General features: G+C 53.4%; 2 pseudogenes; one reads left to right on the top strand and one right to left on the bottom strand.

Annotated features, from left to right (window-relative positions):
• The first annotated feature begins 36,052 nt into the window (after positions 1 to 36,052).
• Positions 36,053 to 39,073, top strand: LOC147081996 (interferon-induced protein with tetratricopeptide repeats 5 pseudogene; annotated as a pseudogene).
• A 21,925-nt stretch (positions 39,074 to 60,998) lies between these two features.
• On the bottom strand, positions 60,999 to 62,761 carry LOC147081995 (interferon-induced protein with tetratricopeptide repeats 5 pseudogene; annotated as a pseudogene).
• Between the last annotated feature and the right edge of the window lie 7,636 nt (positions 62,762 to 70,397).

The raw sequence follows: 70,397 nt of genomic DNA, 5'->3' as shown, positions 1-70,397 counted from the left end.
TCATTGAGTCCCATGGCTTCCAATATCTCATTCCTCAAATCCTCATAATCTTTCTGCCCCTTCTTACATTCATCAGATAGGGTCTGGAGGAGATCACTCCCCAGAGAAAACAGCAGCATCTTAACTTGCTCTGCGTCATCGCAGTCATTGATGCACGCTGCCTGTTCGATCTCCCTGAAGTGCAGAGAGGGGTCTCCCTTTTCGGTGAGCTTGGGGATGTGACTAACCATGGCCCTGAGCTGTTGGGTGCCATGCGGCACCACAAACTGATTTTGGATGGCCCCTGGGTCCTCGTCATCAACGGGCAGGCCGTACCTCCGTTGTCGGAGGGGGTACACCAGTCCTGGTCCCGGCCTATCTAGCGGGGCCTGTTGTGCTTCCCCTCCCACCTCATCCTCCACCTCCCCTTGCTGCCAGGACTCCTGAAAGCTCGGAGCTATGGGTGGTGGCCGTGGGACCTCTGATTCCCTAGCCAACTTTGTTCTGGGCACTGCCTGTGGGACGGTTCTGTTTGGGTTGCCGGTAAAGTCCGACTGGCCCGCCTTCAGGCTGATGAGGCATACCATGCCCTTCGCCCTCGATAAGGCAATGACCAAGCTTTCTATCTCCTCCCTACAGGGCCCGTGATCTGCCTCCTCGAACCCCCGGTCGCAGGCTAGCTTGTATGCTGCCTTTACCTCCCTTACTTTCTCCTCCTGCTCTTTAAATTTTTAGGTGAGATCGCAAATCGTGTGCTGCAGCTTTATCTCGCTGCCCCTCGCCTCTCTGACCTGGTATTCTAAGTGCTCCATCTTGCGCCTAGTGCTGGCTTTAGTTTCAGTGGTCTGGTATTCCAAACGCTCTACCCTTGCCTGGTGTTCCTGTTGCACTTCGTCGGCCTGGGCCTCCAGGTGCTCTATCTTTGCCTGGTGTTCCCTTGCGTCTGCGCTCTCTCTTGGCTTAACGCCTGAAGTGCCACTAGCATTTTCTCTTCCGCTAAAACCTTATCCTGCATTTCTAGGGCCAATTTCTTGAGCTTGGCAGCCTGTGCTGCTACAACACTGTCCAGCACTAGGACTAGTTTCTTATAACACATTAACCAGACTGCCTTTTCAATTGCCCTCTTATGCTGTTTACTCGCCGTCCACTGAGCGGCAGCGCCTATGGGACGCTCGGCCTTTAACATAGTGCCCACCCATTTCTTGGCGATATTGACCTTTCTACACACATAAGTGAACAACCTCTCTTCCATTGCGGTTTCTCCCTCCGCACCACAGTCTGTTATATCACATACTGTCGCCGATGGTCCTGCCGCGGTCGTCATTTCTGTAGGGGGTTTTGGTTTGGGGTTTTGTGTCTGGCCAGTCAGTCATAACTGAGCTGCTCCAGCCCCATGCAGTTCAAATCACTTCCCCTTTGGTTCTGACCACCGACCGGACTTATTTACAAGTAGCGATATCGACAAATGAGACTAGTGGTTTGGTGCAAATAAAACCAATGTTTATTAGAATAGAGAAACAATTACTATACAGAGAAAAATCACTATGGATGCAATATAATTACACTTAATGGAGGAGGAGAAACAGACACATCGAGGGAAAATGACTAAAATGACACTTTAGCAATTCCCCTTAACTCCCACCCTTTACACCTATCTAGGTTGTCTTGTCATGGTCCAGAAAATTGATGCTCACCAGTCTAGGATGTTGAAACGCCTGCTCCGTGCCCTGTTGCCTGTCGATGTTTTAGGTTTTCACCGCCCAAAGCAGAGATACCCCAGTGTTTGAAACGTAACTGCGGGTATTCTACTTCCCTGGACGGGCTCTTCGTCGACAATCTTCTCGCTGGGTTGATGATACGGCAGGGCACCGGAGGCGAGGTGGGAGAGAGAAAGAGAGAGATGGCTTCCCGAGGGACTAGTTATACCCTTCCTGGTAGCCCTTATCTCCCGCCAGATCAGCTCATTTCTTTTGTCTGATCTGGACATGTTAAAACTCATACAAAAGGTACCGATCTGGGCCCATCGACCTGGATGGCCGGTTAATCGGTTTTAAACGTCTCATCAGTGTTCCCCTTTGTCCAACGGGTTTCGTGATGGGGCCATTCCAGTCTGAATGCCCCGTTGATCGTTTGGAAACAGTGTCGATGTTCTCTAATGAAGGTCTGAAATGCAGCTAAGCTTGTCCCATTACATATTGAATAGGCCTTGCCTGCTCTTGATTGTTTGTGTAAACAACCTTGATGGGTTTTAATCAGAGGCCCGAATGCCACTGGGTTTGCTTCTCATGCATAAATGCAGAAGGTCTGTCTGCATTCGAGTTTCTGGAAAGTTCCTTCTCACAGTCATCAGAATCCAAGTTTGTGAGTCCAAACTGAAACTTACAGGCCTTGGCCATGAGGCTGACCGCAGCCATCATGTTGAGCCCTGGATTCCAAACTCAGTCCAACCAGGGTTTCTTTACTAACCCAAAAGTAAATCTTCAGGGGAGACATGAAATTTGCAAATCCTTTCATCTCCCCCATTCCCCAGTCTCCCTCTGTCCCCGTGCCCCATTCCCCAGTCTACCTCTCCCCGAGTCCCCATTCCCCCATCTCACTCTCCCCCCGAGCCCCCATTCCCAGTCTCCCTCTCCCCCCGACCCCCCGTTCCCCAGTCTCCCTCTCCCCGAGCCCCCGTTTCACTCTCCCCCGAGCCCCCATTCCCCAGTCTCCCTCTCCCCCGAGCCCCCATTCCCCAGAATCCCTCTCCTCCGTGCCCCCATTCCCCAGTCTCCGTCTCCCCCCGAGCTGCCATTCCCCAGTCTCACTCTCCCCCGAGCCCCCATTTCCCAGTCTCTCTCTCCCTCCGAGCCCCCATTCCCCAGTCTCCCTCTCCCCTGAGCCCCCATTCCCCAGTCTCCATCTCTCCCCCCGAGCCTCCATTCCCCAGTCTCCCTCTCCCCGGGCCCCCCAATCCCCAGTCTCACACTTCCCCATTCCCCAGTCTCACTCTCCCCCCGAGCCCCCATTCCCCAGTCTCCCTCTCCCCCGAGCCCCCATTCCCCAGTCCGCCTCTCCCCCAGAGACCCGATAATCCAGCCTCCATCTCCCCCCCGAGCCCCATTCCTCAGTCACCATCTCCCCCCTCCCAGAGCCCCCATACTCCAGTACCAATCTGCCCCCCAAGCTCCCATTCTGCAGTCTCTGTCTCCCCTGAGCCCCCATTCCCCAGACTCCCTCTGTCCCAGAGTCCCCAGACTCCCTCTGTCCCCGAGAACCCATTCTCCAGTCTCCATATCCCACCGAACCCCGATTCTGCAGTCTCTCTCTCCCGCGATTCCACATTCCTGAATCTCCCTCTCCACCATTACCCAGTCTCCCTCTCACCCAATCCCCAGTCTCCCTCCCTCTCTCCCCGAGCCCCCATACCCCAGTCTCTATCTCCCCCCCGAGCTCCCATTGCGCAGTCTCTCTCCCTCCCCCGAGCCCCCATTCCCCAGTCTCCCTCTCACCTCGAGCCTGTAAGATTCTGAAAAGTGTAATAAAACCGCTGCTACCGTGTGGAGATCAAAATTGTGAACGAATTGTAAGATGATAATGGACAGATTTAAAATGTAAGAAATCAGCATGTGTTCTTTGTTTGTGAAGACACAAAATGGTGGTCAGTATGTGTTCTTTGGTTGAGAGGCCACCTGAGCAAGAAGGGGAGAACATACATCTCACAGGAACAGGAATGTGTCAAGCGGATGGAACTCCAATTAGGGAAGATTTGGAGTGGAACAGACCTATGCAAGGGAGGCAGTAAGTAATTTACGATCAACGAGGCCTTATAACCCAGTGGCGGGAGTTTTTCAGAGATAAGGAGAACAGAGAAGAAAAAGCAGGAGGAAGATTGAAGTGAGAAAGCTGGCCAGTTCATGTTTCAACTTAGTTTCCTTTGACCGATCACCCAGAAATGCAGGAGTATGTATGAGAATTGGACATGGGCTTAGATAAAGTTAAAGAGGGTACTTTTATGTACATTTGAATCATTAAAGGGGCATTTTTATATACTTTGAATTGATATGTTGCAGGCATATTTATTGCCGGGAGTTCTTTGAATTTATTGCCAAAGGTGCTTCTATGTACACTTGAATTTTGAACTATAGTCTGATTAATAGACCAATTTTATTGATCACATTCTTGTCTGTCATTGTTAAGCTAATTCATAATTCTCAAGGTCCGAACAGTAGTAAGGGAAAGTGCTACAATCCCCCATTCTTCAGTCACCCTCTCCTCAGAGCCCCCATTCCCCAGTCTCCTACTCTCCCATTCCCCAGTCTCCCTCCCTTACCCGAGCCCCCATTCCTCAGTCTCCCTCTCCCCATTCCCCAGTCTCCCATTCCCCAGTCTCCCTCCCTTACCCGAGCCCCCATTCCCCAGTCTCCCTCTCCCCCATAGCCCCAGTTCCCCAGTCACCCTCTCCCCCTGAACCGCATTCCTCAGTCTATCGCCCCATTCCCCAGTCTCCCACTCCCCCATTCCCGTCTCCCTCTTTCCCGCGACACCATTCCCCAGTCTCCCTCTCCCCCCGAGCCCCCATTCCCCCTCTTTCCTGAGACACCGTTCCCCAGTCTCCCTCTCTCCCCAACCCCCCATTCCCCAGTCTCCCTCTCCCTGAGCCCCCATTCCCCAGTTTCCCTCTTCCCCAATCCCCCATTCTGCAGTCTCCCTCTCCCCCGAGCCCCCATTCCCCAGTCTCCCTCTTTCCCCGAGCCCCCATTCCCCAGTCTCCCTCTCCCCCCAAGCCCCCATTCCCCAGTCTCCCTCTCCCCATCCCCCATTCTCCCTCACCCCCCGAGCTCCCATTCCCCAGTTTCCCTCTCCTCCCGATCTCCCATTCCCGAGTCTCCCTCTCCCCCGAGCCCCCATTCCCCAGTCTCCCTCTCCCTCCGAGCCCCATTCCCCAGTCTCCCTCTCCCCCGAGCCCCCATTTCCCGGACTCCCTCTCCCCCCGAGCCCCCATTCCCTAGACTTCCTCTCCCCCGAGCCCCATTCCCCAGTCTCCCTCTCTCCCTGTAGCCCCCATTCCCCAGTCTCTCTCTCCCCCTGAACCCCATTCCCCAATCTCCTTCTCCCCCCGAGCGCCCATTCCTCAGTCTCCCTCTCCCCCCGAGCCGCCATTGCCCAGTTTTCCTCTCCCCCCGAGCCCCATTCACCAGTCTCCCTCTCCCCCTGAGCCCCCATTCCTTGTCTCCCTCTCCCCGCGAGCCCCCATTCCCCAGTCTACCTCTCCCCATTCTCCAGTCTCCCCCAAGCCCCCATTCCCCAGTCTCCATCTCCCCCCGAGCCCACATTCCTCAGTCTCGCTCTCTCCCGGGCCCCCATTCCCCAGTCTCCCTCTCCCCCCGAGCCTCCATTCCCCAGTCTTTCTCTCTCCCGGGCCCCCATTCCCCAGTCTATCTCTCTCCCCTGAGCCCCCATTCCCCAGTCTCTCTCTCTCCCCTGAGCCCCCATTCCCCAGTCTCCCTCTCCCCCGAGCCTCCATCCCCAGTCTCCCTCTCTGCCCGAGCCCCCATACCCCAGTCTCCATCTTCCCCCTGAGCACCCATTGCGTAGTCTCTCTCTCTCTCCCCTGAGCCCCCATTCCCCAGACTCCCTCTCTCCCCATAGCCCCCATTCCCCAGACTCCCTCTCCCCCCAAGCCCACATTCTCCAGTCTCGCTCTCTCCCGGGCCACCATTCCCCAGTCTCCCTCTCCCCCCGAGCCTCTATTCCCCAGTCTCTCTCTCTCCCGGGCCCCCATTCCCCAGTCTATCTCTCTCCCCTGAGCCCCCATTCCCCAGTCTCTCTCTCTCCACTGAGCCCCCATTCCCCAGTCTCCCTCTCCCCCAAGCCTCCATCCCCAGTCTCCCTCTCTTCCTGAGCCCCCATACCCGTCTCCATCTTCCCCCTGAGCACCCATTCCCCAGTCTTCCTCTCCCCCTAAGCCCCCATTCCCCAGCCTCCCTCTCTCCCCATAGCCCCCATTCCCCAGACTCCCTCTCCCCCCAAGCCCACATTCCCCGGTCTCGCTCTCTCCCAGGCCACCATTCCCCAGTCTCCCTCTTCCCCCGAGCCTCCATTCCCCAGTCTCTCTCTCTCCCGGGCCCCCATTCCCCAGTTTATCTCTCTCCCCTGAGCCCCCATTCCCCAGTCTCTCTCTCCCCCGAGCCTCCATCCCCAGTCTCCCTCTCTTCCCGAGCCCCCATACCCCAGTCTCCATCTTCCCCCTGAGCACCCATTCCCCAGTCTTCCTCTCCCCCCGAGCCCCATACCCCAGTCTCCCTCTCTCCCCATAGCCCCCATTCCCCAGACTCCCTCTCCTCCCAAGCCCCCATTCCGCAGTCTCCTTCTTGCCCCAAGTCACCATTCTCCAGTCTCCCTCTCCCCCCTTCCCCAGTCTCCTTCTCGCCCCGAATTCCCATTCCCCAGACTCCCTCTCCCCCCAAGCCCCCATTCCGCAGTCTCCTTCTTGCCCCAAGTCGCCATTCTCCAGTCTCCCTCTCCCCCCTTCCCCAGTCTCCTTCTCGCCCCGAGTTCCCATTCTCCAGTCTCCCTCTCCCCCATTCCCCAGTCTCCTTCTCGCCCCGAATCGCCATTCCCCAGTCTCCCTCTCCCCCATTCCCCAGTCTCCTTCTCGCCCCGAGTTGCCATTCCCCAGTCTCCCTCTCCCCCCTTCCCCAGTCTCCTTCTCGCCCCGAGTTGCCATTCCCCAGTCTCCCTCTCCCCCCTTCCCCAGTCTCTTTCTCGCCCCGAATCGCCATTCCCCAGTCTCCCTCTCCCCCATTCCCCAGTCTCCTTCTTGCCCCGAGTTGCCATTCCTCAGTCTCCCTCTCCCCCATTCCCCAGTCTCCTTCTTGCCCCGAGTCCCCATTCCCCAGACTCCCTCTCCCCATTCCCCAGTCTCCCTCTCCTCCCGAGCCCCTGATCATGGAGGCTTTTTCAGAATACAGCTAACCTCCAGATGGCAAATATCAGACATGGTCTGTTTCACTTTCCAGTTTCACTTTCAGTTTCACTTTCAGGCAGCAATTCCTCAAAAATCAGCTGATTCCAGATGGTATAAAAATATCCGGGAAGACAAACCTTGCAGTCTTTCAGTTGATGGGCTAGCTGAAGTACAGGTGAAATCCAGACCAGCATCATGAGGTCAGTGATCACTTCACATTATTAGATGTATCGAGATTTTACAAAATAATAGTGACATTGTCAGTGATATTAACGCGGAGACAGGATCAGAGTGGGGGAGGGGGCAGGGGCGATAGTGGGCGACAAAGCACAATATTGTGGGACGTGTGGGAATATCCGATTTCAATGGGGATTCCTCATTATCATTTACTTCCAGGTTTCGTGTCTCCAACCTGCAAGACATGATTTCACCTGGACTATTTAAAGGGCCAGTTCACAGAGGCAATGGAGGAGGAGGTTTGCAGTTAACTACACTGGGCTGGAAGGAGTATAGGGAGGGTTATGGAAGGAAGGAGGACAAAGGCTGCGCCCAGGTTTAATGAGGCGTCCCTGGATGTCATTGAGTCCTCATCAGATGAGGAGTGCTGAGCGGCTTGTTCCTCCTGCACCTCTAGTCCTCACTGCTGTGCTATGTCGTGCAGAGTGCAGCACACCACGATTATCCTGCAGACCCTCATTGGTGAGTACTGAAGGACGCCTCCAGACCTGTCTAGGCAGCTGAAGCACAACCTGAGCATGCCAATGGCTTGCTCAATGACACATCTGGTTGTCATATGGCTCTTTTTATAACGCTCCTGGTGTTCATCAGTGGGGTTCCTCAGAGGTGTCATTAGCCAGGTTTGAAGGGGATACCCTTTGTCGCCTCGCCCTTAAGGCTGGTTGCAGGTCTGAACGTGTTGGGGATGCTGGACTGTCGCAGCATGAACATTGATGGAATGGAATCTCTTGTGGTTGACAAATACTCCTGGTTGATCTGTGGGGTGCTCAGATTGCCACGTGTGTGCAGTCGATGGCAGCCTGCACCTGTGGGAAGGCAGCCAGAGATGCGAATCCGAGTGCCCGCTGATTCTGGCTATTGTCATCACAGGGGAAGCTTATATACCTCCCAGCACTGGCAAACAATCCATCAGTCACCTGCCTTATGCATTTACTTGCAGCCGACTGCAAGACCCTCGCTATATCTCCGGTAGCGCCCTGGAAGGAACCGGAGGCACAGAAATTGAGGCTGTGGTGACCTTCACAGCCACTGGTAATGCATGGCCGCCAGGTCCACCAGGGAGCAGGTCTTCTAGGAGGCTGCAGATGTCTGCGCCCACCTGACGTGCCAATCTCAGCCTTCGGACCCATTGCTCTTCCGACACGTCAAGGAAGCTGAGCATCTACCTGTAGACCCTGTTAGATTGGTAGCGCTTCCTGTGACCTCAACCCCTCTGTTACTCCCTTGTCTGCTGGCCACCGGCGGCTCTCTCCACAGCACGTCCTTGCTGCCGATGATGCTCATTCTCTTCCTCGTCTAAAGTCGAAACAAAGCAACCATAGCGCCACCCATAGTGATCCTCTGTGTGTGAACACCTCTAATCTCTACAAACAACTCTCCTACCAAGAACTCTCACTAAACTGTTCCAGAGGGAACTGGGAAAGCAGCTGTGAGCTCTGAACCTTTGGGCCTTCTGACCTTTAACCTCCCCTGTAAAGAGCCGCCCAATCCCGCCTTGGGTTCATTGCTGAGTTTCCCAACCCTCGAAAAACCCGTTAATTACAAATCAGGTTCACAATCGCATTATAGGAGCCTGATTTATATATGTTAATGACCGTCCGACCGCTCCACGGCAGGACACTCGGATGCCCTGATATCCGTCGCCATTAAAAAGGCGGCGAGCGTGTGCACGTTGGGTTAGGGCTGCGTTTCAGCATTTAAATGTTTAACTCCACCCCCGACATTCTCCCGCCCGGCGTGAGGAGTTAATATCAAAACCACTGCTTTCAAACCCACTGAAATGAAGGGAGCTGGAGCTATCTGTTTATAGCAGAGGCATATTTATAGCAAGGCAGCTACCTCAGGGCAAACTCCTTCCTAAACCTGCCTCCCTGAGCCTGCCACAGTGAAAATACAACATTTCATAAAGCAGGGACTGGTGATGGTGGAATTGCTCTCTCTCTCTCTCTCCACTCGATCTCCCTGTGTTCCCTCCCTCTCTGTGAGAGCTGGGACTGGTGCCTGCTAGGTTCCAGAGGGTGGCAGTGTAGCGTTATTAGTTGCAGACGTTACGACTGTACACATAGACTGTGCGTTTTTATAAAAGACACAATCATCAATCTGCAAGTGTGTTGCTAATGGTTACTCGAAGGATGCTGTTTTATAACAATAATCATGTATCATTGTCAGTGTGCCACTGATTTATGATAACAGAATCAGTCACATTTCATGTGAGCATTCGGCGGAAGGGTTTGGGATCTGTCCCTGGGTCTGTGAGCACTCAGGGGAAGGGTTTGGGATCTGTCCCTGGGTCTGTGAGCACTCAGGGGAAGGGTTTGGGATCTGTCCCTGCGTCTGTGAGCACTCGGGGGAAGGGTTTGGGATCTGTCCCTGGGTCTGTGAGCACTCGGGGGAAGGGTTTGGGATCTGTCCCTGGGTCTGTGAGCACTCGGGGGAAGGGTTTGGGATCTGTCCCTGGGTCTGTGAGCACTCGGGGGATGGGTTTGGGATCTGTCCCTGGGTCTGTGAGCACTCGGGGGAAGGGTTTGGGATCTGTCCTTGGGTCTGTGAGCACTCAGGGGAAGGGTTTGGGATCTGTCCCTGGGTCTGTGAGCACTCAGGGGAAGGGTTTGGGATCTGTCCCTGGGTCTGTGAGCACTCGGGGGAAGGGTTTGGGATCTGTCCCTGGGTCTGTGAGCACTCAGGGGAAGGGTTTGGGATCTGTCCCTGGGTCTGTGAGCACTCGGGGGAAGGGTTTGGGATCTGTCCCTGGGTCTGTGAGCATTCGGCGGAATGGTTTGGGATCTGTCCCTGGGTCTGTGAGCACTCGGGGGAAGGGTTTGGGATCTGTCCCTGGGTCTCGGAGCACTCGGGGAAGGGTTTGGGTTCTGTCCCTGGGTCTGTGAGCACTCAGGGGAAGGGTTTGGGATCTGTCCCTGGGTCTGTGAGCACTCAGGGGAAGGGTTTGGGATCTGTCCCTGGGTCTGTGAGCACTCGGGGGAAGGGTTTGGGATCTGTCCCTGGGTCTGTGAGCACTCGGGGGAAGGGTTTGGGATCTGTCCCTGGGTCTGTGAGCACTCAGGGGAAGGGTTTGGGATCTGTCCTTGGGTCTGTGAGCACTCAGGGGAAGGGTTTGGGATCTGTCCCTGGGTCTGTGAGCACTCGGGGGAAGGGTTTGGGATCTGTCCCTGGGTCTGTGAGCACTCGGGGGATGGGTTTGGGATCTGTCCCTGGGTCTGTGAGCACTCAGGGGAAGGGTTTGGGATCTGTCCCTGGGTCTGTGAGCACTCAGGGGAAGGGTTTGGGATCTGTCCCTGGGTCTGTGAGCACTCGGGGGAAGGGTTTGGGATCTGTCCCTGGGTCTGTGAGCACTCGGGGGAAGGGTTTGGGATCTGTCCCTGGGTCTGTGAGCACTCAGGGGAAGGGTTTGGGATCTGTCCCTGGGTCTGTGAGCACTCAGGGGAAGGGTTTGGGATCTGTCCCTGGGTCTGTGAGCACTCAGGGGAAGGGTTTGGGATCTGTCCCTGGGTCTGTGAGCACTCGGGGGATGGGTTTGGGATCTGTCCCTGGGTCTGTGAGCACTCAGGGGAAGGGTTTGGGATCTGTCCCTGGGTCTGTGAGCACTCGGGGGAAGGGTTTGGGATCTGTCCCTGGGTCTGTGAGCACTCGGGGGAAGGGTTTGGGAACTGTCCCTGGGTCTGTGAGCACTCGGGGGGAAGGGTTTGGGATCTGTCCCTGGGTCTGTGAGCACTCGGGGGAAGGGTTTGGGATCTGTCCCTGGGTCTGTGAGCACTCAGGGGAAGGGTTTGGGATCTGTCCCTGGGTCTGTGAGCACTCAGGGGAAGGGTTTGGGATCTGTCTCTGGGTTTGTGAGCACGCAGGGGAAGGGTTTGGGATCTGTCCCTGGGTCTGTGAGCACTCTGGGGAAGGGTTTGGGATCTGTCCCTGGGTCTGTGAGCATTCAGGGGAAGGGTTTGGGATCTGTCCCTGGGTCTGTGAGCACTCGGGGAAGGGTTTGGGATCTGTCCCTGGGTCTGAGCACTCAGGGGGAAGGGTTTGGGATCTGTCCCTGGGTCTGTGAGCACTCGGGGGAAGGGTTTGGGATCTGTCCCTGGGTCTGTGAGCACTCAGGGGAAGGGTTTGGGATCTGTCCCTGGGTCTGTGAGCACTCGGGGGAAGGGTTTGGGATCTGTCCCCGGGTCTGTGAGCACTCGGGGGAAGGGTTTGGGATCTGTCCCTGGGTCAGTGAGCACTCGGGGGAAGGGTTTGGGATCTGTCCCTGGGTCTGTGAGCACTCGGGGGAAGGGTTTGGGATCTGTCCCTGGGTCTGTGAGCACTCGGGGGAAGGGTTTGGGATCTGTCCCTGGGTCTGTGAGCACTCGGGGGAAGGGTTTGGGATCTGTCCCTGGGTCTGTGAGCACTCTGGGGAAGGGTTTGGGATCTGTCCCTGGGTCTGTGAGCACTCAGGGGAAGGGTTTGTGATCTGTCCCTGGGTCTGTGAGCACTCAGGGGAAGGGTTTGGGATCTGTCCTTGGGTCTGTGAGCACTCAGGGGAAGGGTTTGGGATCTGTCCCTGGGTCTGTGAGCACTCGGGGGAAGGTTTTGGGATCTGTCCCTGGGTCTGTGAGCACTCGGGGGATGGGTTTGAGATCTGTCCCTGGGTCTGTGAGCACTCAGGGGAAGGGTTTGGGATCTGTCCCTGGTCTGTGAGCACTCAGTGGAAGGGTTTGGGATCTGTCCCTGGGTCTGTGAGCACTCGGGGGAAGGGTTTGGGATCTGTCCCTGGGTCTGTGAGCACTCGGGGGAAGGGTTTGGGATCTGTCCCTGGGTCTGTGAGCACTCGGGGGAAGGGTTTGGGATCTGTCCCTGGGTCTGTGAGCACTCAGGGGAAGGGTTTGGGATCTGTCCCTGGGTCTGTGAGCACTCAGGGGAAGGGTTTGGGATCTGTCCCTGGGTCTGTGAGCACTCGGGGGATGGGTTTGGGATCTGTCCCTGGGTCTGTGAGCACTCGGGGGAAGGGTTTGGGATCTGTCCCTGGGTCTGTGAGCACTCGGGGGAAGGGTTTGGGATCTGTCCCTGGGTCTGTGAGCACTCGGGGGAAGGGTTTGGGAACTGTCCCTGGGTCTGTGAGCACTCGGGGGGAAGGGTTTGGGATCTGTCCCTGGGTCTGTGAGCACTCGGGGGAAGGGTTTGGGATCTGTCCCTGGGTCTGTGAGCACTCAGGGGAAGGGTTTGGGATCTGTCCCTGGGTCTGTGAGCACTCAGGGGAAGGGTTTGGGATCTGTCTCTGGGTTTGTGAGCACGCAGGGGAAGGGTTTGGGATCTGTCCCTGGGTCTGTGAGCACTCTGGGGAAGGGTTTGGGATCTGTCCCTGGGTCTGTGAGCACTCAGGGGAAGGGTTTGGGATCTGTCCCTGGGTCTGTGAGCATTCGGGGAAGGGTTTGGGATCTGTCCCTGGGTCTGAGCACTCGGGGGGAAGGGTTTGGGATCTGTCCCTGGGTCTGTGAGCACTCGGGGGAAGGGTTTGGGATCTGTCCCTGGGTCTGTGAGCACTCAGGGGAAGGGTTTGGGATCTGTCCCTGGGTCTGTGAGCACTCGGGGGAAGGGTTTGGGATCTGTCCCCGGGTCTTTGAGCACTCGGGGGAAGGGTTTGGGATCTGTCCCTGGGTCTGTGAGCACTCGGGGGAAGGGTTTGGGATCTGTCCCTGGGTCTGTGAGCACTCGGGGGAAGGGTTTGGGATCTGTCCCTGGGTCTGTGAGCACTCGGGGGAAGGATTTGGGATCTGTCCCTGGGTCTGTGAGCACTCGGGGGAAGGGTTTGGGATCTGTCCCTGGGTCTGTGAGCACTCTGGGGAAGGGTTTGGGATCTGTCCCTGGGTCTGTGAGCACTCAGGGGAAGGGTTTGGGATCTGTCCCTGGGTCTGTGAGCAGTCAGGGAAAGGGTTTGGCATCTGTCCCTGGGTCTGTGAGCACTCGGGGAAGGGTTTGGGATCTGTCCCTGGGTCTGTGAGCACTCGGGGGGAAGGGTTTGGGATCTGTCCCTGGGTCTGTGAGCACTCGGGGGAAGGGTTTGGGATCTGTCCCTGGGTCTGTGAGCACTCAGGGGAAGGGTTTGGGATCTGTCCCTGGGTCTGTGAGCACTCAGGGGAAGGGTTTGGGATCTGTCCCTGGGTCTGTGAGTACTCAGGGGAAGTGTTTGGGATCTGTCTCTGGGTTTGTGAGCACGCAGGGGAAGGGTTTGGGATCTGTCCCTGGGTCTGGGAGCACTCTGGGGAAGGGTTTGGGATCTGTCCCTGGGTCTGTGAGCACTCAGGGGAAGGGTTTGGGATCTTTCCCTGGGTCTGTGAGCACTCGGGGAAGGTTTTGGGATCTGTCCCTGGGTCTGAGCACTCGGGGGGAAGGGTTTGGGATCTGTCCCTGGGTCTGTGAGCACTCAGGGGAAGGGTTTGGGATCTGTCCCTGGGTCTGTGAGCACTCAGGGGAAGGGTTTGGGTCTGTCCCTGGGTCTGTGAGCACTCGGGGGATGGGTTTGGGATCTGTCCCTGGGTCTGTGAGCACTCAGGGGAAGGGTTTGGGATCTGTCCCTGGGTCTGTGAGCACTCGGGGGGAAGGGTTTGGGATCTGTGCCTGGGTCTGTGAGCACTCAGTGGAAGGGTTTGGGACCTGTCCTTGGGTCTGTGAGCACTCAGGGGAAGGGTTTGGGATCTGTCCCTGGGTCTGTGAGCACTCGGGGGAAGGGTTTGGGATCTGTCCCTGGGTCTGTGAGCACTCGGGTAATGGGTTTGGGATCTGTCCCTGGGTCTGTGAGCACTCAGGGGAAGGGTTTGGGATCTGTCCCTGGGTCTGTGAGCACTCGGGGGAAGAGTTTGGGATCTGTCCCTGGGTCTGTGAGCACTCGGGGGAAGGGTTTGGGATCTGTCCCTGGGTCTGTGAGCACTCGGGGGAAGGGTTTGGGATCTGTCCCTGGGACTGTGAGCACTCAGGGGAAGGGTTTGGGATCTGTCCTTGGGTCTGTGAGCACTCAGGGGAAGGGTTTGGGATCTGTCCCTGGGTCTGTGAGCACTCGGGGGAAGGGCTTGGAATCTGTCCCTGGGTCTGTGAGCACTCAGGGGAAGGGTTTGGGATCTGTCCCTGCGTCTGTGAGCACTCGGGGGAAGGGTTTGGGATCTGTCCCTGGGTCTGTGAGCACTCAGGGGAAGGGTTTGGGATCTGCCCCTGGGTCTGTGAGCACTCAGGGGAAGGGTTTGGGATCTGTCCCTGGGTCTGTGAGCACTCAGGGGAAGGGTTTAGGATCTGTCCCTGTGTCTGTGAGCACTCAGGTGAAGGGTTTGGGATCTGTCCCTGGGTCTGTGAGCACTCGGGGGAAGGGTTTGGGATCTGTCCCTGGGTCTGTGAGCACTCGGGGGAAGGGTTTGGGATCTGTCCCTGGGTCTGTGAGCACTCGGGGGAAGGGTTTGGGATCTGTCCCTGGGTCTGTGAGCACTCGGGGGAAGGGTTTGGGATCTGTCCCTGGGTCTGTGAGCACTCGGGGGATGGGTTTGGGATCTGTCCCTGGGTCTGTGAGCACTCAGGGGAAGGGTTTGGGATCTGTCCCTGGGTCTGTGAGCACTCGGGGGGAAGGGTTTGGGATCTGTCCCTGGGTCTGTGAGCACTCAGGGGAAGGGTTTGGGACCTGTCCTTGGGTCTGTGAGCACTCAGGGGAAGGGTTTGGGATCTGTCCCTGGGTCTGTGAGCACTCGGGGGAAGGGTTTGGGATCTGTCCCTGGGTCTGTGAGCACTCGGGTAATGGGTTTGGGATCTGTCCCTGGGTCTGTGAGCACTCAGGGGAAGGGTTTGGGATCTGTCCCTGGGTCTGTGAGCACTCAGGGGAAGGGTTTGGGATCTGTCCCTGGGTCTGTGTGCACTCGGGGGAAGGGTTTGGGATCTGTCCCTGGGTCTGTGAGCACTCGGGGGAAGGGTTTGGGATCTGTCCCTGGGTCTGTGAGCACTCGGGGGAAGGGTTTGGGATCTGTCCCTGGGTCTGTGAGCACTCTGGGGAAGGGTTTGGGATCTGTCCATGGGTCTGTGAGCACTCGGGGGAAGGGTTTGGGATCTGTCCCTGGGTCTGTGAGCTCTCGGGGGAAGGGTTTGGGATCTGTCCATGGGTCTGTGAGCACTCAGGGGAAGGGTTTGGGATCTGTCCCTGGGTCTGTGAGCACTCGGGGGAAGGGTTTGGGATCTGTCCCTGGGTCTGTGAGCACTCAGGGGAAGGGTTTGGGATCTGTCCCTGGGTCTGTGAGCACTCGGGGGAAGTGTTTGGGATCTGTCCCTGGGTCTGTGAGCACTCGGGGGAAGGGTTTGGGATCTGTCCCTGGGTCTGTGAGCACTCAGGGGAAGGGTTTGGGATCTGTCCCTGGGTCTGTGAGCACTCGGGGGATGGGTTTGGGATCTGTCCCTGGGTCTGTGAGCACTCAGGGGAAGGGTTTGGGATCTCTCCCTGGGTCTGTGTGCACTCAGGGGAAGGGTTTGGGATCTGTCCCTGGGTCTGTGAGCACTCGGGGGAAGGGTTTGGGATCTGTCCCTGGGTCTGTGAGCACTATGGGGAAGGGTTTGGGATCTGTCCCTGGGTCTGTGAGCACTCAGGGGAAGGGTTTGGGATCTGTCCCTGGGTCTGTGAGCACTCAGGGGAAGGGTTTGGGATCTGTCCTTGGGTCTGTGAGCACTCAGGGGAAGGGTTTGGGATCTGTCCCTGGGTCTGTGAGCACTCGGGGGAAGGGTTTGGGATCTGTCCCTGGGTCTGTGAGCACTCGGGGGATGGGTTTGGGATCTGTCCCTGGGTCTGTGAGCACTCAGGGGAAGGGTTTGGGATCTGTCCCTGGGTCTGTGAGCACTCAGGGGAAGGGTTTGGGATCTGTCCCTGGGTCTGTGAGCACTCGGGGGAAGGGTTTGGGATCTGTCCCTGGGTCTGTGAGCACTCGGGGGAAGGGTTTGGGATCTGTCCCTGGGTCTGTGAGCACTCAGGGGAAGGGTTTGGGATCTGTCCCTGGGTCTGTGAGCACTCCGGGGAAGGGTTTGGGATCTGTCCCTGGGTCTGTGAGCACTCAGGGGAAGGGTTTGGGATCTGTCCCTGGGTCTGTGAGCACTCGGGGGATGGGTTTGGGATCTGTCCCTGGGTCTGTGAGCACTCAGGGGAAGGGTTTGGGATCTGTCCCTGGGTCTGTGAGCACTCGGGGGAAGGGTTTGGGATCTGTCCCTGGGTCTGTGAGCACTCAGGGGAAGGGTTTGGCATCTGTCCCTGGGTCTGTGAGCACTCGGGGAAGGGTTTGGGATCTGTCCCTGGGTCTGTGAGCACTCGGGGGGAAGGGTTTGGGATCTGTCCCTGGGTCTGTGAGCACTCGGGGGAAGGGTTTGGGATCTGTCCCTGGGTCTGTGAGCACTCAGGGGAAGGGTTTGGGATCTGTCCCTGGGTCTGTGAGCACTCAGGGGAAGGGTTTGGGATCTGTCCCTGGGTCTGTGAGTACTCAGGGGAAGTGTTTGGGATCTGTCTCTGGGTTTGTGAGCACGCAGTGGAAGGGTTTGGGATCTGTCCCTGGGTCTGTGAGCACTCAGGGGAAGGGTTTGGGATCTTTCCCTGGGTCTGTGAGCACTCGGGGAAGGGTTTGGGATCTGTCCCTGGGTCTGAGCACTCGGGGGGAAGGGTTTGGGATCTGTCCCTGGGTCTGTGAGCACTCAGGGGAAGGGTTTGGGATCTGTCCCTGGGTCTGTGAGCACTCAGGGGAAGGGTTTGGGTCTGTCCCTGGGTCTGTGAGCACTCGGGGGATGGGTTTGGGATCTGTCCCTGGGTCTGTGAGCACTCAGGGGAAGGGTTTGGGATCTGTCCCTGGGTCTGTGAGCACTCGGGGGGAAGGGTTTGGGATCTGTCCCTGGGTCTGTGAGCACTCAGTGGAAGGGTTTGGGACCTGTCCTTGGGTCTGTGAGCACTCAGGGGAAGGGTTTGGGATCTGTCCCTGGGTCTGTGAGCACTCGGGGGAAGGGTTTGGGATCTGTCCCTGGGTCTGTGAGCACTCGGGTAATGGGTTTGGGATCTGTCCCTGGGTCTGTGAGCACTCAGGGGAACGGTTTGGGATCTGTCCCTGGGTCTGTGAGCACTCGGGGGAAGAGTTTGGGATCTGTCCCTGGGTCTGTGAGCACTCGGGGGAAGGGTTTGGGATCTGTCCCTGGGTCTGTGAGCACTCGGGGGAAGGGTTTGGGATCTGTCCCTGGGACTGTGAGCACTCAGGGGAAGGGTTTGGGATCTGTCCTTGGGTCTGTGAGCACTCAGGGGAAGGGTTTGGGATCTGTCCCTGGGTCTGTGAGCACTCGGGGGAAGGGCTTGGAATCTGTCCCTGGGTCTGTGAGCACTCAGGGGAAGGGTTTGGGATCTGTCCCTGGGTCTGTGAGCACTCGGGGGGAAGGGTTTGGGATCTGTCCCTGGGTCTGTGAGCACTCAGGGGAAGGGTTTGGGACCTGTCCTTGGGTCTGTGAGCACTCAGGGGAAGGGTTTGGGATCTGTCCCTGGGTCTGTGAGCACTCAGGGGAAGGGTTTGGGATCTCTCCCTGGGTCTGTGTGCACTCAGGGGAAGGGTTTGGGATCTGTCCCTGGGTCAGTGAGCACTCGGGGGAAGGGTTTGGGATCTGTCCCTGGGTCTGTGAGCACTATGGGGAAGGGTTTGGGATCTGTCCCTGGGTCTGTGAGCACTCAGGGGAAGGGTTTGGGATCTGTCCCTGGGTCTGTGAGCACTCAGGGGAAGGGTTTGGGATCTGTCCTTGGGTCTGTGAGCACTCAGGGGAAGGGTTTGGGATCTGTCCCTGGGTCTGTGAGCACTCGGGGGAAGGGTTTGGGATCTGTCCCTGGGTCTGTGAGCACTCGGGGGATGGGTTTGGGATCTGTCCCTGGGTCTGTGAGCACTCAGGGGAAGGGTTTGGGATCTGTCCCTGGGTCTGTGAGCACTCAGGGGAAGGGTTTGGGATCTGTCCCTGGGTCTGTGAGCACTCGGGGGAAGGGTTTGGGATCTGTCCCTGGGTCTGTGAGCACTCGGGGGAAGGGTTTGGGATCTGTCCCTGGGTCTGTGAGCACTCAGGGGAAGGGTTTGGGATCTGTCCCTGGGTCTGTGAGCACTCAGGGGAAGGGTTTGGGATCTGTCCCTGGGTCTGTGAGCACTCAGGGGAAGGGTTTGGGATCTGTCCCTGGGTCTGTGAGCACTCGGGGGATGGGTTTGGGATCTGTCCCTGGGTCTGTGAGCACTCAGGGGAAGGGTTTGGGATCTGTCCCTGGGTCTGTGAGCACTCGGGGGAAGGGTTTGGGATCTGTCCCTGGGTCTGTGAGCACTCAGGGGAAGGGTTTGGCATCTGTCCCTGGGTCTGTGAGCACTCGGGGAAGGGTTTGGGATCTGTCCCTGGGTCTGTGAGCACTCGGGGGGAAGGGTTTGGGATCTGTCCCTGGGTCTGTGAGCACTCGGGGGAAGGGTTTGGGATCTGTCCCTGGGTCTGTGAGCACTCAGGGGAAGGGTTTGGGATCTGTCCCTGGGTCTGTGAGCACTCAGGGGAAGGGTTTGGGATCTGTCCCTGGGTCTGTGAGTACTCAGGGGAAGTGTTTGGGATCTGTCTCTGGGTTTGTGAGCACGCAGGGGAAGGGTTTGGGATCTGTCCCTGGGTCTGTGAGCACTCAGGGGAAGGGTTTGGGATCTTTCCCTGGGTCTGTGAGCACTCGGGGAAGGGTTTGGGATCTGTCCCTGGGTCTGAGCACTCGGGGGGAAGGGTTTGGGATCTGTCCCTGGGTCTGTGAGCACTCAGGGGAAGGGTTTGGGATCTGTCCCTGGGTCTGTGAGCACTCAGGGGAAGGGTTTGGGTCTGTCCCTGGGTCTGTGAGCACTCGGGGGATGGGTTTGGGATCTGTCCCTGGGTCTGTGAGCACTCAGGGGAAGGGTTTGGGATCTGTCCCTGGGTCTGTGAGCACTCGGGGGGAAGGGTTTGGGATCTGTCCCTGGGTCTGTGAGCACTCAGTGGAAGGGTTTGGGACCTGTCCTTGGGTCTGTGAGCACTCAGGGGAAGGGTTTGGGATCTGTCCCTGGGTCTGTGAGCACTCGGGGGAAGGGTTTGGGATCTGTCCCTGGGTCTGTGAGCACTCGGGTAATGGGTTTGGGATCTGTCCCTGGGTCTGTGAGCACTCAGGGGAAGGGTTTGGGATCTGTCCCTGGGTCTGTGAGCACTCGGGGGAAGAGTTTGGGATCTGTCCCTGGGTCTGTGAGCACTCGGGGGAAGGGTTTGGGATCTGTCCCTGGGTCTGTGAGCACTCGGGGGAAGGGTTTGGGATCTGTCCCTGGGACTGTGAGCACTCAGGGGAAGGGTTTGGGATCTGTCCTTGGGTCTGTGAGCACTCAGGGGAAGGGTTTGGGATCTGTCCCTGGGTCTGTGAGCACTCGGGGGAAGGGCTTGGAATCTGTCCCTGGGTCTGTGAGCACTCAGGGGAAGGGTTTGGGATCTGTCCCTGGGTCTGTGAGCACTCGGGGGGAAGGGTTTGGGATCTGTCCCTGGGTCTGTGAGCACTCAGGGGAAGGGTTTGGGACCTGTCCTTGGGTCTGTGAGCACTCAGGGGAAGGGTTTGGGATCTGTCCCTGGGTCTGTGAGCACTCGGGGGAAGGGTTTGGGATCTGTCCCTGGGTCTGTGAGCACTCGGGTAATGGGTTTGGGATCTGTCCCTGGGTCTGTGAGCACTCAGGGGAAGGGTTTGGTATCTGTCCCTGGGTCTGTGAGCACTCAGGGGAAGGGTTTGGGATCTGTCCCTGGGTCTGTGTGCACTCGGGGGAAGGGTTTGGGATCTGTCCCTGGGTCTGTGAGCACTCGGGGGAAGGGTTTGGGATCTGTCCCTGGGTCTGTGAGCACTCGGGGGAAGGGTTTGGGATCTGTCCCTGGGTCTGTGAGCACTCTGGGGAAGGGTTTGGGATCTGTCCATGGGTCTGTGAGCACTCGGGGGAAGGGTTTGGGATCTGTCCCTGGGTCTGTGAGCTCTCGGGGGAAGGGTTTGGGATCTGTCCATGGGTCTGTGAGCACTCAGGGGAAGGGTTTGGGATCTGTCCCTGGGTCTGTGAGCACTCGGGGGAAGGGTTTGGGATCTGTCCCTGGGTCTGTGAGCACTCAGGGGAAGGGTTTGGGATCTGTCCCTGGGTCTGTGAGCACTCAGGGGAAGGGTTTGGGATCTCTCCCTGGGTCTGTGTGCACTCAGGGGAAGGGTTTGGGATCTGTCCCTGGGTCTGTGAGCACTCGGGGGAAGGGTTTGGGATCTGTCCCTGGGTCTGTGAGCACTCTGGGGAAGGGTTTGGGATCTGTCCCTGGGTCTGTGAGCACTCAGGGGAAGGGTTTGGGATCTGTCCCTGGGTCTGTTAGCACTCAGGGGAAGGGTTTGGGATCTGTCCTTGGGTCTGTGAGCACTCGGGGGAAGGGTTTGGGATCTGTCCCTGGGTCTGTGAGCACTCGGGGGAAGGGTTTGGGATCTGTCCCTGGGTCTGTGAGCACTCGGGGGATGGGTTTGGGATCTGTCCCTGGGTCTGTGAGCACTCAGGGGAAGGGTTTGGGATCTGTCCCTGGGTCTGTGAGCACTCAGGGGAAGGGTTTGGGATCTGTCCCTGGGTCTGTGAGCACTCGGGGGAAGGGTTTGGGATCTGTCCCTGGGTCTGTGAGCACTCGGGGGAAGGGTTTGGGATCTGTCCCTGGGTCTGTGAGCACTCAGGGGAAGGGTTTGGGATCTGTCCCTGGGTCTGTGAGCACTCAGGGGAAGGGTTTGGGATCTGTCCCTGGGTCTGTGAGCACTCAGGGGAAGGGTTTGGGATCTGTCCCTGGGTCTGTGAGCACTCGGGGGATGGGTTTGGGATCTGTCCCTGGGTCTGTGAGCACTCAGGGGAAGGGTTTGGGATCTGTCCCTGGGTCTGTGAGCACTCGGGGGAAGGGTTTGGGATCTGTCCCTGGGTCTGTGAGCACTCAGGGGAAGGGTTTGGCATCTGTCCCTGGGTCTGTGAGCACTCGGGGAAGGGTTTGGGATCTGTCCCTGGGTCTGTGAGCACTCGGGGGGAAGGGTTTGGGATCTGTCCCTGGGTCTGTGAGCACTCGGGGGAAGGGTTTCGGATCTGTCCCTGGGTCTGTGAGCACTCAGGGGAAGGGTTTGGGATCTGTCCCTGGGTCTGTGAGCACTCAGGGGAAGGGTTTGGGATCTGTCCCTGGGTCTGTGAGTACTCAGGGGAAGTGTTTGGGATCTGTCTCTGGGTTTGTGAGCACGCAGGGGAAGGGTTTGGGATCTGTCCCTGGGTCTGTGAGCACTCTGGGGAAGGGTTTGGGATCTGTCCCTGGGTCTGTGAGCACTCAGGGGAAGGGTTTGGGATCTTTCCCTGGGTCTGTGAGCACTTGGGGAAGGGTTTGGGATCTGTCCCTGGGTCTGAGCACTCGGGGGGAAGGGTTTGGGATCTGTCCCTGGGTCTGTGAGCACTCAGGGGAAGGGTTTGGGATCTGTCCCTGGGTCTGTGAGCACTCAGGGGAAGGGTTTGGGTCTGTCCCTGGGTCTGTGAGCACTCGGGGGATGGGTTTGGGATCTGTCCCTGGGTCTGTGAGCACTCAGGGGAAGGGTTTGGGATCTGCCCCTGGGTCTGTGAGCGCTCGGGGGGAAGGGTTTGGGATCTGTCCCTGGGTCTGTGAGCACTCAGTGGAAGGGTTTGGGACCTGTCCTTGGGTCTGTGAGCACTCAGGGGAAGGGTTTGGGATCTGTCCCTGGGTCTGTGAGCACTCGGGGGAAGGGTTTGGGATCTGTCCCTGAGTCTGTGAGCACTCGGGTAATGGGTTTGGGATCTGTCCCTGGGTCTGTGAGCACTCAGGGGAAGGGTTTGGGATCTGTCCCTGGGTCTGTGAGCACTCGGGGGAAGAGTTTGGGATCTGTCCCTGGGTCTGTGAGCACTCGGGGGAAGGGTTTGGGATCTGTCCCTGGGTCTGTGAGCACTCGGGGGAAGGGTTTGGGATCTGTCCCTGGGACTGTGAGCACTCAGGGGAAGGGTTTGGGATCTGTCCTTGGGTCTGTGAGCACTCAGGGGAAGGGTTTGGGATCTGTCCCTGGGTCTGTGAGCACTCGGGGGAAGGGCTTGGAATCTGTCCCTGGGTCTGTGAGCACTCAGGGGAAGGGTTTGGGATCTGTCCCTGGGTCTGTGAGCACTCGGGGGAAGGGTTTGGGATCTGTCCCTGGGTCTGTGAGCACTCAGGGGAAGGGTTTGGGATCTGCCCCTGGGTCTGTGAGCACTCAGGGGAAGGGTTTGGGATCTGTCCCTGGGTCTGTGAGCACTCAGGGGAAGGGTTTAGGATCTGTCCCTGTGTCTGTGAGCACTCAGGGGAAGGGTTTGGGATCTGTCCCTGGGTCTGTGAGCACTCGGGGGAAGGGTTTGGGATCTGTCCCTGGGTCTGTGAGCACTCGGGGGAAGGGTTTGGGATCTGTCCCTGGGTCTGTGAGCACTCGGGGGAAGGGTTTGGGATCTGTCCCTGGGTCTGTGAGCACTCGGGGGAAGGGTTTGGGATCTGTCCCTGGGTCTGTAAGCGCTCGGGGGATGGGTTTGGGATCTGTCCCTGGGTCTGTGAGCACTCAGGGGAAGGGTTTGGGATCTGTCCCTGGGTCTGTGAGCACTCGGGGGGAAGTGTTTGGGATCTGTCCCTGGGTCTGTGAGCACTCAGGGGAAGGGTTTGGGACCTGTCCTTGGGTCTGTGAGCACTCAGGGGAAGGGTTTGGGATCTGTCCCTGGGTCTGTGAGCACTCGGGTAATGGGTTTGGGATCTGTCCCTGGGTCTGTGAGCACTCGGGGGAAGGGTTTGGGATCTGTCCCTGGGTCTGTGAGCACTCGGGTAATGGGTTTGGGATCTGTCCCTGGGTCTGTGAGCACTCAGGGGAAGGGTTTGGTATCTGTCCCTGGGTCTGTGTGCACTCGGGGGAAGGGTTTGGGATCTGTCCCTGGGTCTGTGAGCACTCGGGGGAAGGGTTTGGGATCTGTCCCTGGGTCTGTGAGCACTCGGGGGAAGGGTTTGGGATTTGTCCCTGGGTCTGTGAGCACTCAGGGGAAGGGTTTGGGATCTGTCCCTGGGTCTGTGAGCACTCGGGGCAAGGGTTTGGGATCTGTCCCTGGGTCTGTGAGCGCTCAGGGGAAGGGTTTGGGATCTGTCCCTGGGTCTGTGAGCAGTCAGGGGAAGGGTTTGGGATCTGTCCCTGGGTCTGTGAGCACTCAGGGGAAGGGTTTGGGATCTGTCCTTGGGTCTGTGAGCACTCTGGGGAAGGGTTTGGGATCTGTCCCTGGGTCTGTGAGCACTCGGGGGAAGGGTTTGGGATCTGTCCCTGGGTCTGTGAGCACTCGGGGGAAGGGTTTGGGATCTGTCCCTGGGACTGTGAGCACTCAGGGGAAGGGTTTGGGATCTGTCCTTGGGTCTGTGAGCACTCAGGGGAAGGGTTTGGGTCTGTCCCTGGGTCTGTGAGCACTCGGGGGATGGGTTTGGGATCTGTCCCTGGGTCTGTGAGCACTCAGGGGAAGGGTTTGGGATCTGTCCCTGGGTCTGTGAGCACTCGGGGGGAAGGGTTTGGGATCTGTCCCTGGGTCTGTGAGCACTCAGTGGAAGGGTTTGGGACCTGTCCTTGGGTCTGTGAGCACTCAGGGGAAGGGTTTGGGATCTGTCCCTGGGTCTGTGAGCACTCGGGGGAAGGGTTTGGGATCTGTCCCTGGGTCTGTGAGCACTCGGGTAATGGGTTTGGGATCTGTCCCTGGGTCTGTGAGCACTCAGGGGAAGGGTTTGGGATCTGTCCCTGGGTCTGTGAGCACTCGGGGGAAGAGTTTGGGATCTGTCCCTGGGTCTGTGAGCACTCGGGGGAAGGGTTTGGGATCTGTCCCTGGGTCTGTGAGCACTCGGGGGAAGGGTTTGGGATCTGTCCCTGGGACTGTGAGCACTCAGGGGAAGGGTTTGGGATCTGTCCTTGGGTCTGTGAGCACTCAGGGGAAGGGTTTGGGATCTGTCCCTGGGTCTGTGAGCACTCGGGGGAAGGGCTTGGAATCTGTCCCTGGGTCTGTGAGCACTCAGGGGAAGGGTTTGGGATCTGTCCCTGGGTCTGTGAGCACTCGGGGGGAAGGGTTTGGGATCTGTCCCTGGGTCTGTGAGCACTCAGGGGAAGGGTTTGGGACCTGTCCTTGGGTCTGTGAGCACTCAGGGGAAGGGTTTGGGATCTGTCCCTGGGTCTGTGAGCACTCGGGGGAAGGGTTTGGGATCTGTCCCTGGGTCTGTGAGCACTCGGGTAATGGGTTTGGGATCTGTCCCTGGGTCTGTGAGCACTCAGGGGAAGGGTTTGGGATCTGTCTCTGGGTCTGTGAGCACTCAGGGGAAGGGTTTGGGATCTGTCCCTGGGTCTGTGTGCACTCGGGGGAAGGGTTTGGGATCTGTCCCTGGGTCTGTGAGCACTCGGGGGAAGGGTTTGGGATCTGTCCCTGGGTCTGTGAGCACTCGGGGGAAGGGTTTGGGATCTGTCCCTGGGTCTGTGAGCACTCTGGGGAAGGGTTTGGGATCTGTCCATGGGTCTGTGAGCACTCGGGGGAAGGGTTTGGGATCTGTCCCTGGGTCTGTGAGCTCTCGGGGGAAGGGTTTGGGATCTGTCCATGGGTCTGTGAGCACTCAGGGGAAGGGTTTGGGATCTGTCCCTGGGTCTGTGAGCACTCGGGGGAAGGGTTTGGGATCTGTCCCTGGGTCTGTGAGCACTCAGGGGAAGGGTTTGGGATCTGTCCCTGGGTCTGTGAGCACTCAGGGGAAGGGTTTGGGATCTCTCCCTGGGTCTGTGTGCACTCAGGGGAAGGGTTTGGGATCTGTCCCTGGGTCTGTGAGCACTCGGGGGAAGGGTTTGGGATCTGTCCCTGGGTCTGTGAGCACTCTGGGGAAGGGTTTGGGATCTGTCCCTGGGTCTGTGAGCACTCAGGGGAAGGGTTTGGGATCTGTCCCTGGGTCTGTTAGCACTCAGGGGAAGGGTTTGGGATCTGTCCTTGGGTCTGTGAGCACTCGGGGGAAGGGTTTGGGATCTGTCCCTGGGTCTGTGAGCACTCGGGGGAAGGGTTTGGGATCTGTCCCTGGGTCTGTGAGCACTCGGGGGATGGGTTTGGGATCTGTCCCTGGGTCTGTGAGCACTCAGGGGAAGGGTTTGGGATCTGTCCCTGGGTCTGTGAGCACTCAGGGGAAGGGTTTGGGATCTGTCCCTGGGTCTGTGAGCACTCGGGGGAAGGGTTTGGGATCTGTCCCTGGGTCTGTGAGCACTCGGGGGAAGGGTTTGGGATCTGTCCCTGGGTCTGTGAGCACTCAGGGGAAGGGTTTGGGATCTGTCCCTGGGTCTGTGAGCACTCAGGGGAAGGGTTTGGGATCTGTCCCTGGGTCTGTGAGCACTCAGGGGAAGGGTTTGGGATCTGTCCCTGGGTCTGTGAGCACTCGGGGGATGGGTTTGGGATCTGTCCCTGGGTCTGTGAGCACTCAGGGGAAGGGTTTGGGATCTGTCCCTGGGTCTGTGAGCACTCGGGGGAAGGGTTTGGGATCTGTCCCTGGGTCTGTGAGCACTCAGGGGAAGGGTTTGGCATCTGTCCCTGGGTCTGTGAGCACTCGGGGAAGGGTTTGGGATCTGTCCCTGGGTCTGTGAGCACTCGGGGGGAAGGGTTTGGGATCTGTCCCTGGGTCTGTGAGCACTCGGGGGAAGGGTTTCGGATCTGTCCCTGGGTCTGTGAGCACTCAGGGGAAGGGTTTGGGATCTGTCCCTGGGTCTGTGAGCACTCAGGGGAAGGGTTTGGGATCTGTCCCTGGGTCTGTGAGTACTCAGGGGAAGTGTTTGGGATCTGTCTCTGGGTTTGTGAGCACGCAGGGGAAGGGTTTGGGATCTGTCCCTGGGTCTGTGAGCGCTCTGGGGAAGGGTTTGGGATCTGTCCCTGGGTCTGTGAGCACTCAGGGGAAGGGTTTGGGATCTTTCCCTGGGTCTGTGAGCACTTGGGGAAGGGTTTGGGATCTGTCCCTGGGTCTGAGCACTCGGGGGGAAGGGTTTGGGATCTGTCCCTGGGTCTGTGAGCACTCAGGGGAAGGGTTTGGGATCTGTCCCTGGGTCTGTGAGCACTCAGGGGAAGGGTTTGGGTCTGTCCCTGGGTCTGTGAGCACTCGGGGGATGGGTTTGGGATCTGTCCCTGGGTCTGTGAGCACTCGGGGGGAAGGGTTTGGGATCTGTCCCTGGGTCTGTGAGCACTCAGTGGAAGGGTTTGGGACCTGTCCTTGGGTCTGTGAGCACTCAGGGGAAGGGTTTGGGATCTGTCCCTGGGTCTGTGAGCACTCGGGGGAAGGGTTTGGGATCTGTCCCTGAGTCTGTGAGCACTCGGGTAATGGGTTTGGGATCTGTCCCTGGGTCTGTGAGCACTCAGGGGAAGGGTTTGGGATCTGTCCCTGGGTCTGTGAGCACTCGGGGGAAGAGTTTGGGATCTGTCCCTGGGTCTGTGAGCACTCGGGGGAAGGGTTTGGGATCTGTCCCTGGGTCTGTGAGCACTCGGGGGAAGGGTTTGGGATCTGTCCCTGGGACTGTGAGCACTCAGGGGAAGGGTTTGGGATCTGTCCTTGGGTCTGTGAGCACTCAGGGGAAGGGTTTGGGATCTGTCCCTGGGTCTGTGAGCACTCGGGGGAAGGGCTTGGAATCTGTCCCTGGGTCTGTGAGCACTCAGGGGAAGGGTTTGGGATCTGTCCCTGGGTCTGTGAGCACTCGGGGGAAGGGTTTGGGATCTGTCCCTGGGTCTGTGAGCACTCAGGGGAAGGGTTTGGGATCTGCCCCTGGGTCTGTGAGCACTCAGGGGAAGGGTTTGGGATCTGTCCCTGGGTCTGTGAGCACTCAGGGGAAGGGTTTAGGATCTGTCCCTGTGTCTGTGAGCACTCAGGGGAAGGGTTTGGGATCTGTCCCTGGGTCTGTGAGCACTCGGGGGAAGGGTTTGGGATCTGTCCCTGGGTCTGTGAGCACTCGGGGGAAGGGTTTGGGATCTGTCCCTGGGTCTGTGAGCACTCGGGGGAAGGGTTTGGGATCTGTCCCTGGGTCTGTGAGCACTCGGGGGAAGGGTTTGGGATCTGTCCCTGGGTCTGTAAGCGCTCGGGGGATGGGTTTGGGATCTGTCCCTGGGTCTGTGAGCACTCAGGGGAAGGGTTTGGGATCTGTCCCTGGGTCTGTGAGCACTCGGGGGGAAGTGTTTGGGATCTGTCCCTGGGTCTGTGAGCACTCAGGGGAAGGGTTTGGGACCTGTCCTTGGGTCTGTGAGCACTCAGGGGAAGGGTTTGGGATCTGTCCCTGGGTCTGTGAGCACTCGGGTAATGGGTTTGGGATCTGTCCCTGGGTCTGTGAGCACTCGGGGGAAGGGTTTGGGATCTGTCCCTGGGTCTGTGAGCACTCGGGTAATGGGTTTGGGATCTGTCCCTGGGTCTGTGAGCACTCAGGGGAAGGGTTTGGTATCTGTCCCTGGGTCTGTGTGCACTCGGGGGAAGGGTTTGGGATCTGTCCCTGGGTCTGTGAGCACTCGGGGGAAGGGTTTGGGATCTGTCCCTGGGTCTGTGAGCACTCGGGGGAAGGGTTTGGGATTTGTCCCTGGGTCTGTGAGCACTCAGGGGAAGGGTTTGGGATCTGTCCCTGGGTCTGTGAGCACTCGGGGCAAGGGTTTGGGATCTGTCCCTGGGTCTGTGAGCGCTCAGGGGAAGGGTTTGGGATCTGTCCCTGGGTCTGTGAGCAGTCAGGGGAAGGGTTTGGGATCTGTCCCTGGGTCTGTGAGCACTCAGGGGAAGGGTTTGGGATCTGTCCTTGGGTCTGTGAGCACTCTGGGGAAGGGTTTGGGATCTGTCCCTGGGTCTGTGAGCACTCGGGGGAAGGGTTTGGGATCTGTCCCTGGGTCTGTGAGCACTCGGGGGAAGGGTTTGGGATCTGTCCCTGGGACTGTGAGCACTCAGGGGAAGGGTTTGGGATCTGTCCTTGGGTCTGTGAGCACTCAGGGGAAGGGTTTGGGTCTGTCCCTGGGTCTGTGAGCACTCGGGGGATGGGTTTGGGATCTGTCCCTGGGTCTGTGAGCACTCAGGGGAAGGGTTTGGGATCTGTCCCTGGGTCTGTGAGCACTCGGGGGGAAGGGTTTGGGATCTGTCCCTGGGTCTGTGAGCACTCAGTGGAAGGGTTTGGGACCTGTCCTTGGGTCTGTGAGCACTCAGGGGAAGGGTTTGGGATCTGTCCCTGGGTCTGTGAGCACTCGGGGGAAGGGTTTGGGATCTGTCCCTGGGTCTGTGAGCACTCGGGTAATGGGTTTGGGATCTGTCCCTGGGTCTGTGAGCACTCAGGGGAAGGGTTTGGGATCTGTCCCTGGGTCTGTGAGCACTCGGGGGAAGAGTTTGGGATCTGTCCCTGGGTCTGTGAGCACTCGGGGGAAGGGTTTGGGATCTGTCCCTGGGTCTGTGAGCACTCGGGGGAAGGGTTTGGGATCTGTCCCTGGGACTGTGAGCACTCAGGGGAAGGGTTTGGGATCTGTCCTTGGGTCTGTGAGCACTCAGGGGAAGGGTTTGGGATCTGTCCCTGGGTCTGTGAGCACTCGGGGGAAGGGCTTGGAATCTGTCCCTGGGTCTGTGAGCACTCAGGGGAAGGGTTTGGGATCTGTCCCTGGGTCTGTGAGCACTCGGGGGGAAGGGTTTGGGATCTGTCCCTGGGTCTGTGAGCACTCAGGGGAAGGGTTTGGGACCTGTCCTTGGGTCTGTGAGCACTCAGGGGAAGGGTTTGGGATCTGTCCCTGGGTCTGTGAGCACTCGGGGGAAGGGTTTGGGATCTGTCCCTGGGTCTGTGAGCACTCGGGTAATGGGTTTGGGATCTGTCCCTGGGTCTGTGAGCACTCAGGGGAAGGGTTTGGGATCTGTCCCTGGGTCTGTGAGCACTCGGGGGAAGGGTTTGGGATCTGTCCCTGGGTCTGTGTGCACTCGGGGGAAGGGTTTGGGATCTGTCCCTGGGTCTGTGAGCACTCGGGGGAAGGGTTTGGGATCTGTCCCTGGGTCTGTGAGCACTCGGGGGAAGGGTTTGGGATCTGTCCCTGGGTCTGTGAGCACTCTGGGGAAGGGTTTGGGATCTGTCCATGGGTCTGTGAGCACTCGGGGGAAGGGTTTGGGATCTGTCCCTGGGTCTGTGAGCTCTCGGGGGAAGGGTTTGGGATCTGTCCATGGGTCTGTGAGCACTCAGGGGAAGGGTTTGGGATCTGTCCCTGGGTCTGTGAGCACTCGGGGGAAGGGTTTGGGATCTGTCCCTGGGTCTGTGAGCACTCAGGGGAAGGGTTTGGGATCTGTCCCTGGGTCTGTGAGCACTCAGGGGAAGGGTTTGGGATCTCTCCCTGGGTCTGTGTGCACTCAGGGGAAGGGTTTGGGATCTGTCCCTGGGTCTGTGAGCACTCGGGGGAAGGGTTTGGGATCTGTCCCTGGGTCTGTGAGCACTCTGGGGAAGGGTTTGGGATCTGTCCCTGGGTCTGTGAGCACTCAGGGGAAGGGTTTGGGATCTGTCCCTGGGTCTGTTAGCACTCAGGGGAAGGGTTTGGGATCTGTCCTTGGGTCTGTGAGCACTCGGGGGAAGGGTTTGGGATCTGTCCCTGGGTCTGTGAGCACTCGGGGGAAGGGTTTGGGATCTGTCCCTGGGTCTGTGAGCACTCGGGGGATGGGTTTGGGATCTGTCCCTGGGTCTGTGAGCACTCAGGGGAAGGGTTTGGGATCTGTCCCTGGGTCTGTGAGCACTCAGGGGAAGGGTTTGGGATCTGTCCCTGGGTCTGTGAGCACTCGGGGGAAGGGTTTGGGATCTGTCCCTGGGTCTGTGAGCACTCGGGGGAAGGGTTTGGGATCTGTCCCTGGGTCTGTGAGCACTCAGGGGAAGGGTTTGGGATCTGTCCCTGGGTCTGTGAGCACTCAGGGGAAGGGTTTGGGATCTGTCCCTGGGTCTGTGAGCACTCAGGGGAAGGGTTTGGGATCTGTCCCTGGGTCTGTGAGCACTCGGGGGATGGGTTTGGGATCTGTCCCTGGGTCTGTGAGCACTCAGGGGAAGGGTTTGGGATCTGTCCCTGGGTCTGTGAGCACTCGGGGGAAGGGTTTGGGATCTGTCCCTGGGTCTGTGAGCACTCAGGGGAAGGGTTTGGCATCTGTCCCTGGGTCTGTGAGCACTCGGGGAAGGGTTTGGGATCTGTCCCTGGGTCTGTGAGCACTCGGGGGGAAGGGTTTGGGATCTGTCCCTGGGTCTGTGAGCACTCGGGGGAAGGGTTTCGGATCTGTCCCTGGGTCTGTGAGCACTCAGGGGAAGGGTTTGGGATCTGTCCCTGGGTCTGTGAGCACTCAGGGGAAGGGTTTGGGATCTGTCCCTGGGTCTGTGAGTACTCAGGGGAAGTGTTTGGGATCTGTCTCTGGGTTTGTGAGCACGCAGGGGAAGGGTTTGGGATCTGTCCCTGGGTCTGTGAGCACTCTGGGGAAGGGTTTGGGATCTGTCCCTGGGTCTGTGAGCACTCAGGGGAAGGGTTTGGGATCTTTCCCTGGGTCTGTGAGCACTCGGGGAAGGGTTTGGGATCTGTCCCTGGGTCTGAGCACTCGGGGGGAAGGGTTTGGGATCTGTCCCTGGGTCTGTGAGCACTCAGGGGAAGGGTTTGGGATCTGTCCCTGGGTCTGTGAGCACTCAGGGGAAGGGTTTGGGTCTGTCCCTGGGTCTGTGAGCACTCGGGGGATGGGTTTGGGATCTGTCCCTGGGTCTGTGAGCACTCAGGGGAAGGGTTTGGGATCTGCCCCTGGGTCTGTGAGCACTCGGGGGGAAGGGTTTGGGATCTGTCCCTGGGTCTGTGAGCACTCAGTGGAAGGGTTTGGGACCTGTCCTTGGGTCTGTGAGCACTCAGGGGAAGGGTTTGGGATCTGTCCCTGGGTCTGTGAGCACTCGGGGGAAGGGTTTGGGATCTGTCCCTGAGTCTGTGAGCACTCGGGTAATGGGTTTGGGATCTGTCCCTGGGTCTGTGAGCACTCAGGGGAAGGGTTTGGGATCTGTCCCTGGGTCTGTGAGCACTCGGGGGAAGAGTTTGGGATCTGTCCCTGGGTCTGTGAGCACTCGGGGGAAGGGTTTGGGATCTGTCCCTGGGTCTGTGAGCACTCGGGGGAAGGGTTTGGGATCTGTCCCTGGGACTGTGAGCACTCAGGGGAAGGGTTTGGGATCTGTCCTTGGGTCTGTGAGCACTCAGGGGAAGGGTTTGGGATCTGTCCCTGGGTCTGTGAGCACTCGGGGGAAGGGCTTGGAATCTGTCCCTGGGTCTGTGAGCACTCAGGGGAAGGGTTTGGGATCTGTCCCTGGGTCTGTGAGCACTCGGGGGAAGGGTTTGGGATCTGTCCCTGGGTCTGTGAGCACTCAGGGGAAGGGTTTGGGATCTGCCCCTGGGTCTGTGAGCACTCAGGGGAAGGGTTTGGGATCTGTCCCTGGGTCTGTGAGCACTCAGGGGAAGGGTTTAGGATCTGTCCCTGTGTCTGTGAGCACTCAGGGGAAGGGTTTGGGATCTGTCCCTGGGTCTGTGAGCACTCGGGGGAAGGGTTTGGGATCTGTCCCTGGGTCTGTGAGCACTCGGGGGAAGGGTTTGGGATCTGTCCCTGGGTCTGTGAGCACTCGGGGGAAGGGTTTGGGATCTGTCCCTGGGTCTGTGAGCACTCGGGGGAAGGGTTTGGGATCTGTCCCTGGGTCTGTAAGCGCTCGGGGGATGGGTTTGGGATCTGTCCCTGGGTCTGTGAGCACTCAGGGGAAGGGTTTGGGATCTGTCCCTGGGTCTGTGAGCACTCGGGGGGAAGTGTTTGGGATCTGTCCCTGGGTCTGTGAGCACTCAGGGGAAGGGTTTGGGACCTGTCCTTGGGTCTGTGAGCACTCAGGGGAAGGGTTTGGGATCTGTCCCTGGGTCTGTGAGCACTCGGGTAATGGGTTTGGGATCTGTCCCTGGGTCTGTGAGCACTCGGGGGAAGGGTTTGGGATCTGTCCCTGGGTCTGTGAGCACTCGGGTAATGGGTTTGGGATCTGTCCCTGGGTCTGTGAGCACTCAGGGGAAGGGTTTGGTATCTGTCCCTGGGTCTGTGTGCACTCGGGGGAAGGGTTTGGGATCTGTCCCTGGGTCTGTGAGCACTCGGGGGAAGGGTTTGGGATCTGTCCCTGGGTCTGTGAGCACTCGGGGGAAGGGTTTGGGATTTGTCCCTGGGTCTGTGAGCACTCAGGGGAAGGGTTTGGGATCTGTCCCTGGGTCTGTGAGCACTCGGGGCAAGGGTTTGGGATCTGTCCCTGGGTCTGTGAGCGCTCAGGGGAAGGGTTTGGGATCTGTCCCTGGGTCTGTGAGCAGTCAGGGGAAGGGTTTGGGATCTGTCCCTGGGTCTGTGAGCACTCAGGGGAAGGGTTTGGGATCTGTCCTTGGGTCTGTGAGCACTCTGGGGAAGGGTTTGGGATCTGTCCCTGGGTCTGTGAGCACTCGGGGGAAGGGTTTGGGATCTGTCCCTGGGTCTGTGAGCACTCGGGGGAAGGGTTTGGGATCTGTCCCTGGGACTGTGAGCACTCAGGGGAAGGGTTTGGGATCTGTCCTTGGGTCTGTGAGCACTCAGGGGAAGGGTTTGGAATCTGTCCCTGGGTCTGTGAGCACTCGGGGGAAGGGCTTGGGATCTGTCCCTGGGTCTGTGAGCACTCAGGGGAAGGGTTTGGGATCTGTCCCTGGGTCTGTGAGCACTCGGGGGAAGGGTTTGGGATCTGTCCCTGGGTCTGTGAGCACTCAGGGGAAGGGTTTGGGATCTGCCCCTGGGTCTGTGAGCACTCAGGGGAAGGGTTTGGGATCTGTCCCTGGGTCTGTGAGCACTCAGGGGAAGGGTTTAGGATCTGTCCCTGTGTCTGTGAGCACTCAGGGGAAGGGTTTGGGATCTGTCCCTGGGTCTGTGAGCACTCGGGGGAAGGGTTTGGGATCTGTCCCTGGGTCTGTGAGCACTCGGGGGAAAGGTTTGGGATCTGTCCCTGGGTCTGTGAGCACTCGGGGGAAGGGTTTGTGATCTGTCCCTGGGTCTGTGAGCACTCGGGGGAAGGGTTTGGGATCTGTCCCTGGGTCTGTGAGCACTCGGGGGATGGGTTTGGGATCTGTCCCTGGGTCTGTGAGCACTCAGGGGAAGGTTTGGGATCTGTCCCTGGGTCTGTGAGCACTCGGGGGGAAGGGTTTGGGATCTGTCCCTGGGTCTGTGAGCACTCAGGGGAAGGGTTTGGGACATGTCCTTGGGTCTGTGAGCACTCAGGGGAAGGGTTTTGGATCTGTCCCTGGGTCTGTGAGCACTCGGGGGAAGGGTTTGGGATCTGTCCCTGGGTCTGTGAGCACTCGGGTAATGGGTTTGGGATCTGTCCCTGGGTCTGTGAGCACTCAGGGGAAGGGTTTGGGATCTGTCCCTGGGTCTGTGAGCACTCAGGGGAAGGGTTTGGGATCTGTCCCTGGGTCTGTGTGCACTCGGGGGAAGGGTTTGGGATCTGTCCCTGGGTCTGTGAGCACTCGGGGGAAGGGTTTGGGATCTGTCCCTGGGTCTGTGAACACTCAGGGGAAGGGTTTGGGATCTGCCCCTGGGTCTGTGAGCACTCAGGGGAAGGGTTTGGGATCTGTCCCTGGGTCTGTGAGCACTCAGGGGAAGGGTTTGGGATCTGTCCCTGGGTCTGTGAGCACTCGGGGGATGGGTTTGGGATCTGTCCCTGGGTCTGTGAGCACTCAGGGGAAGAGTTTGGGATCTGTCCCTGGGTCTGTGAGCACTCAGGTGAAGGGTTTGGGATCTGTCACTGGGTCTGTGAGCACTCGGGGGAAGGGTTTGGGATCTGTCCCTGGGTCTGTGAGCACTCGGGGGGAAGGGTTTGGGATCTGTCCCTGGGTCTGTGAGCTCTCGGGGGAAGGGTTTGGGATCTGTCCATGGGTCTGTGAGCACTCAGGGGAAGGGTTTGGGATCTGTCCCTGGGTCTGTGAGCACTCGGGGGAAGGGTTTGGGATCTGTCCCTGGGTCTGTGAGCACTCAGGGGAAGGGTTTGGGATCTGTCCCTGGGTCTGTGAGCACTCGGGGGAAGTGTTTGGGATCTGTCCCTGGGTCTGTGAGCACTCGGGGGAAGGGTTTGGGATCTGTCCCTGGGTCTGTGAGCACTCAGGGGAAGGGTTTGGGATCTGTCCCTGGGTCTGTGAGCACTCGGGGGATGGGTTTGGGATCTGTCCCTGGGTCTGTGAGCACTCAGGGGAAGGGTTTGGGATCTCTCCCTGGGTCTGTGTGCACTCAGGGGAAGGGTTTGGGATCTGTCCCTGGGTCTGTGAGCACTCAGGGGAATGGTTTGGGATCTGTCCCTGGGTCTGTGAGCACTCGGGGGAAGGGTTTGGGATCTGTCCCTGGGTCTGTGAGCACTCGGGGGAAGGGTTTGGGATCTGGGGTGAGTCCTAGGGTATGGGAGCACTGAAAGTGGGATCCCAGGATCTGGTAATAATTTTATGCAAAGCCTGTGGTCTTGGAGCTTTGAAGGGTAAGGAATTGGTTAGGAGCTGGGAGACAGACAGTTGGGATAATGGGTTTGTACTCGAATTGTCAGGATGTGATTAGTGGTGCCCTCAGAGATCTGTCCTGGGGCCTCAGCTTTTCACTGTGTTTATCAATGACTTAGATGAAGGAATGGAGAGTTGTATATCCAGGTTTGCTGATGACCCTAAGTTAGGTGGCACAGTAAATAAGGCAGATAGGATTAGACAGTTCCAAAGGCACATTGACAGCTTAAGCGAGTAGGAAAAACTGCAGCAGATGGACTTCAGTGTGAGGAAATGTGAGCTCATCCGCTTTGGAGCTAAGAAAGATCAGAATATTTTCTCAATGGTGACAAGCTTGGAACTGTGGGGGAGCAAAGAGATTTAGGGGACCATGTACAGAAATCACTAAATCTAGTGGACAGGTACAGTAAATAATGAAAGAGGCTAATGGATTGTTTGCCTTGATCTCAATGGGGCTGGAATACAAAGGGTAGGCATTATATTACAGTTGTATAAAGCTCTGGTTAAACCACATCTGGAGAAGTGTGTTCAGTTCTGGGCACCGCACCTCATAAGGATATATTGGTCTTGCAGCGGGTGCAGCGTTGATTCATTAGAATGATGAATCCTGGGCTAAAAGGGTTATATTATGAGGGCAGGTTACATACACTAGCCTTGTATTGCCCTGGATATAGAAGATTAAGGGGTTTAATTGAGGTGTTTAAGATGATTAAAGGATTTGATAGGGTAGACAGAGATAAACTATTTCCTCTGGTGGGGGAGTCCAGAACAAGGGGGCATCAGCTTGAAATTAGAGCTAGGCCATTCAGGGGTGATGTCAGAAAGCACTTCTTCACACAAGGATAGTGGAAATCTGGAACTCTCTCCCCCAATAAGATGCTGAGGCTAGGCCAAATAAAAATGTCAAAACTGAGATTGTTAGATTTTTGTTTGGCAAGGGTATTAAGAGTTATAGAACGAAGGTGGGTGGATGGAGTTGAGATACAGATCAGCCATGACCTAATTGAATCGCGGAAGATGTTCCTATGTTCCTACCTATGTTCCTACAGGGAACTTTGTTATATCCGGCACCGACGGGATCGAGCTGTTACCGATCTATCAAAACTGCCGGACATACAAAGTTAATGTTGAAGCATACGGAGGTTTTCATCTCCGTATCTGACAACAAACACTGTTGCTTAGCAACAGCTTGTAAACAGTTGGCCCGTACCTTGGAAGCATCTCTGTAGCTTAGCAACAGCTTCAGGGAGACTTTCCAGAGCCCGACTGTTGAAAACAAAGCCACGAGATGAAAAAAAACCTAACAAAACGGCTCCTGATTTCTGCCGGTAGATCGAGGTTTCCGGACATACAACCTCCGGATAAACCAAAGTTTCCTGTATTAAGGGGTGATCGTGGATTTCTGCTGGCCCTCTTGCGCCAAATGTTCATTTTTTGTTGCCTCCAGGACCATTACGGGATTCCAATGGGTTTCCCCCTAACTGAGGGATGCCAGGCAGTCCGGCTGCAATGGAGGTGTTCTGTGCCCTCTTGCACTGACCTGCACACCTGTTCTGCTATTATGACTTTGCCAGCATTTCTACATTGATTATATATGAGCTAAAAATGTAAGTTAGATACACATAAGGTGGGCTTTGATGAATTTGTTCTCTTACAGCAACACACTGAACGATTGCTTGAAAGCAAAACTTGGCCAGCTTCAATGTCACTTCACGTGGGCCCCACAGAAGGACAGTATTGACTTGGACGACATGAAGTATAGATTACAAGATTTAATACAGGCTGGTGTGAAATATCAGGCCATGCCACACAACCATCTCGCTTTTGTAAACTGTCTGCAAGGCAACTGTGAAGAGGCAATTCAAAACTTAAAGGAAGCTGAAAAGATTCTGAGGGAGAATCATGAACATGAATTTGAAAGAAGAAGCATCATCACCTATGGAAACTATGCCTGGGTATATTATCACATGGGACAAGTGACAGAGGCCCAGTCCTACCTCGACAAGCTGGAGAGGATCTGTAAACGATTTACTAATGGCTCTTGGTATACAGCACCGATACCTGAAGTATACGGGGAGAAGGGTTGGTCACTGTTGAAATCTTCCAAGAAATATTATGAAGAGGCAAAGGAATGTTTTGAGAAGGCTCTAGAGGAAGATCCTGATAACACTGAATGGAATGCTGGTTATGCGATTGCTCTGTTTCGTCTGGAAGGAGATACTTGTACCCCAGAGAGCAGTGAACCTAGTCCATCAATGAAGCAGTTGCGACGTGTGCTGGAGCTTGATCCAGATGACTCTGTAGCCATGGTGCTGTTGGCTCTAAAACTACAAGAGTTCAAGCAAAAGGAGGAAGCTCTCAAATTAGTTGAACAAGCCTTGAACAAGTCCCCTGATCTTCCATATGTAACTCGTTATGCAGCAAAATTTTTGAGAAGAGAAGGAGATGTGGAAAAAGCTGTGGAGCTGTTGAAGAAAGCATTAGAAATTTGCCCAAACTCTACCTTCTTACACCACCAAATAGGTCTGTGTTACAGAAACAAACTATTTCAACTGATTAAGTATCCTGGCAGCAAAGACCCTCGCAATCCTGCTTTTCAACAGAAAGCGGAGTTGATCAAACTATGCAAGTACTATTTTGAAAAGGCATTTGAACAGAAGCCATCATTTGTTTTTGCACAATTGGATTTTGCAGGAATCTGTTCATTAAATGGAGAATATCTCAAAGCAGAGGAGATCTACAGTAATCTACTGCAATTAGAGGATAATCGTCCTGATAATAAGCAGGCAATATGTTTACAGGCTGGGCTATTTGAACTGCGTCACAGAAGATCTGAATCAAAGGCCATCACCCATTTTCTGGAAGGACTTAAAATCCAACGTGGCACAAAAGGTTGGGAATTGTGTCGCGAAAACTTGAGAAACATTGCAACAAAACAAATTGACAGGAATCCCAGAGACAGCAAGGCCTTTGGTGTTCTTGGGTTACTTCACCAGCTGGACGGGGAGAAGTGCGAAGCTATTGAGTGCTTTGAAAAGGCCTTGGAGTTTGATCGTGACAATGAAGAATATCTATGTGCTCTTTGTGAATTGCGCCTTTCTATCTAGGTCAACGCTGACTTTCCCAGCTGAACCTACACACAGCGGGGTAGAGTTTCTGCTTTGGGCGTAATCGGTAACTTAGGCGCAAATTGTGCTTGAAATTGCGCTAGATAGGTTACAGTTGAAGTTTCCGCTAGAATGTATTTGCATAATCACAAACAAAAAATCTTCAATGAACCAGTCCAATCGATCAGTGTAATAAAATTTAATCAGTTATTTTTCTTTCAATTTAAAAATATTCATTGTTGTATTTAAGAGTGATAACTTGGTGCAGTTTTATTAATACAGCTGAAAGTGGATTTACCACAAAAAAATAAGCATTTTTAATAGAAGTGTCCAGCAATTCACCGGTTAGAAACCTGATGTAACATGACTGAAAATGACTTAAAAAAGCTATACTGAACCATTTATTAGTTTCATTGTTGTCAGTTTGTAAATAAATTAAATAAATTTAACATGTAATACTTTTAAATCTTGCCCACTACTGCCTGGGCGCCTAAGAAAACGAGCTCAATTTGAAAACCCTCCTCGAACGGCCACAAACAGGAGCAACCAGCGGAAACTCGCCATCCTCGGGATTCCGATCTGGGGGCATGGCCAGTTTTGGAGGCGGGGCCGACTTTGGATGGAATGATTTTTAAACCAGCGTTAAAGATCACGGAAAACTCGATTTACACTTGACGTAAATCATGGCCGAGTTTCCGTGATCTTTTGCGCTGGTTCGGCCAATTTCACCCGGATTGTACGGATAAAACTAACGCAAATTAGCGAAAACTCTACCCCAGTGTTTGAAAGATGCACTGATGCTCGCTGATCTATGGAAAAGTTTGGCAGGATCTGACTTAACTTGTTAAATATAGACTGTTAGTACTTTCATTCCAAGCAGCCTTTACTTTGTAAACGCATAAATATTTGTGAGTACAGTCCCCACCGATTTGCCCGCTATGCGTGATGGCCAGTATAATGCCTGAATAAAGATTATTTTCTCTCTCTCTCTGAAACGAACTGCCCGCAGCTCCCTGATTTCCAGCCGCTTCAATGGAAGCGGTTCAATTCCACCAGGTGACTTACGGCTAAAGGATATAAAAATAGATTAAAATGGTTAAAAATAATGAAGCTTTATCGTTGCAGATACAGATTTTCCAATGAGAAATGTTAATTTGCTGTAATATCAGAGGCTGAGTGTTAAAATAACCAATAAAAAGAAACTGTAGCTATGATTTTATTAGTATCGTTGATCTGTGCTAATGCTGACAGAAAGTGTCGCTCATAGTCCATAAGCCGTGATGGTGAACTGTACAAGCTCTGTAAGGAACATTCAGATCAGCCTTTAACACTGGCAGTAAAGTTAACAGCTGATGATTGTGGAGTGAATCAAGGCCCTTGCACTGCTCACTGTAGACGTAATGCTATTAGAGAAAGGCTAACCTAGAAACATAGAAAAATAGGAGCAGGAGTCGACCATTCGGCCCTTTGAGCCTGCTTCGCCATTCAATATGATCCTGTCTGATCCTCTATCTGAATACCATATTCCCGCTCTCTCCCCATACCCCTTGATGCCTTTTGTGTCTAGAAATGTATCTATCTCCTTCTTAAATATATTCAGTGACTTGGCCTCCACAGCCTTCTGTGGGAGAAATTCCACAGATTCATCACCCTCTGAGTGAAGAAATTTCTCCTCATCTCAGTCCTAAATGTCCTACCCCGTATCCTGAGACTGTGACCCCCTCGTTCTAGACCCCCCAGCCAGGGGAAACATCCTCCCTGCATCCAGTCTGTCTAGCCCTGTCAGAATTTTAGACGTTTCAATGAGATACCCTCTCATTTTTCTAAACTCTAGTGAATACAGGCCTAGTCGACCCAATCACTCCTCATATGACAGTCCTGCCATCCCAGGAATCAGCCTGGTGAAGCTTCGCTGCACTCCTTCTATGACAAATATATCCTTTCTTAGGTAAGGAGACCAAAATTGCATACAGTACTCCAGGTGTGGTCTCAGCAAGGCCCTGTATAACTGTAGTAAGACATCCTTGCTCCTTTACTGAAATCCTCTTGCAATGAAGGCCAACATACCATTTGTCTTCCTAACTGCTTGCTGCACCTGCATGTTTGCTTTCAGTGATTGGTGTACAAGGACACCCAGGTCCCTTTGTACATCAATATTTCCCAATCTATCACTATTTAAATAATACTCTGCCTTTCTGTTTTTCCTACTGAAGTGGATAACTTCACATTTATCCACGTTATACTGCATCTGCCATGTATTTGCCCACTCACTCAACTTGTCTAAATTGCCTTGAGGCCTCTTTGCATCCACCTCACAACTCACAATTCCACCTAGTTTTGTGTCATCAGCAAACTTGGAAATATTACAATTTGGTTCCCTCATCCAACTCATTGATATATATTGTGAATAGCTGGGGCCCAAGCACTGATCCCTGCGGTGCCCCACTATTCACTGCCTGCCACCCCAAAAAAGACCCATTTATTCCTACTCTGTTTCCTGTCTGTTAATCAATTTTCAATCCATGCCAGTATATTAACCCCAATCCCATGTGCATTAATTTTGCAAACTAACCTCTTATGTGTGACATTATCAAAGGCCTTCTGAAAATTCAAATACACCACATCCACTGGTTCTCCCTTATCTATTTTACCAATTCTATCCTCAAAAAACTCCAGTAGGTTTCTCAAACATGATTTCCCTTTCATGAATCCATGTTGACATTGTCTAATCTCGTTGATATTTCCTAAGTGTCCTGTTATCACATCCTTTATAATAGACTCTAGCATTTTTCCCTGTTACTGATGCTAGGCTAACCGGTCTGTAGTTCCCCATTTTCTCTCTCCTTTTTTAAATAGTGGGGTTACATTTGCCACCCTCCAATCTACAGGAACTGTTCCATAATCTATAGAATTTTGGAAGATGACAACCAATGCATCCACTATTTCCATGGCTACCTCTTTTAGTACTCTGGGATGCAGATTATCAGGCCCTGGGGATTTATCAGCTTTCAGTCGCATTAATTTCTTCAGCACTATTTTTTTACTGATATTAATTTCCTTTAATTCCTCCTCACTGGACCCTTGGATGCCTAGCATTTCTGGGAAGTTATTTGTGTCCTCTTCCGTGAAGACAGAACCAAAGTATTTGTTTTATTGCTCTGCCATTTCCTTGTTCCCCATTATAAATTCTCCCATTTGTGACTGTAAGGGACCTACATTTGTCTTCACTAATCTTTTTCTTTTTATATACTTGTAGAACCTTTTACAGTCTGCTTTTATGTTCCTTGAAAGTTTACTCTCATACTCTATTTTTCCCCTCTTAATCAATCTTTTGGTTCTTTTTTGCTGAACTCTAAACTGCTCCCAATCCCCAGGAGGAATCGCTCACAAAAAATATTAAGAATTCTGAAAATAAGTACAATAAATGGTGCACAAAGCTCAAGTACTCACATTTAAAGCAATTCCCAGTTTAAAGATGTTTTCTCTTGTCTGGACTTTCTTGATGGAGTCTCCAACATGAAGGGTTTAAAGATCGTGCTGAATAAAGGTACATATGTGCATGCCTGATGACATCATTGCACATACCTGATGACGTCACCACGTAAGATTGGAAGTGTGCATGCTCGAGAAATTCGATTTGTGCATGTGTGAACACAGCCTGGTGGAGCCTATCAAAGGAGGACGCACGCCTGATGACGTTAACGCATGGATGTTCAACTGCGCATGCGCAAACTCGAGCACATACGCGAAATGCGGCCGATGTGTGCATGTGGAAACTTAACAATGTGAGGACAGCATTGCTGTCAACGTGAGCTTAGCCATGAACTTTTATGCATTGGGCTCCTTCCAGGCTGGAGCAGGCGATATTTCCAACATCTCGCAATTCGCCATGCACTGTTGCATAAGAGAGATTACTGAGGCTCTGTATGCAAAGAGAGCTAAATACCTTTCATTCTCTTTTGCCAGAGAGAAGCAGGCGGAGTGAGCACACGGCTTCACCAGGATTGCTGACTTCCCCATGGTGCAGAGTGCAATTGATGTACGCATGTCACTTTGTGGGTGTTGCATGTCAACTCTGAGATGTACCGCAGCTGGAAGGGATTCTACTCCCTCAGTGTCCAGCTGAACCACCACGACAAACCAGAGGGTGGCTACTGGGCAACAAGGGCAATCTGCTTACCGCCTGACTCATGACTCCGGTGCACAACCCAACCACACGTGGGCAGCATACATATAATGAAAGCCATGCTGCCACATGCAATCTGAAAGAGCAGACCATTGGCGTCTTTAAACAACGCTTCCACTGCCTGGACAGCTCTGGAGAGGCAATGCAAAACTCGCCAGAAAACGTCTCAAATTCATCGTTTCTGCCGCATGCTCCACAACCTCGAGATCCTGAGGGCACTGCCCTTACCACCACGTATATGGCAAAGAGCTGAGGAGGAGGAAGAGGAAGAGGAGCATGACGAGGAGGAGGAGGAGTATGGGATAAGGCAACCAACACAGCTCCTTTCTGGCCGGGCTGTCCGTGATTGACTCATTCGGCTACAGTGCCAATGAATGCAAACAAAGTTACCCATTCAGCAACAATCCCACACCTTACTTACGTCTGTTACTGACCATTACAGTGTCCTCTTGGCCACAATGCTACAATAAAAGTCAGCACAAAACAAACATCCCTAACCAAATTTTTTAAACAAACCATCCAATATTGCATTCCAAAGTAAACTATTCACCCTTGTGCAGTCCCTTAGTGCCTGTCTTCCATCTGCCTTTGCCTGCCCCAGTGCTCCTATGCAGTCCTACACCAGTGGCTGCAGCATGGCTGGTGGAAGGCTGCTGACTTTCAGTGGGGGAGACTGCAGATGGTATTGGAGCATGACCTTGAGCAGCTCTGGGCCTAGAAGGCTCAGCTTCGGACTGCACCACCTCGGCATGAGCAGCAGCAGCCTGGTCTGGCTGACACGCAAAATCAAGGGCACTGACAGAGTGGCAGTGATGGGAGGTGTAGGATTCGCAAAAATCCAGGAAAATACAGTCTACATTGTAAAACCCCTGAAATGGCCACATTTTATGAACACAAGATGGAGTTGGCAGATCACATGACTCATTTCAGAAGGACATACCACTGCAGTATCTTAAAGAAACCTGAGTCGCCACCGATTAGAAGATTCCAGAACTGACTGCAATTGATATGGTAAAATGGTTACAGTAGTAACGAAGTCAAAACAAAAGTATTTACACCTCAAGGTGTGTTAATTGCTAGCAAAACGCAAACCCATCTCTGAAATCACAGAGCACAGACAAAACCTATTATCTGTACCAAACTCAGAGGGACACAGGACAGATCCCATTAGTTTCATTTACAAGACATTAAAATAAAGTACCCGCTTTTGTCAAAGCAGCCTGCCCATTACTTTAACAAAAGAAAACCCCTGATTTGGCGCCAAGATAAGGGCAAGAAAACTATAACTGTTGGGGGAAAAGAGACAAAAACACAGTTTCACACAGACACGAGGAAAAAAGGCAGAGCGAGTGGAGAGGTTTGATTATGGTTCGAGGAGCACGGAGGGCCTACAAGTGCGAGCAGGAGAGCAGGTTCAGGAGCCGGTCCCATAAGGAAGATTGGAGATCCCGGACGATACAGGAGCACCAAGGTCAAGGACAGTTTTTTTTAAAACCCTGGTGAGCATAGAGGCCCAACTCCACCTAGCTGATCTAGTTGAGGTATATTTTAGAGACGGGAGGGTTTTTAATATTAAGGGCTTTGTAATTCGGGAGTGTTATTCATCCTTCGTTGTGCCGTGCGCTTTCTCCACCCCCGTTTTATTATATCACTGATCTAGAATTGATGTATTATGATAGTCAAGGTAACTCTTGTGTGTTAAATTTGAGTTCCCATTGAGAGGCGTGTTCATGATTTTTGTCTGCATTGTTTCTTCATTCTCTATGTTTTATTCTCCTTAAAAATAAAGATACCTTTGATTTAAAACTTCCCTTGTCTCACCTGATCCATTTGTCTTCCGAGTCACAAGTTGGGCCAACACATCAAGGTGGTCTGGCAATAAACTCAGTGTCTAGAACCGGTGAGGGGGGAGCGCTTCGGAACCGCTCACGAGCAGTGTGAAATCTGATGTGCCTCAATAATTCCGAGACTCGAAGGTAGCAGAACAAAACAAGGCTTTTATTAACTTAGAACGAAACACGTAAGCAAGAGAGATGTCGTCCTTCTGGAGATTGGGACTAGACTGAAGCTAGCTTACAAATGGGGCCAGGTATGGGCGGAGCCCTACACACAGCACATTCCAGTATACAATACAGCACATTCCAGGCTTTTATTAACTTAGAACGAAACACGTAAGCAAGAGAGATGTCGTCCTTCTGGAGATTGGGGCTAGACTGAAGCTAGCTTACAAACGGGGCCAGGTATGGGCGGAGCCCTACACACAGCACATTCCAGCACATTCCAGTATACAATACAGCACATTCCAGTACACAATACAATGAGGTCTGGGGGAAGGGAAATGACACTGAAACCGATCTCAGTCACAGGCAGTGATGAATGGAAATATTTCATCACAAAATCAAAAACCGATCTCGCACACCACAAGCTCGTTAAAACGACCCCTTACAGAATGATGACCCAGATGGGACACTAGCTACAGAACCCTTGTGTGGTGGACAAAGACTCGGGTGAGACAGATGTTATGGAGGACAGGTTATCCTCCTACGTGTGTGGCAAAGTAAATGTAGCAAAAAAATGGGTATATGACCTGTTAGGAGCCGAGCGTCCCCTAAAGGCAGCCGCCCAGTGGACGGCTAGTAAAGAGCACCGCAAGGGCATTGAAAAAGCGGTGTGGCTTATGTGCTATAAAAAGCAGGTTCTGGTACTGGACCACACGGTGGCCAGTAAGGAAACCAAAATTAAGCATTTGTCCCGGGAGCTGCAGGAAAAGGTTGCAGCGGAAGGGAAGGTGCTAGTGGCTCTGGAGGCCATAAGCCAAGAGAGGGCAGCGATGGTCCGGGACCATCGGGGGAAGGTAGAAAGGCTGGAGGGCAAGATAGCTGAGCTGGAGGGGAGCGGTAGGTTCAGGGTAGAACACGTAGAGTATCAGGCAAGAGAATCCAGGGAGAAAGAGAGGAGATTAAAAACGGAGATTAGCCGCCTTACAGGGGAACTGAAGGCACAGGAGGGAAAGGTAGGCGAAGTAAAAGCAGCCTATAAGCTGGCCTGCGCTCAAGGGTTTGAGGAGGCAGACCACGGCCCCTGTAGGCAGGAAATAGAAAGCCTGAATCTGGCATTGGCCAGGGCAAAGGGGATGATATGCCTCATTAGCCCCAAGGTCGGCCAGGCTGAGTTCAACGGTAACCCAAGCAGGGAAGTCCCGCAGGCAGCCCCCAGAACAAAACGGGTTAGGGAACCAGAGATTTCACAGCCACCACCCCGAGCCCCTAGTTTTCCAGAGGTCTGAGATCAGGAGGGGGTGGAGGATGAAGAATCCAAGGTAGACCAGGGTAGCCCGAGAGAGAATCAGGGACCGGGACCAGTGTACCCCGTGACACAATGGAGATACGGACCACCCGGTGACGCCGGGGAAACTGGGGACCTCCAGAACCAATTCCTGGTGCCACACAGTGCGCAACAATTGCGCTCCATGGTGAGCTACATCCCCAAGCTCACCATGAAGGGGGACCCTTCTCTTCACTTTAGGGAGATAGAGCAGGCGGCCTGTGTTAACGACTGCGACGAGGCAGAGAAGGCCAAGATGATGTTGTTCTCCCTGGGTAGCGAGCTCCTCCAGACGCTACCCGATGGGTGTAAGAGGGGTCAGGAAAATTATGGCAGGCTGAAGGACGAGATCCTGGAGGCCATGGGGATGAACGAGGGGAGTCCGTTCACCCGGGTGGAGAAAACAGTCCAGCTCCCCAGGGAATTCCCGCAGGCGTTCGCGGACAGGCTGTGGCCAGTCTACCAGGGTGCGTGCCCGGGAATGCCGATGCGAGCAAACCTGGACGGGGACCAGTTAGTCCACTGGCTCAGGTGCCTGGTGAATAACTCCCTGCCCCGCGTTCAAACGCAGGCAATGGCCTGGTTCGACCCCCAAAACCCTCTGACCACGGAGGCGACGGTGATCCGCCAACTCACCGTCACCTTTAGAAACGGGAGGGATAGTGAGCCACCCCAGCAAAACGGGAAGGTTTGTGAGGTCAGGCCTGGTGACCAGCCCCATAAAGAGTGGCGCCAGGAAGGGAGCCGTCCCAACCAAAGCCGCCAAACGTGCTACGGTTGCGGGAAGGAGGGGCATTGGCGCAGGGACTGTAAGAATCCCTGGAAGGACACAAGGGAAAAGGTCCCCACAGCCCCAGCCCAAGCCCCGGCCGCGCCCCCGACCTCTGCCCCAGAGAGAGAGACGGAGCCAACTGTCCCTCCAGAGCTGCTGGACGTGCTGCTGGCTTCAGTGAGGTCATTGGTCCTCACTAAGGGAAAGATAGCAGCCACCACCAGTCCAGCGGTTCCCCCAACCCCTTTCCAAAGTGGCCCGCAATGACTGGAGCCTGCGCAGCCCGTCTATCTATGTGTGCTCCAGTACGACGGATGGAAGAGACCGCTCGTGCAGATGGAGGTAGAGAAGGAAACGGGGACTTATCTGTTGGATACGGGAGCTTCATGCACCATGATCCATACGGAGAATCCCACCACCTCACCTCTGTCTAACGGGGTTCCATACGTCCTATCGGAGTTCACAGGGGCGGAGCAGACGGGTGCATTCTCCAGGCCGCTCTCGATCCGCCTGGGCACACTCCAGACAAAGTGGACATGTGCCCTGGCGAGATGGGATGCGGAGGGAGGGAAGGGGATCCTAGGGGCCGACTTCATTGTGGGCCATGGGATCCTCGTGGACCTCAGGAACCATTGCCTTTGGGGGGCCAACACCGGAAAGGAAAGTAGAGTGGTAGTAATCCCGGGAAAGGATGGGAAGGGAACCCTGTGTACCATGAAGCCGAAAGGGAGTTACGACCTCGGTGAAATGATGGAGGGTATCCCAGAAGTATTTAGAGCCGAGCTGCAGGCTCAGTTAGGTGCGTTCGCCACGCACAAACACGACTGTGGGAGGGTTGCTAGCTTTGAGGTTAGGGTAGATGGGGATCCCATGGCCCGGCCCCAAAGGCAGTACAACTTCCCAAAGGAAGCAGAGGCTGATATGGAGGTGGCCATATCAGCGCTGGTACAGCAGGGGGTGCTGAGGCCTATAGCCACCCATGTGAACTCTCCGCTTTGGCCGGTTAAGAAACCGGACAATTCCTGGAGAGCCACGGTGGACTAGCGGGTGTTGAACAGCAACATCCCTGCATGTGCCCCCACAGTGGCAGACCTCATTGGGAGTATCCCCGCATCCGCGACTACATTCACGGTGCTGGATATTTCCAATGGGTTCTGGTCGATCCCTGTGCGGAGGGAGGACCAGTATAAATTTGCCTTTACTTTCAAAGGGCAACAGTATACCTGGAATTGCTTGCCACAAGGCTTCCACAATAGTCCCAGCATTTTCCACCAATGCATGGCGGACAGCCTGAAGGAGTTCAGTCAGCCCCTTCAGTTAGTACAGTACGTGGACGACCTGCTCCTGTTTACCGACACGGTCGGGGAGCACGGCCCACTGCTGGCTGAACTGTTGGAACTACTGACCAGAAGGGGGTTCAAAGTCAACCCAAAGAAAGCGCAGATCGGTCAAAAGGAAGTCAAGTTCCTGGGGCTGACCATCCGCGCCGGAAAAAGGGCCATCGATAGGGCTAGGAGGGAGGCGGTACAGGAGTTACCGGTCCCCGTCACCATAAAGGGTGTGAGGTCGTTTCTAGGGCTAACCGGGTACTGCCGAGACTTCATGGAGGACTATGCGGCCATGGCAGCCCCACTACTCCAACTCCTGCACAAGGGAGTGTAGTGGTCGTGGGATAAAGGATGCCAGGCCGCGTTCGAGAAGGAAGCTGCAGACCGCACCGGCCCTGGGAGCGATAGATGGGGGAAGGGAGTTCTTCCTGGAGGTGGCGGCCAGCGGGGACAGTCTCAGTGCTGTGTTGCTCCAGGAGCGACATGGCAAGCTGAGACCCGTGGTTTACTCCTCCAGGGTACTCACCGACGTGGAGAGGAGCTACTCGGTCTGTGAGCGGCACCTCTTGGCCACACACTGGGCTGTGAAAAGATCCGCCATCTTCACAGGCACCTCCCCCATCACCCTCCTCACACACCACACGCCCACCAAGATGCTTTTGGATGGGAGGATTAAGGATGGGACAGTAAGCAGTGCCCGCATTGCGCACTGGACCCTACTCCTCTCACAAATGGATCTGCGGGTACGAGGCCTGTGCGAGCCCAGATTAGCCGCCAACCTGGCTTACCCTGGGACAGCCCATCAATGTTCCGTTGAAGGGGTATGGGAGGTTGACGTTGGTCTCCGGGCTGGGATACATCCCACCGGCCGTGAGATTTACGTGGATGGTTCCAGCACAGTATCCACTGGAAAGCGGCTCACGGGGTTCGGAGTGTATGACCCAATGGCTGACATTGCGTTGGCGATTAAACTCCCCAGTACCATGAGCGCCCAGCAGGCAGAACTGTCTGCTGTGGCGTATGTGGTTACCCATCCCGAAGTTTTCCCTACCCCGTACACGATTTGCTCAGACAGCATGTTTACATGCAATTCGTGTACCGAATACCTGGCCATCTGGTCCCGTCGCGGATTCACTTCCGCGGATGGGAGACCCTTGGTGGTAAAGCCCCTGCTGGAGAAGATCCTGGCAGCCGTGGGGGAGAAGGGTGAGGTCTTCATCCACAAGGTGAAGGCTCACTCCTCCACAGAACCTCGCGGTCAGGAGAACTAGCGAGCTGACGCACTGGCGAGAGAGGGTGCCCAGACCGGCATTTTCTGGGACCCCTACGGGTCCGGACCAGTGGCAGCTGTAAAAGGCAGGGATGGGATCTAGAAGAGTGTAGGTGTAGCGCTAGCCCCGGACCTAAAATCAGTCCAATCTCAGGACCCTGCCCTGAGAGGGGTATTTAACGCGGTTAACGAGGGGAAGAAAATGGAAGGCCCGTATGGTGCAGCATCCCTGTCCATAAGAGAGGGGATGCTGTTTAAAGAAGAGCAGTGGGTGGTGCCTCAGCAGCACTGGAGGGAATTCCTTCAACTGGCCCATGAGGGACCAGGAACAGGGCACCCCGGGCCTGAGGTGACCTGGCAGCGGGTGGAACAAGCAGGATGGTGGCCAGGACTCCGGGAGGATGTCCGGGAGTTTTGCGCGAACTGTCTTGTGTGCGCGGCAAATAACCCCGATCCTCACAGGAGGAAGGTGCTGATGGGACACATTAGGAGGGTAGAGGGACCATGGCAGTCAATCCAAATTGACTATATCGGACCCTTACCTGCCACCCAGGGAGGCTATAAGTACTGCCTCGTTCTGGTGGACGTGTTCTCAAAATGGGTTGAAGCCTTCCCCTGCCGAACAGCCACAGCGTTAGGGACTGCGAGAATCTTGGTGCGGGAGGTGTTCTCGAGATGGGGACTGCCCCAGTTCGTGGAATGCGATCAGGGAAGCCAGTTTACCGGCCAAGTAATGCAGAACACCCTGATGCTGCTGGGCATTCAGGGGAAATGGCACGTAGCCTACAATCCACAGTCATCGGGGATTGTGGAGCGGATGAACCGCACCTTAAAAGAAAAAATGAGGAAAGAGATAATGGGTTCGCCCCAAAGGTGGGCAGAAGTCCTGCCTCTTGTCCTCATGGGGATCCGCTCCAGCCAGTCGAAGAGTACGGGGTACTATCCGCATGAGCTCATGACCGGGAGGGTCATGAGAACCCCCACCCATGTCCTGGCCCCAGTCCTAACGAAGGGGCAGCTAAGGGAGGTGAATCGGGACAAATTCGCCCCACGCTCCTTGAACGCCTCCAAAGGATCTATGAGGGGGCCGCAGGTAACATGGGGAGGCAGCATCAGGGAAATAGGATGCTGCTCGAGCCCAGTAAAACCCATCGCTGGGAGGTAGGGGATCTAGTGATGGTAAGGAACTTCGCCCGTGTGGGGAGTTTTGAGCCACTTTACATGGGTCCCTACAGCATCGTAGATCACGCCAGCCCCATGGTGTATGCAGTGAAACTGCCCCGGCGCACAAAATGGTTTCACATCAATCAATGTAAGCTGTTTAAGCCGGAGGCAGGGAAGCAGGCAGCGGGGGCTGAAAAAGGCAGCAAAGAATTAAAAACTGCAGGGGAGCTGCAGCCGCAGGTCACACAGGCTGGACGAGCAGCCTGCGTGAGGGGAGGAGTTGTCCCGTCCACATAGGAGACTCCCCCATTGTTCTGGGACCCAGAAGGGGAGGAGCCGGAGGTCCTAGGTCCTGTCCCTGATCACCCAGAAGGGGAGGAGCCGGAGGTCCTAGGTCCTGTCCCTGGTCACAAGGAAGCCGAGTCGGAGGACGAAGGTCCTGCCCCCGACTGCGGTGAAGGGGAGGAGCCGGAGGTCTTAGGTCTTGCCCATGAGTGCAGCATTAGAGAGGTGGCGTCTGGGGGCGGAGACTCTCAACCTGGAGTCCCAGGTAGCGGAGAGGTGCCTGCCGCTGACCCAGAGCCTAGGGAGGCGGAGCCTGCGGGAGGAAGCCCACAGCCGGCAGTCGTGGGGAAGCCACGGACTGCAGCCAGGGCCAAAACTCCAGCCAAGGGTCCGACCTACGAGGAAGCCTCATATGTGGTGACCCTTAGACGGTCAAATAGAAAACCGCAACCGAAGAAGGTTTGATCACCGGTTTTCACAAGAGGGACCCCCCGGAAGAAAGCTGCGAGAAGTTTAAACGGTCCACAGCCAGCAGCCACGGGCTGCCAGGGACCAGCAGCTGAGACCGATGTGGGAACGCAGCAGGGGGAGGCCTGCGACGGTCCCCGCAGATTATAAGCTGGCCGTCCGGAGACGGGCGGCAGATGTATATATTTATATAGTTTTGGGTAATAAGGTTTAGTTTATTGTAATTTTAGAAAATAAGTAATGTGGTCTTCTGGAAGTATGGTAGCACTTTGGAACGATAGAATGTGGCAAGTTTTAGGTGAGCTAGGGTCGCGGGACCCACTCACCCCGCACCCAAGCCGAGGAGCCCAGGGAGCCTGGCTCGAAACCTTTTTTTATCTCTCCGCCAGATAGTAACAAGATGATGCCAGTAGGAGGCATCATCCTCGCGGTCCTGGTGGGCCTCAACGTCGCCTGGAGAGGAGAGACGGAGGATCACCGCATCTTTGGCTGCTCTGGGGAAACTGCGCCTCTGGCCCACGACGGGCAGGGCCTGCGCGAAGCAGAGGAAGTCGCTGGGTACACCCACGAGGGCAACTGGCCCGGATGGCTGGGCTCGAACGCCACGAAATATTCAAGCGAAACTGGCTTCACATACGGGGAGGTCTCTTTGTCGTGTCCTCGGATCAAGATCCAGGCCACGCGGATCAGTGTGACTGTGGGGAAACGTATTTGCCTAACCTGCAGGGGGAACATCCCCCTGGATAGGTGGTGGTGGCTCAGGAAACTGAGCAGGGACATGGGGAACCCCAGAGTAAAGTGGGAAAGGTTAGGGAACGACACTCACCGGACTATCACAGGGACCCAGGGAGGGTTGACAGTGTGCTGGGATAAATGGTGGGAACCCGATCAGGGGATTTACGTGTGTGTGTGGGATTCAGAGAAAGTCTGCCCCACAGGTGTTTCCATCATTTTCCACAGCCAGTGGCAAGATAACGGGAGGGGGATGGACTGGGAATCGCGCTTGGACGCCTGCGCGGTCCCCTACTCCCCAATCGCGGTTAATGCCACTGAGCTAGTGACACGTCCCCGACACCACGGACGGTAGCAGAGGGATGCCCCACCACCACCAAGGGACCAGGGAACGGTTTAGTATTAGTTCCCACTGACCAAATGGCCTATCACGGGGTCCATTACGCAGTGGCCTCGGTCATCCTCAACCTGACCGAGGTGCACCTGCCGGAATGGTGCCCCGTAGAAATGGCAAGGCTGTATCAGGCCCTGCTGAAAGAGACCCTGCAGAAGTTTTTCGAATTTGACTTCGCGGGGGTCAATAGAACCGAACTCTATACCGAGGGCCACGAGGAATGGGAGCAATTGGGGAGACAAAGAAGGGGCGCCGTGAATGACTGGTTCACAGGGTTTAACACTGGGTCGTCCATCATAAATAGTATGGACGACATCGAATTGCAACGGCAGGTTAACAGGTTAAAGACCCAGTTGAAGGGGATCCTCATGGACGAAAATCGGGTGGTGGGTTCGGAGCTCCATGAGGACCAGGCTATGACTCTCCATTTAAAAGAAATCATAGCAGAGCTGAAGAAGCAGGCTTGGACGGTCAACGCTCTCATTAGGGAGGACAGGAACGCTTCAGATCAGGCTGCCCAGAATGAGGTGTGCGTACTGTACGGGGCATGGTTGCTGGACGAGGGCCGCAGCAATTTGGAGGACTTAAAACAGGGTTTGGTCCCCTCCTGGATCAGTAACAAACACCTCGCAGCCCTCCACCCCTTTGAGAACGCGTTGAGTCCGTGCCAGCTCCGGCTCGCTTCTGAGGCCTACCCAGTCCCAGTGGACTGTGGTCGCTCCAACCACACCATCATGGGGGTCATCGTGCAGATCCCAGTAATGAGTAGGGCGGCCCGACCTGCGCCTGTGTATAGGGTGGTGAACATTGGAGTCATTCGGGGGGGAGCACACGTCTGTTTCGCAGAGGTCCCACCCTACGTCATTAAGTGGGAGCATGCTATGACGGGGACTGACCTCTCGGGGTGCCGTAGCCGGGGAGCACACATAATCCTGTGTCCCCAGCACTTGAATGCCTATTCAACACCACAGTGCGGGTTCAGTTCTGCTGACGCTAAGCCTATCAATTGCACCATGGAAGCCATGGCACAGGGCCATGTTCCCCCACAGGTGGCATACATAGGTGGTGGGACATATTGTGTCGCCACCGCAGCGTCTCACTACCAGCACGGACAGCACGGCTGGTGCGCGGTCAGTGAAAGCAGCTTCTGTTTCAAACCCGAGGCAGTAGTTCAAGTGGCACAGCTGCGGATTATGCCGATCCCTGAACCATCCACTGTTCACCTCACTGTCAAGGAGAACTTCATCGATCTCCAGAAGTACGTGGCCCACTTTGGTTTCACAATTCCCCCTCTCCCAGAACATTTAACCGAACTGCTGAAAGCAGTTACTGTCTCTCAGAAGCACTTCTTTACTTTAGAGCAGAAAACCACCGACATAGGGGCAAAAATCCAAGACATAGTGGTTCCACCATGGTGGGACCTTTTTGATAATATAGAGATCCCATCATGGGTCAGACTGGCTTCCCACGTCTTAGTGGTGTGCCAGGTAGGGATCGTTCTGTACCTGGTCTGTGTCCAGTGTAGGAGGAAGGGACACGACAGGGAGTTCCCTAGTCAGCGGAATTGGCGGGGCCACTATGTCATCATAAACGGGGACTCGCCCGTGTAACTAAATGTTTTTATTCCATCTGTTTTTGGTGTATTATAACAAAGATTGTGTTGCATCGGGTTATGACTCTAAGGTGAGTCTGTACATAGCATAAATGTTTATCCGGTAGGGGATATCTACTCAACTCCGTTTTCGGGATGAGGAAAGTGCATGTGCGAGGTACACTCCATAGTCAGGTAAACTACGGGGAAGGTCAGTTGTGGGGGGGGGGGGAACTGATTTATGCTCACCCTCAAACATTCATGATACAAAAGACGATTTGAGATGTCCATTGTATCACAGGGAGGACTGTAGGATTCGCAAAAATCCAGGAAAATACAGTCTACATTGTAAAACCCCTGAAATGGCCACATTTTATGAACACAAGATGGAGTTGGCAGATCACATGACTCATTTCAGAAGGACATACCACTGCAGTATCTTACAGAAACCTGAGTCGCCACCGATTAGAAGATTCCAGAACTGACTGCAATTGATATGGTAAAATGGTTACAGTAGTAACGAAGTCAAAACAAAAGTATTTACACCTCAAGGTGTGTTAATTGCTAGCAAAACGCAAACCCATCTCTGAAATCACAGAGCACAGACAAAACCTATTATCTGTACCAAACTCAGAGGGACACAGGACAGATCCCATTAGTTTCATTTACAAGACATTAAAATAAAGTACCCGCTTCTGTCAAAGCAGCCTGCCCATTACTTTAACAAAAGAAAACCCCTGATTTGGCGCCAAGATAAGGGCAAGAAAACAGTATAACTGTTGGGGGAAAAGAGACAAAAACACAGTTTCACACAGACACGAGGAAAAAAGGCAGAGCGAGTGGAGAGGTTCCATTATGGTTCGAGGAGCACGGAGGGCCTACAAGTGCGAGCAGGAGAGCAGGTTCAGGAGCCGGTCCCATAAGGAAGATTGGAGATCCCGGACGATACAGGAGCACCAAGGTCAAGGACAGTTTTTTTAAAACCCTGGTGAGCATAGAGGCCCAACTCCACCTAGCTGATCTAGTTGAAGTATATTTTAGAGACGGGAGGGTTTTTAATATTAAGGGCTTTGTAATTCGGGAGTGTTATTCATCCTTCATTGTGCCGTGCGCTTTCTCCACCCCCGTTTTATTATATCGCTGATCTAGAATTGATGTATTATGATAGTCAAGGTAACTCTTGTGTGTTAAATTTGAGTTCCCATTGAGAGGCGTGTTCATGATTTTTGTCTGCATTGTTTCTTCATTCTCTATGTTTTATTCTCCTTAAAAATAAAGATACCTTTGATTTAAAACTTCCCTTGTCTCACCTGATCCATTTGTCTTCCGAGTCACAAGTTGGGCCAACACATCAAGGTGGTCTGGCAATAAGCCCAGTGTCTAGAACTGGTGAGGGGGGAGCGCTTCGGAACCACTCACGAGCAGTGTGAAATCAAAAACCGATCTCGCACACCACAAGCTCGTTAAAATGATCCCTTACAGAGGACGAATGCTGTCAACCTGAGAGAGGACAACAGGTTCTTGCTGCAAGAAGCCACGTCCACTCCCCTGGGGCGGCGCCTCGGCAATCCTAGTAATCTGTTGGAGGACAGATTGCTGGAATGCTGTGACACCCTGCAAGCTCCTTTCGACACTGGTAACCGCAGCCACGAAGGCAGCAGCCTGTGCCTGTGTAGCAACAAGCTGAGCTTGCATGACCTGTCAGAGCTTCCACTGCAGCACTCAGACGTTGGGTGGCTTCTGCTTGTGCTGCAATGGAAGCTGAGACATCGGGCAGCAGATGCTGCATCATGATTGGGTCCACAAGTGCGTTAATCGATTTACCCACCATTTCAATGCTGGAAACGATGGGCTCCAAGCTCTGTATAAAGCCCTTTGCAAGGTTAGTGCTGGATTGCTCCCTGCTCTTTGATATTGCACTCAGACTTTCTGGCAGGCCTGACAATGCACCAAGCATTTCGTTGTGCATACCCATCAGCATTCTTCTGTAGGTCGCCCCATTGAAGTCCTCATCTGAGTCCTCTGCCGTAGAACTCGTGTGCGACCTCCCACTCTGGTGAGTTGCTACCTGTGCTACATTTTCCCCCTGCCCTGGCTGTAGTCCACTCATGCCTGTGTCTCACCATGTGCAGATCCCGCCTCTATGCTACCCTCTAAATTCATGCAGTGTCAGTATCTGAGCTGCTGCCTGTGAGTGTGAAATCGAGTGACGGTGCTGTGCCTTCAGTATCACTGCCTTCTTCCTCTTCCAGTTCCTGCTCCTCCACCACTGCCTGGCCAGGTTGGAGTTCTTGGCTCTCTGAAAGGAGAAAGGCCCAAGGGGAGGGTTGTGGTGAGGGGAGGGGGGAAAGCAAGAGGTGCATGTAAATCAGAAGAGATTGTTGAATGAGGGGGAAGTGGGATGTGAGAAGGGGGATTAGGAATGAGGATACCATCATCTTGCAGTGTTTCGGCCGCACCTGTCACCACGGGCTCAGTGGTAAGCACTCCAATGATCTCCAGCACTGTCTCCTCCATTAGGGTAAGGTTTGCCGGCGTGCCTGTCTCCCTGCAGGTAGCCCAGGCTGGCTGCAGTTATCAGCCACCTTGTCCTGTAAGAGAGAGGGAAGTATGTCACTGAATGTGGTGCAATGTGTTTGGGTGATGTGCCTGTCAGGTTCAATACCTGGCAGTGTGTACAAGCTGTGAGATGTGTGTGTGAGGCTTGCAGCAGTGCTAAGTGTGTGAGGGTGAGTGAAGCCATGAATGTTAGGTATGAGTCGTGATTAATAGAGATTGTTGTTCGGTGAGTAAAGGTGGTGTGGTGAATTGAGCAGTGTCTGAGACTAGTGGTTCAGTTGTAAGGATATGGCATTTGAAAATGAATTCACTCACCTTGACTACTCGTGTGAGGTCATTTAACTTCTTGCAGCATTGCATCCAGGTCCTCGGGGCTACACTGCTGGCATTGACCCCGACGGCTAGCTTCCTTTTCCATGTTTGCCTGGAGGGCCTGTAAGGGTTGGGGGGTTCTTTAAACTGGTTTAAAGTAATTTTCCTGGTCTTGCAGCCTTTGCCTGCACCAGACCAATTCCAATAAAACCAATTTTAAAACAGCGGTTCCAAATCGCTACCCCTCCTTTAGTTCTGAGTGGAGGAACTTATAATTAATGATATTAAAATGGAACAAGTGGTTTGGATGAGAGAAAAATCAAGTTTTATTACCTAAATAAACTACAATCAAAAGAATAAACTATACCACACGAACACAGTAATTACAGTAAAACTATATAACAGGGGGTTGCAGACGGTGAAAACGAGGGATACAATGGCTACAAAGTTATTTAAACAATCTTAGCAATACCCTTAAATCACCACCCCTTAACTCCTGCTAAGTTGCCTTGTTGAGGAGTCAGAACACCCTGCTCACCTGTGGTCCAGCGAAGTAAGAGTGAGAGAGAGAGAGAGAGAGCAAGAGAGAGGCTCACCTATGGTCCCAGGAAGTAAAGAGAGAGATAGCTTTTCAGCAGCTATCTTATATATCTGGTGAGCCCCCCCTCCCCCTGCTGTTCTGCCCTGCAAGGGCTGTGTGCAAAATTCCCCGCCCAAAGGGTCCAATACACAAGAGAAAGCTGTGATTGGCTAACTCAGAGTGGTTAGACTGGGTTAATGTGCCTTCCGGAGCTCCCTGGGCTGAAACAAAAGGGAAATACAATTGCTCTATTGTCCAGTGCTGGGTGATTTAAAACCATTCAATTCTTAAACGGATCCCATTCAAGATACAAAAGTCTCTTCTGCAGTTTAGATGTATCCACTTGATATACAAACAAATGCGAATAGCATTCAATTGCTTTGTAAACAAAGCATTGTCCTTTGTCTTCAGCCATGTGGTGACAGCCATTTTTATCCCTGGAAATTTAAAAGCACAACGCCCAGGGATTCTTTAATCAAAAAAATTGATCTTCAGAACTATAAATTATTGCAAATTCTTACAGGCCCCTGGCCCCCTGTGGAAGCAGGACCTCTCTCCTCCTGTCCATCTCCTGCACCAAGGCCTCCAGTTCTATATCCGAGAATTTTGAGTCACGCTCTATCCCCTGTTGTGCCATTGTACTTCCTCCTGCTCACACTCTGTTCCCCAACCAGTTAAATCACCTCCTGCAGCCAGAAGCACCTCCCCTTTGCAGACTGGCTTTAAGAAGTGCAGGCTAGCTTTAATTGGTGCTAGCCTGGCACAAATATGGATTCCCTGCTGAGCGTACAGCCACACAGCAGCACATTCAGAGCTGAGCTGCACACCACAATCATTCCAGTTAGCAGGCAACACGAAGTTTGCGTGCTGCCTTCATTACTTTGAATGGGCGCAGGTTGATGCCGCATTGTGATCCCCGCACCCGTTTTTGGGGCAAACAAATGTTTAGCCCATTACCTGGTCATTATCACATTGCTGTTGGTGGGAGCTTGCTCTGTGCAAATTGGCTGCCGTGTTTCCTACATTACAACAGTGATTTTACTTCAAATGTACCTAATTGGCTGTAAAGTGCTTTGGGGAGTCCTGAAGTCATGAAACGCGTTTTATCAATGCAAATCTTTCTTTTTACGTAATTGTTAACATCCTGAAACAATTTTGGACGTATACCATTAGGGCCATGGGATCAGGAACAACTGCACACTTTGGGGGCGAATTTCGGTTAGGCCCCATTTGGGGGCGGTAACCGAATTATCGCCGGAGATTTAGCACCCGGCGTGGTACTTCAGCTTACCACACCAGTGTGGAAGAGGAGCGCTATCTCGGGCGCTCCACTTCCTGTCGGGGTGGTGTCGGTTGTGGCCACACCTCCCTTTAATTAGTGCCCCGCGAGCAGAGTTCAGCCCGGCTACTGATCCACAAGGCTAGCGCTGACACTGCCCGCAGCAGCCTCGCGGGGCACCACCGAAATTCTGCCATGGGGTGGTAAGGGGTCGCAGCGGGGCACTAAACGGTCACGGTGCACGCCGATAACGTGGTGCCAGAACCTGAGCTGTGTTTGATGTCACAGATCTCCATGGGCCCTATTACCAACATAGACCTGTTGACCATCAAAGAAAGACCCAACAAAACCCAACCTGTTTGGTTGATCTCAACTCTTCCTTCTCACCATATTCCTCAGTCACCTCCTCTGGAATCCACTGATATGACATGCTTCAATAGTATCTCCATGGTAAATTGATCTCAGTGTCTCTAATGCCTAGAACTGGAAATTCTAGTCAGGCTATTGAGCCACTGGAACTGGGCTGCGGCAGACCTTCCTGACAGCCAGTCTGCACTAGAACTGACACCATCCCCAATCCCGGGGTCAGGGCCATTAGTATAAAGGGGGTGGACACTTGCAAGACATTCTCTCCACCACCCACCCTAAGACCAAAGAGCTGAGTTCCTGATCCTTTGCAGCCCGCTCAGTGCCGCTGTATTCCAAAATTAAAAATATACAAAATAATCTGCACACAGTGAGCAGGGCAGAGAACATGAGACCGACAGCCTGAAGCCCCCGAGGGGAACACTTCCGGCGCCAGACTGGTGAGGTCAAGGCGGGAGCACGGCCTGGATAAAACAAGGAATCAGAGTGGCTGTCATTATTGAAAGAAAAGAAACCAGTCAGTCCCCTCCCGCAGGTTGCACGTTCCCACAGACCAATCAGATCACTAGAGCAGCATTAAGGATATGGGTCACATGACACCATGGAAGAAAGAAATTGGCAGAAAAATAACAGAATTGTATCACTCCACAATCATCAGCTGTTAAGTTTACTGCCTGTGTTAAAGGCTGGTCTGAATGTTCCTTACAGAGCTGGTACAGTTCACCATCTCAACGTATGGACTATGAGCGATACTTACTGTCAGCATTAGCACAGATCAATGACACTAATAAAATCGTAGCTACAGTTTCTTTTTATTGGTTATTTTAATACTCCGTCTCGAATATTGCAGAAAATTTACATTCTCATTGGAAAATCTGCATCTGCAACTATAAAGCTTGATTATTTTTAACCATTTTAACCCATTTTTATATCCTTTAGTCGTGAGTCACCCGCTGGAATTGAACCGCTTCCATTGAAGAGGCTGGAAATCAGGGAGCTGCGGGTGGCTCGTTACAGAGAGAGAAAATAATCTTTCTTCCGGCGTTACAGCGGCCATCGCGTATAGCGGGCAAATTGCGCAATCTGGGTGAAAGTGGCCGAACCAACGCAAAAGATCGCGGAAACTCGAGCATAAGTTACGTCAAGCGTAAATCGAGCTTTCCACGATCTTTAACGATTTAAAAAACATTCCCATCGAGGATGGCCACTCCCCAAGATTGAAGTAACGAGGATAGCGAGTCCGTTTGTGGACGTTCGAGGAGGGTTTTCAAATTGAGCTCACTTTCATAGGTACCCAGGCACCAGTGGGCACGATTTAATAGCTTTTACATCTTAAAAAATACTTAAATTACTAAAAATCTGATGGGTGTACAACAATGAAACAAATACATGGTTCAGTATAGTTTTTAAAGTCATTTTCAGACACTTTTAATCAGGTTAATCACAGTTGAAAGACTTATTAAAAATGCTTATTTTTTGTGTTACATTCATTTTCAGCTGTATTAATAAAACAACATCATGTTACCACTCTTAAATACATCAATGAATGTTTTTTAATGCAAAAAAAAATAACTGATTACATTCTATTACACTGACAGATTGCACTGGTTCTTGGAAGATATTAGGCCAGAAATTCCTCCCCAAAGGCGTGAGTACGGAAGGGGTACTCACGCGTCTGGCCGGAGGAAATGCCGGTTTTCAGCATGCACAGCGTATGCGCTGAAAACCGGCATTTCCTCTCCTCTAACCCAAGAGTTGAAGAGGCTAGCGCGTGCGCTGTAGGGGGCAGCGCGTGCGTCTTGGATTTCCTCTGTTTTGGGGGATTTGCGCATGTCTAAAGGCCTCCGGTCTTTACGCTTGTAAAAAGCACACGTAAGTATTTATTTTTACAGGTAAGTGGTGTTTTAGTGTAATTTAGAAAATTTTTTCCCACAGGTTTATTATTTTAAAGAATCTACAATAAGGTAAGTTTAGTTTTAGACCCTTTTTATTAAAAAATTATTTTTTTCAAAAAAAAAAATTATTCTTTAAATTATTTTTTAAAACTTATTTATACTTAATTTAATGATTGGGATGTTTTTTAAATTTTTATTTAAAGTTTAAATAGTGTTTTGGGCCCCCGTAGTTTTCATGAGTTTGACAGTTCTTACTCTCAAACGCATGAATGAACCTTCCCCTCCCCTGATTGGTTGTACAGTGCTCACCTGATCCCAGCCGGCACATCGCACTAACTGTGCCGCTGGATCAGGTAAGCACTGCGCGCTGACATCTGAATCGGGCCTGTGACAGGAAATGCAAGCAGGCCCGGGCTTCAGATGTCAGCGCGCAGGGTGAGTGCAGATCGGGGGCTTGCACGCGCGGCAAGCCCCCGACACCAAGTTCTGGGCCATTATGTTTGTGAATATTCAAACATATTTTAGCAGAAACCTGAACTGTAAGCTGTCCAGTGCAATTTCAAGCACAATTTGTGCCCAAAGCAGAAACTCGACCCCGCTGTGTGTAGTTTCAGCTGGGAAAGTCAGCGTTGACCTAGATAGAAGGGCGTAATTCACAAAGAGCACTTAGATATTCTTCATTGCCACAATCAAACTCCAAGGCCTTTTCAAAGCACTCAATAGCTTCACACTTCTCCCCGTCCAGCTGGTGCAGTAACCCAAGAACACTAAAGGCTTTGCTGTCTCTGGGATTCCTGTCACATTGTTTTGTTGCAATCTTTCTCAAGTTATCACGACACAATTCCCAATCTCTCGTGCCACGTTCAAATTTCAGTCCTTCCAGAAAATGGGTGATAGCCTTTGATTCAGATCTTTTATTACGCAGTTCAAATAAACCAGCCTGTAAACATATTGCCTGCTTATTATCAGGATGAATATCCTCTAATTTCAGTAGATTGCTGCAGATCTCCTCTGCTTTGAAATATTCTCCATTTAATGAACAGATTCCTGCAAAATCCAGATTTGCATTAATAAAAGTTATTAGGCGGGGCTCAAATGCCTTTTCTAAATGATACTTACATAGTTTGATCAACTCAGCTTTCCGTTGAAAAGCAGGATTGCAAGGGTTTTTGCTGCCTGGATATTTGATCAGTTGAAATAGTTTTTTTCTGTAACACAGACCTATTTGGTGGTGTAAGAAGGTAGAGTTTGGGCTAATTTCTAATGCTTTCTTCAACAGCCCCACAGCTTTTTCCATATCCCCTCTTCTCAAAAATTTTGCTGCATAACGAGTTACATATGGAAGATCAGGGGAATTCTGCAATGCTTGTTCAACTAATTTGAGAGCTTCCTCCTTTTGATTGAACTCCTGTAGTTTTAGAGCCAACAGCACCATGGCTACAGAGTCATCTGGATCAAGCTCCAGCACACGTCGCAACTGCTTCATTGATTAACTGGGTTCACCACTCTCTGGGGTACCAGAAAACCCTTTTAGACGAAACAGAACAGTCGCATAACCGACATTCCATTCAGTGTTATCAGGATCTTCCTCCAGAGCCTTTTTAAAACATTCCGTTGCCTCTTCATAGTATTGAGCAGCAGAACTCAACAGTGACCAACCCTTCTCCCCGTATACTTCAGGTATCAGTGCTGTATACCGAGAGCCATTAGTAAATCGTTTACAGATCATCTCCAGCTTGTCGAGGTAGGACTGGCCCTCTGTCAGTTGTCCCATGTGATAATATACCCAGGCATAGTTTCCATAGGTGATGATGCTTCTTCTTTCAAATTCATGTTCATGATTCTCCCTCAGAATCTTTTCAGCTTCCTTTAAGTTTTGAATTGCCTCTTCACAGTTGCCTTGCAGACAGTTTACAAAAGCGAGATGGTTGTGTGGCATGGCCTGATATTTCACACCAGTCTGTATTGAATCTTGCAATCTTTGCTTCATATCGTCCAAGTCAATGTTTTCTTTCTGTGGGCCCCACGTGAAGTGACATTGAAGCTGATCGAGCTTCTCTTTCAACAAATCCTTCTGTACATTGCCGCAAGAAAACAAAATTCATCAAAATCCATCTGAGACTAGCTGAGTCACGCCCTCCCCTCCATCCAGTTTCTTTAACTAAGGCTTTCTCCCGACTCCTGGACCCTATGGCCATGAAGACTCTGGTCACACAATTTTTTAATTTTTTTATTGTTTTTAATTCATTGATGGGATGTGGGTGTCGCTGGCTAGGCCTGCATTTAGTGCCCATCCCTAATTGCCCTTGAGAAGATGGTGGTGAGCCACCTTCTTGAACCGCTGCAGTCCATATGGTGTAGGTACACCCACAATGCTGTTAGGAAGGGAGTTCCAGGATTTTGGCCCAGCGACAGTGAAGGAACGGCGATACAGGTCCAAGTCAGGATGGTGTGTGGCTTGGAGGGGAACTTGTAGGTGGTGATGTTCCCATGAATCTGCTGCCCTTGTCCTTCTAAGTGGTAGAGGTCGCGGGTTTGGAAGGTGCTGTTGAAGGAGCTTTGGCAAGTTGCTGCAGTGCATCTTGTAGATGGTACACACTGCAGCCACAGTGCGCCGGTGCTGGAGGGAGTGAATGTTGAACGTAGTGGATGGAGTGCCAATCAAGCGGGCTGCTTTATCCTGAATGGTGTCGAGCTTCTTGAGTGTTGTTGGAGCTGCACTCATCCAGGCAAGTGGAGAGTATTCCATCATACTCCTGACTTGTGCCTTGTAGATGGTGGAAAGGCTTTGGGGAGTCAGGAGGTGAGACACTCGCCGCAGAATTCCCAGCCTCTGGCCTGCTCTTGCAGCCACAGTATTTATATGGCTGGTCCAGTTCAGTTTCTGATCAACGGTAACCCCCAGGATGTTGATAGTGGGGGATTCAGCGATGGTAATGCCATTGAATGTCAAGGGGAGATGGTTAGAGTCTCGCTTGTTGGAGATGGTCATTGCCTGGCACTTGTATGGTGCGAATGTTACTTGCCACTTGTCAGCCCAAGTCTGAATGTTGTCCAGGTCTTGCTGCATATGGACATGGACTGCATCAGTATCTGACGAGTCTCGAATGGTGACCTCTGCAAAAACCATTGCAAAAGCAAAGAGTATGACTGCAAAATTTAAGCTTACACTCGTCTCCTTCATGCTGGCTGATGCACTAGCTCCTGGCCATTTAGTCTTCTCACCCAATGCACAGCAACACCTCAACCACCCGCACTCCCAATGATATGAACAGTCTGCCTCTTGGTTCGCCCATTACTCCTCCTTCTCACTCTTGTATTCCATTCGAAAATGGGAGTCTCCTCACTAAAAAGGTCAGTGCTAATTCTAAAATGCTCCCCCTCTCATATTGGCAGTCCAAGTAACAATCTACTAAACAGGATCGCCAACCTCGTCCTCCACAGGGATTCTGCTGGCTGTGAGCCAGATGATTCCCCACTCCAACATGCAGAAGGAGAGCCTTGTTGAATCCGTGAATCTTAAGGTATGGTGTTCTTCAATAAATAGACGGAGACTGCAGATCAACAATCAACAGGTGTTTACTGGATGAGGGTAGTCTAAAAACTAACAGTACAGATGCCTGCTCAAAGCTTATATACAGGCGTGGTCACTGCCGGTACTACAGTATACAGGAGCTGTAAAAGTAATTCTCTCTTAAAGGTACATACACTACAATTCCTCCCCTTTTAGATTAACAGTACCATAACATTCAAATAACAGTTAACACTTTAACATGCACATTTAACTGAAATTGTCCATTTATAGATTCAGTCTTTGGGGCGGCTTCCTGATCCTTTCTGGATAGCGCCTTTCCTGGGTGTCTTGTTCTTGGTGCAGAGGCGATTCTGGCCCCCTGTCATTGGTTAGTTCATCAGTTTCCGCTGCTACTGTTTCTGGGATAGATGCTACCGGTATGTCGGGTTCATCCCCAGGTACGCGAGACATGGGGTTGACTCGTTCCTGTGACGCTAGGATCTGGTCGACATGGCGTCTCACAATGTTCTCCCCGACATCCACTGTGTACATTAGTGGCCCCTGCCGTGTGCATATCGTTCCGGGTTGCCATTTCTCTGTTCGGTAGTCGCGGGCCAAGACAGGTTGTCCTACATTGAAGCTCCTTGTCGGCTTCTCATTGATGTGCTGGAATTGCTTATCCTCAACATTTCTTCGCACATTTGGTCTGAGCAAATCCAGACGAGATCTCAACCTTCGGTTAAAGAACATCATGGCCGGGGTCTGGTTGGTAACTGCATGTGTCGCATTTCTGTAGGCTAACAGGAAATTGTCCACCTTATGCTGTAGTGGAATGTCATCATCGCACATGGCCCTTACTGCCTTTTTAAAGGTTTGTACGAACCTCTCAGCCAATCCATTTGTGGCTGGATGATACGGGGCGGATGTGTAATGCCTTACCCCAATCCTTCTCATAAATTTCCGAAACTCTTCGGACACAAACTGTGGTCCGTTATCAGAGCAAATCTGCTCTCGCAAGCCGTTCCTGGCAAATATGGTCCGTAGGACTGCAATCGTTTTCTCCGTAGTGGTGGAGGACATTTTGATTACCTCAGGCCATTTCGAGTGCGCATCCACTGCTATTAAGAACATTGAGTCCATGAATGGACCAGCAAAATCAATATGCACCCGTTGCCATGGAGAGGAGTGCCACTCCCATGGGTGTAGGGGGGCATGTGGTGGGGCATTTTGGACCTTCTGGCATCCTGAGCAGCTCTTTGTTAGGTCCTTGATTTGTTGATCAATCCCCGGCCACCACACATAAGCCCGAGCAAGGCTTTTCATTTTCACCCCTCCCAGATGGCCTTCGTGAAGCTCATTGAGCACTCTCTCCCTTAACTTGAGTGGAATTACCACTCGGGATCCACACATCACTGTCCCCTGGCATACTGACAGCTGTTCTCTTCTGGATGAGAATGCTGGCAACAGTGAGTCGCCATGTGTTGGCCATCCCTTCACCGTCAAATCATATACCCGAGACAGTGTCGGATCATTTCGGGTCTCCTTCTCTATATCCGCGTTAGTTACTGGCAAGCGTTCAATTATCGACGAATAAAATAGTTGGATAGGGTCCACTGCTGGTTTCCATGCTGTTTCGTGCCCTTATACTCGATTTCATATTGGTGCGCCCCTAGAAAAAGGGACCATCTTTGTGGCCGTTGTGCAGTCATCACCGGAACGCCCTTCTTTGGATTAAAGATGGAGACAAGTGGTTGGTGGTCAGTCAGCAAGGTAAACTTCTGCCCATGCAGATAGTGGTTGAATTTTTTTACTCCCCATACTAGGCTGAGGGCCTCCCTGTCAACCTGGGTGCAGTTGTGCTCGGCTGAGGTTAGTGACCGAGACGCAAAGGCTACTGGCCTCTCCAACCCGTCTGGGAATTTGTGCGACAGCACCGCTCCAATACCATAGGGCGATGCATCACACCTCTTTTGATGTGATCAATTCTTTGCACTTCTGGAAAGCTCGTTTACATTCGTCATTCCACTTCCATGGTACCCCGTTTGCAGTAGGGTGTTCAGTGGGTGTAATACTGTAGACAAATTTGGTAAGATCTTATGGTAGTAGTTCACCAGCCTGAGGAACGACCTCAGTTGTGACACATTTTCCAGTGCTGGAGCCTTGACTACTGCCTCAGTCTTTTCAGGGGACTTATGTAACCCCTCTTCTTCAATAACGTGGCCACAATACAAGATCTGCTTCTGGAAAAATTCGCACTTGTGGTGATTAGCTCGTAGCCCATATTCCTTCAGTCTAGTGAGCACCTTTTCCAGGTTGGCGAGGTGATGACTGTCATTTTCGCCCGTGAGCAGGATGTCGTCCAAATAACACTGGGTCCCTGGAATCCCTTGCAGGACTTGATCCATTGCCCTTTGCCAAATAGCCGGAGCCGATGCTACCCCGAACACCAGCCGGTTGTATTGGTAGAGACCTTTATGAGTGTTGATCGTGAGGTATTGTTTCGAGGCTTCTACCTCCATTTGCAGGTACGCCTGGGCAGATCAATCTTAGTGAAGCATTTTCCTCCAGATAGCGAGGCGAAAATATCTTCAATCCGTGGAAGCGGATATTGTACCGTGTGAAGGACTGGGTTCACTGTCACCTTAAAATCCCCACAGATGCGGACCTTCTTTGGTTCCCCAGGTGTATTACTCAGCGACCTCTTCATTACAGGAATGATGGGTGTAGCCCACTCGCTCCAGTCCACTTTGGACAGTACTCCTGAACGTTCCAAACCTTCCAGCTCTGCTTCGACGGCTAGTCGGATCGCATAAGGCACCGGTCTGGCCTTAAAAAACTTAGGGCTTGCATTTTCCTCTATTTTAATCGTCGCTGTTATGTCTTTTAGTGTTCCGAGTCCCTCCTGGAACACCTCTTGTGTGTCAGTTAGCATTTTTGACAGTCGTCCAGGTGTGACGTCGTCATCCTTTCTGGCCTCAACCTTCAGTGCCTGTATGGAATGCCAATCTAATTGTATCTTCCGGATCCATTCACGTCCTAGTAGTGGTGGTCCTCCATCTGGCAATACATATAGGTCCATTTTTGGTATTTCCTGGCCTTTGTATATCACATTCACCCTTATTTTTCCTTTGGGGTAGACTTTTTGCCCCGTGTACGTCTTCAAGACAATCTCTGTAGCTTTCAAGGGTATATGTGAGAATAGCCGCTTGTAGTCCCTTCGGTTAATGACTGTTAGGGCTGATCCTGTGTCCAATTCCATTTTCACTTGGACTCCGTCTATCTTGAGCGTGACCCAGATAGTCTGGTGATCCTCCATTTTGATTGCATTATGCAGTGTCAGACAACCCAGCTCCTTGCTTCCGGAGTCTGTATCACTTTTCTGTTCGTCTGAACTACTGTCCATCACCTTATGTATCTTTTTGTACTTCTCCTGTGGAGATTTCTTGCTGCTGGTTTTCTTCCCTGACCTGCAGACTCTTGCTATGTGTCCTGCTTTTCCACACTGTCTGCACACTTGGTCCTTGAACCAACAATCCTTGTGGTCGTGTGTTGTTCTGCCGCAGCGATAACACTTCCCTGCTCCATATGACATTTCATTGGTGCCATATTCTTGCGGACTCCGTTGTATCTCTGCAGTGCCCCATGCGGCTGCTTCGTGTGATACTGCCATGCTGAAAGCCTTGATAAGCGTAAGATCCTTTTCTGATAGAAGCCGTTTCTGGGTTCCTTCACTTTGAAGCCCACACACAAACTTGTCCCTTAACGTATCTGCTAGTCCCATTCCAAACTGGCAGTGTTTCGATAGCTTGCGCAGTTGTGTTAAATACTCAGCATTTCTTTCATCTTTCTGCTGGTTCCTTTTGTGGAACTTTAATCTTTCTGTTATCAGCAGCGGTGTGGGGTTTAAGTGGTCCTGTAGGATTTCCACTATGCTTTCGAAATCCTTATCCACTGGCTTCTCTGGGGTTATTAGGTTTCGCAGTAAGCCATATGTTTTTGCACCCATGGAATTCAACAAAACCAGTGCTTTCCTGGCATCTGGCACTTCATTCTCCTTGCAGTACACCTCAATGCGTTCCACATATGTCGCCCAATCTTCGACTTCATTGTCGAACGCTGTGACACTGCCACTCTTCGGCGTCCCTGGGTGTGGTTAGACTGGCTAAAATGGCGTCTCCCGTGCTCTCCCTTCTTCTCCGCTTGCTCAAAATGGCATCTCCCGCGCTTTTCTTTCTTCCTGCGCTCGCCCTTCTTCTCCGCTGCGGCTTCAAAAATGGCGTCTCCCGTGCTCTCCCTTCTTCTCCGCGGCTCAATGGCGTCTCCCGCGCTTCCTTTCTTTCCCCGCGGACGCTGCTCAGCCCTTGAGCACTGGCTGCGCTCTGCGCGTTCTCCTGTGCGCCTCCCTCGTTGCCGTCGCTCAGTCCTAAACCCCGGCAGTGCTTTACCCTCTCTCTTTTTTGTTTTCCGTCGACGCCGCTCGGTCTTCAACCCCCGGCTGCGCCCTCTGCGCTTTATCCTCTCTCTTACCCCGTCGACGCTGCTCGGCCTTTTCTGTGCCGTCGGTCGGCTCCAGCCGCCGCTGTCCGGGAAGGGTCTGCGCTGTACCTGTTGCCAGTCTGTTGCTGGATCGTCGTGGCTGGAGAACCAATCCCAGCTCTCAACAGCCTCCCCTGCGATGTTCACTCTCTGCCGGATGACTGGGCGGTTGCTCATGGTCGACGCCCGTGCTTCTGGCCTCGACTTTCTTCCACTGTCCTCCCGGAGCGAATCCTTGGGAGGAAATGCAGAGTTGCAGGTAGATTCGAATCGACCTCGTCGCCACTGTTGAATCCGTGAATCTTAAGGTATGGTGTTCTTCAATAAATAGACGGAGACTGCAGATCAACAATCAACTGGATGAGGGTAGTCTAAAAACTAACAGTACAGATGCCTGCTCAAAGCTTATATACAGGTGTGGTCACTGCCGGTACTACAGTATACAGGAGCTTTAAAAGTAGTTCTCTCTTAAAGGTATATACACTACAAACATATCCTTAAAGCAGAAAAGAAGACCCATCACAAAGGTATTCTCAGCATTCTGAAAGACCATGGGCCAGAAATTCGGGTCCCCATGGGTGAGTACGCGCTGTGTGCTCATGCATAGGGCCAACGAAAGTGCCGGTTTCATACATGCACTGCGCATGCGCTGGAAACCGGAACTTCCGTTCCCTTGATGGAAGGGGTTCACAGGTCAAACGCGTGCGCCGGAGAGGCAGCGCGTATGCCTGGACATTCCATTTTTTTTACAGGTTTCTCCGGGAGGGTAAGTCTCCAGCAGCTGCGCGTTTAAAAAGCAAGTGCAAGGCCTGCTTTTAACAAGGTAAGTGGTGAATTAAGTACAATTAAAACATTTTTTTCACAGTTTTATTATTTTTAAATACTTTAAAGCAAGGTAAGTTTATTTTTAGCCCCGTTAAAAACAGTAATTAATTTTTTCAAAAATTTAAATTATTGTTTAAAATAGTTACTTCATGTAATTTATAGTTATTTTTAAAATGTGATGTATTTTTAAAAATGTATTTGAAGTTTTAGTTCGGTATTGGGGCTGATCTCTATTCATAGATTTGACAGGTCTTCCTGTCAAATTTATGAATGGAGATTCCCTGCTACGATTGGCTCTCCATGGCCCGCATGATCCCAGGGGACGTTTCAAACTAACTGCACCTCTGGGATATGCAAACACTGCGTGCCGGCAGCTGGAGGATGCCCAGGATCAGAATCCCATGCGGGCCCACAACACAATGGCAGGCGTGCTAGGTAAGTGCAGGTCGGGGGCTTTCACCCACGGGAAGCCTCCGACCCCAATTTCTGGGCCCATGTTTCATGAACCGACTCTTACCCTGCTGGAAACCTTCCACCGTGCCAACCTCCAGGTGAGGTGTTAAACCAAGGCAGCATCTGCCTGTTCCAGTGGTTCAGGTGGACGTTAAAGATTCTGTCGCACTATTTGAAGAAAAGCAGGGAGTTGTACTTTCCAACATTCTTCCCTCAAGCAACACCACCAAAAACAGATCCTCTGAGAATTCTGCGTTCCTCTAACTCTGGCTCCTGTCCATCTCCCACCTCATCCACCAATAGCGGCCGTGCCATCAGCCCAGACAGGCCTGAAACTCTGGAATTCCCTCGCTAAAACTCTCCACCTCAATCTCCTCTTTTAAGACTCTCCTTAATACCTACCTCTTTGACTAAGCTTTTTGTCACCCCTCTAAGTATCTCTTACTTTGTCTTGGTGTCAATTGTTGTCTGATTACTGTAATGATCAATAACATGTCATTCTATAGTGGACACTAGGTGGAGCCGTAGAGCGGTGTAGAGCTGTATATAGCTGTATGTATAAGACTACACTACCCAGCTGTAGGTATATTAAGACTACATTACCCATGAGGCACTAGGCTACCCACAAGGCAGCAGTCAAGATGGAAGCCTCTACAGATACTGTACCTAGTACACATGTGCACAATATAAGTGTCTAGCAAAAGC

The sequence above is a fragment of the Somniosus microcephalus genome, unplaced genomic scaffold (assembly GCF_052327205.1).
Source record: "Somniosus microcephalus isolate GS21.2 unplaced genomic scaffold, FLI_Smic_1.0 scaffold251, whole genome shotgun sequence".
NCBI classification, from domain to species: domain Eukaryota; kingdom Metazoa; phylum Chordata; class Chondrichthyes; order Squaliformes; family Somniosidae; genus Somniosus; species Somniosus microcephalus.
This window is presented reverse-complemented; position numbering and strand designations above follow the sequence as displayed.